General features: G+C 37.9%; 2 protein-coding genes and 3 pseudogenes across 3 annotated transcripts; 2 read left to right on the top strand and 3 right to left on the bottom strand.

Moving 5' to 3' along the window:
* Window positions 1-4,598: 4,598 nt before the first annotated feature.
* Window positions 4,599-10,645, bottom strand: LOC143582171 (protein trichome birefringence-like 34). Its single transcript, XM_077064796.1, has 5 exons — window positions 10,305-10,645; window positions 5,657-5,831; window positions 5,369-5,565; window positions 5,129-5,287; window positions 4,599-5,031 (listed from the first exon to the last, which is right to left on the bottom strand). The coding sequence occupies exons 1-5, from the start codon at window positions 10,643-10,645 to the stop codon at window positions 4,680-4,682; spliced, it is 1,224 nt and encodes a 407-aa protein (XP_076920911.1). The 3' UTR covers window positions 4,599-4,679.
* A 9,633-nt stretch (window positions 10,646-20,278) lies between these two features.
* On the bottom strand, window positions 20,279-22,170 carry LOC143582170 (protein trichome birefringence-like 34; annotated as a pseudogene). The gene is made up of 5 exons (XR_013143939.1): window positions 21,710-22,170; window positions 21,460-21,634; window positions 21,069-21,265; window positions 20,784-20,951; window positions 20,279-20,688 (listed from the first exon to the last, which is right to left on the bottom strand). The product of XR_013143939.1 is annotated as a protein trichome birefringence-like 34 (transcript).
* A 3,939-nt stretch (window positions 22,171-26,109) lies between these two features.
* On the top strand, window positions 26,110-28,195 carry LOC143582163 (protein trichome birefringence-like 34 pseudogene; annotated as a pseudogene).
* A 4,204-nt stretch (window positions 28,196-32,399) lies between these two features.
* LOC143582162 (protein trichome birefringence-like 34) lies at window positions 32,400-35,132 on the top strand. Its single transcript, XM_077064792.1, has 5 exons — window positions 32,400-32,737; window positions 33,194-33,371; window positions 34,217-34,416; window positions 34,508-34,675; window positions 34,757-35,132. The coding sequence occupies exons 1-5, from the start codon at window positions 32,403-32,405 to the stop codon at window positions 35,130-35,132; spliced, it is 1,257 nt and encodes a 418-aa protein (XP_076920907.1). The 5' UTR covers window positions 32,400-32,402.
* A 3,017-nt stretch (window positions 35,133-38,149) lies between these two features.
* On the bottom strand, window positions 38,150-39,265 carry LOC143582169 (abscisic acid receptor PYL4 pseudogene; annotated as a pseudogene).
* Between the last annotated feature and the right edge of the window lie 25,794 nt (window positions 39,266-65,059).

Genomic DNA, 65,059 nt, shown 5'->3' with positions numbered 1-65,059 from the left:
GAGCCGAGCCGAACCGAGCGAAGGCTTGCTCGTTGCTTGGCTCGTTTACAACTGAACCGAACCGAACGGCTAAAATTCGAACCGAGCGAAAAACGAAACGAGCCAAAATCGAACAAAGCATTTTTCGATAAAATATCGAGCGATTTCGGGTATTTTTTATTTCTTTTTCACTTTAAAATTTTCAATAAGAAATAAGTTTGAAGGTTGTAAATAATATATTTTGTAAACAAATTAGTAGTTTTTAGACAAAAGTATAATAGGTTGTAAATTTATAAGAGAAAGAAGTTTGAAATGAGATCTAATGAACATATAAACAAACTTTTAGTATTATGAAAATTGAATCGAACTAATAAAACTATAAAATTGACGAATTAGGAAAAATTTAAAAGGGTTTAAAAATTTATATACTTATATTTTATCTGTGTTGTCTATGTATTTATATATTTGTTCATATATAACTATATATAAAATAAATTAAAAATATTCGAGCCGTATTGAACCAAGCATACCTTTGCTCGTTGCTTGGCTCGTTTACAAATCGAACCAAGCAGAGCGGCTCGTTTACAATCGAGCGAGCATTTTCCGAGCAATTTTCAAGCTAGCGACGAGCGAGTTCGAGCGTCAAGCGGTTTGGACGGCCCTACCTACTAGGTAGGCTGAGGGCTTGAGTTGAGGCTATGAGAACTTGGGCTGGGCCTATTGGGCATGATGCTGCTAATTTGGGAACCAACCATTTGTAGCATGCGGCTGTAGTATTTGAATCATAAAGGGGGCTCATAAGGCCCAGTTATTTAGAACTACCTTTAGAGGTGCACAAAAGTCTAGGAGTGAGCAGGAAACCGAATTAACCGAACCAAAACTGAATTAACCGAATAAATGAACTGAAGCATTAACCGACGGTTAGTTTTTGTTTTTTTTGAAAAACCGAATTTTCGGTTTCAGTTCGGTTTTCATTTTTAAAACACCGAAAAAAACCGAACCGAACCGATATGTGTTTTTATATAAATATTAATACAATTATATGTGTTTTTTTAGATGTTATGACTGGAAAAAAAACACCAAAACGATCTACCGTTGATGTTGATGAAGATTATGAAGATGATGAAGATTGAGAGTAAATTTAGAAGATGAATAAGATGAAGAATGAAGATTGGAACTAAACTATTAGTGTTTTTTGATTAAGAACTTTGTTGTATTTTAAACTATAGTTCTCTTACAAGTTTGTATTCGTTTAGTTCCACGTAATAAATGCCTATTTTCGTGTTTTGAATATAATATGCATTTTCATTTTTTAGAATTTTTTTGCAATGCCTACACACAAAAAAAAATGATTATAACCGAACCGAAAAACCGAAAAACGAAAGACCAAAAACCGAACGATTTGTGTATTTGAAAAACCGACTTTTCGTTTTCGGTTTCGGTTTCACCTAAAAACCGAAACGAACCGTGCTCAGCCCTAGGGATGAGCAAAAATCGGTATGGTACCGACTGGTACCAGTACCAAATCGGTACCAAGGTTTTGAGTTTTCGGGACCGGTGCGGTACAATACGGTATCGGTATTCCTGAATTTTACCTTTAATATCGGTACCGTCCCGGTACCGAACCGGACATTTTGGTACCGGTACCAAAAATTTGCAATTTTTGGGATCGGGATTTTCGGTACCAGGTACCGGTACGGTACCGATCTCATCCCTACTCAGCCCTACACAAACCATTCGAACTCGAAATCAGACCCGAAAAAGAAAAACCGGAACCGGTTTTTTATATATCCGGGGTTTTTACAACCCGAATTCATACCTAACCCTACCCGTAGGGTATGGATAGGGTATGCATTTCAGTGTCAAAACTCGTACCCGAAACCGGACCCGATTTGTACCCAGTAATACCCGAAACTCAGAACATGTTCCACACCCGGAACCGGGCTTTTCCAATACCCAAACCGGGTTTTTCAAATATCCGATCTATAGCTAAAAAATACGCCTAAAAAGTCTAGCCGCCATAAAAATTTCAATTTATACCCGAAAAATACCCTGAAAAAACACTAACTACGGCTTTGGAAAACATGTCAAATCCACTGAGTTGGGTGGGTCAGTCAGACTGGCGACTAGCCTGTTCTTAGCAGTTGGTTGTTTGACGGATTAGTAGTTTGAATCATTTATTTTTTAAATTGGTTTGAGATTGCATTAAAATTTTTTAAAAAGATATAAATATTCGTAAAAGCCTCATTGCCGTAAAATATGCTGATTTCAGATTAGTAGTATTTTACCGTTTTTTTAACTTTTATTTTACAACTTAAAAAAATTCATTTACAATTTATAGTTAACTCAGTAACATAGACTTAGTAACCATAAGCTTTTGGGTTCCAATCTCACAAGAGGGGGTTTTCTCAAATATTGAGTTCTCTTTGAATTGGTGACTTGGTGGACGGTGATGGATATGATCGTGTGGTACCACTGATGGCACGATGATACTCCAGCGGTCCGTGAGTGATCCAAATTAGTCGTTCAAAAAAAAAAGTAACATAGAATGAAACTTGAAACATTAGACAATTCTTTTAGAAGTTGGGTTGAGGATAAAATTAATTTAAACTAGTTTTATAAAATTAAGAAAACAATAACTATCTACATAAAATGTTTTACCTTTCCATCATACTATACCGGTACCTCAATGACTTTTTTTGACAGGAGGTTAGAGGCACGAGTACCGTCCGTGAAAAAAAAAACGTATGTGAGTCGAGGGGTTTTACCAATTATCACAGCGGGACTTTAGGCAGCGGGTGGTTTTCCCTGGAATTGATGACAAGTTGGGTCAAAAACACTGTCTTCTAAGCCTGTAAACGAACCGAACGTTAGGTGAACTGTTCGTGAACCGTTCGGCGGGGAAGTTCGTTTATGTTCGTTTATTTAATAAACGAACGAACATGAACACAAAATTTGTGTTCATTTAATTTAACGAACGAACATGAACACATGTTCAGTCCGTTCATTTATGTTCATGAACGTTCGTTTATTTATGTTCATTTATGTCTGTTTATTTATATTCGTTTGTGTATTAATAGAATATAATTAAATATTATCTGAATAGGTCATCTGCTTAAAGGCTTTATATTTGTTAATTTGTGTTCATTTAAATTTGTTTATGTTTGTTTGTGTTAATTTACATTTGTTCATATATGTTCGTTTATCTTTGTTCAGTTATGTTCGTTTAGATTTAAAAAAACGAACATAAGGAACACAAATGCCCATTTTTAAATAAACGAACACGAAATTAAATTTTGTTCAATTAAGTGTCCGTATTCTTTTAAAGTTAAATAAACGAACAGGAACATGCCCTTAGTCATGTTCATTCGATTCGTTTACAGTCTTTCACTATTCACATTGATGAATATATCGGTTTCAATCTCTAGGCCCAACCGATTTTATTTGTGTTTGTTTGTGTTCGTGAACACATTAATTTTCTTAATGAACGAACACGAACATTAAATCTCGTTCGGTAAGTGTTCGTGAACCATTCGTGAACACATTGTTTTCTTAACGAACGAACATGAACAAGGCCTTGTTCGTGTTCGTTCGGTTCGTTTACAGCCCTACTGTCTGCGATCACGGACGTGGGTGGCGTTTTACAATGGATGTACCCAAATGACCGGGATTTGTTTGGACATTCGGAAAAAGAAAAATGAAAACTTTTCAAATCAAAAAGCTTAAATTACGGGACGTGTTGTTCTTGTCTCGTGTATTTATGTCGGTCCGATTTTTGGTGCTATTAAATCCATAAAACATGGAGACGATATTTGTAGATTGAAAAATAAACAATGCCCAAAAAGAGACAACAAAAGGTGAAAAATAATTAAATTATGATAATAATAAAACACATTTCTTTGAATTTATATGATTTAAAACTTTTTGCATGTTAACATTTTGAAAAAAAAGAAAAGCAGAAACAAAATTAATGAGAAAAGGATTTCTTCAATGGAGCATGTTTGTTGCCTTTAATGATATACAATAATCACAGTATAAACATAATATTTTTAAATAAAATATCTCTACTTAAACGAATATATAGATGATAGTAAGATCGATCCTTAATGTTACCAAACATTTTTTTGGACTTGGTTCGGTTTTGTTTAATGGTTACATTATACTTGTGTCATCAACTTTGTCTTCAGAGAGAGTTGGAGATCGGCCGAAAATAATAAAAAAGCAAATAGTCGATCTTTAACCCACACTAAATAAAAAAATAAATTAATATTCAATAATAATAATAATTTATAAAAAGTATATTTTAAAGGGATGAGAAAAAGTGAGTCTGTTGTATTTGTGTTTGAGATCAACCAATGGAGTATATTACTGTTTTACATGACACAAACTCACTTTAATAATCCATAATCATATATGCATATATATGGTGTACATATGATGCACACAAATAAAATTCAAAGTAGTGAATAAACCTTTTGACTTGATAAAGGTTTACATAACTAAACAACAAAGGTGTTGGTATAGCAAAACCACCAAACAAGACTTTGGTGTAATAGCTTTCAACCTTTAACTAGTTGTTTGAATATTGTGCATGCCATTATCACCAATCACCTATGACCTACCTAAATTTTCTCTTGTCAAAACCTATTGTATGACATGAAATGTTGTAATTTAGATTGCAACTATTCAATGACAAAATTTCATATTTTATAAATAATGTAAGCATATAAGATCTCATTCCAAACGTCCGGGACACCCGGAAGACACCAATGTATACAATCCGCATACCAAACAGGGTTGGCCAATTCTAGCTTTGTTGGAGGAACCCAATGTCTTTTGTAAATAGATGGATGTCCGTCTTTTCTATACTGTGAAAGTTGTATTATATTTAGAAGTTTAATGTTTAAGCCTTTATTTATAAGATCTTGTACCACCGACTGCGCTATTCTCATCAAATCAGTATCTGATCCTTTCGCCCAATACCCGTATTCCATTATCGGTTGAGTTTCATTAAAGCAGTTTTCTCCCATTGTTTTTCCCCAATCTCCACCCCTAAAAAAAGTAACAAAATATTTGAAAGGTGATGAGTGTAAAAATATAAAAGGCCATAAATAGTTTGTGAAAAGATAGCTAGTAATATAATGCTTACTCTTTATGATCTGGCGAGAGACTTATGAAAAACATTCTAGTTTTATTACGATTAAGATGAGTCTCCAACCAATTTGACCATGTTCTTAGAGCCATTTCATAACGTGTGACCCTACTAGATTCGATAGAAGTTCTATTAGGCTTTTCAAACGATCCCCACCTAAAACAGATAAACTTTTAGTGTGACAATATACGTACCTGACTAAACATTCTAAAACCCATAGAATAAATAAATACTCACACGAGTGTCATATTAGGCTCTAGCCACCACGTATATGAGTCAAAAATTAATATGTCAGCATTAATCCATTGCTTCGCATGCCTCTCAATGCTCTCAATTTTCATGATCCGGTCACGAACACGATGGTGTACTGGATCATCACAATTTGATTCTACCAACAATGGTTCCCAATAAAAATCAATGGAAACATTGTATTCCTAGATGTCACATATAACAATAGTTAAGCACATGTCACATTTGTACAATACGAGTATATAATGCGTCTAAGATAATACGAAATAGACTTACGGATGCCTTAAAAGTGATCAACGAGCCATGCCATTCGGCAACCTTATGTGATGGTTCAACAATCCATGAGTCGATGAGACAAAGAAGGGAAACCCAATGGTTCTTACCTAATGAGTCTCCAACAAAAACAACCCTCTTGTTCCTTAGCTTTTCCAATAATGCCGTTCCATTAAACCTACACGAGTCATATAAAAAATTGATTAATTGTAAATACTTAAATTTTAAAAATTGGAATTGATTTTGTCCAATGCATGTCCTATAACAATTTAGGATGTTAAACCCGAAATTTTAAGGATGGGTATGAGATTAGATTAAAATGTTTTCATAAGTATGAAACAAATAATGTATTAGGCTATTAGGTGATATCCGATTGCCTGAAACATATATACACATTTATAGCATAGCCATACACGTAAACATTTTCTATTCAGTTATCTTTGACAATAGTTTAATTCACAAGTTTTAGTTTATATTTCTAATTCTTTTTGTAATAAAGCTATATAAAATTTAAAACAGTTAAAAATGTGTGTGCGAATCCAAACGGGTAATTTCTAACCAACTAATGTGCATACGGGATACTCACTAGCTGTATACGATACATGGTGTATATCTGACCGGGAATGAGACCTCTTTTACAATTAGGTATGAAACTAGAATTATCATACGGCTATTAGTTGTGGAATAACACCTCGGGCGTTTTGCACGCCACATAGGAATGATAACAAGGGCTATACCACACCTGGGCGTTATAACACAATAACGATAGCAGGAGCTTCAAAGTGCTAGATGAGACCATCCATTAACCAATCAAACCTTTTTTTTTGTTTCTTTATTTCATGCAATTCATAACTAACTAGTTAAAGCTAGTTAACCTACAATACTCGAGTTAAATAGTTAATAGGTGTACTAGTTAAAACCACATTGTTTACATAACATTAATTTGACGCTTTAACTAATACATATTAGTTAGCCCACAACATATACGTCCTATACTGGCCCGGCCCAAGGGGAGGGCGAGGAGGGCAACGGACCCAGACTCACTCTTCTGAGAGGCCCATAATTGTTAAAAAATAAAATTTATATTTTATATATAATTTTGTTTTAACACAAAAGTGTACAAACTGGCTTTTTGGTTGAAAGGAAAGTAAACTACACTATAGAAATGAAGGTCATGAGTTCAGTTACCACAATTAGTGATTTCTTTTCTATAGAAGAAAACTTTCATTTGTGTTTTGTATGAATCATTTTAATAACATATTTATCATTGTTTGTTTGTTTTGGGCTTTTAAAATACAACCATATTAGTAAAATTATCAAATTATCTATTACATAATCGATAACGAGATTTTAAGGGCCTATTTGTTTACTCGTCCCAGGCCCCAAAATTTTAAGGGATTATTGGGACTGCCATAGTCCTATATTATCATGTGGGGCAAATGTACAAGTTGAATCCATGTTTGTCTACTTTCTTGAGCTCCCTGAACACTGACACACATATACTGCATGCAAATTCTTTTTCAAATTTCTAGGTAAGCATGGCTTTATGTATGAGTGTGATCAGTCTATTATCATATAACATAATGCATACATGTCAACTTTCTTCAGGTCATGCAAGAGACAATGACACATGGGCTCTTTTTATCATGTTACAGTGTCACACTAAGGTGGGGCTTCAACGGGGGCGCTAGAGCCCCTCCGCTCGTGCCCCCAGGCGCTAACACCACACCACCGGGGCGCTAGCGGGGGCGCTAACGGGGCGCTAGCGTAAAAAACAATGCAGGCGTGAGCCGGTTAGCGGCTGAAGAGAGAGAAAAACTTGCATTGGGTTTAGAAAAAGAGCCGTTAGGCTCTTAAATATTAAAAAAAAATATTTTCTTAAACTATAAATATATACCTTTATAAAATATACTTCATTTCACAATTATACACCTTTCCTCCTAAGATCCTCTCAAAACTAACACAAAAAAATGTCGTGGTACTCGTCTGATTCCAACTCCTCCGAAGAGGATGATTTGCTTCTTCATGTGGGGGAGTTTTGACCGCAACCGTGGTGGATCTCTTGCAAAATCAAGCCCATCAACCTCGAGTCCCGAGAGTTAGAGCATCACCTCGTGATCGTGATCGATCGGGTGCTAACGATACTTTGATTAGGCATTATTTTAGCCCTCAACCGGTATACAAGGAGTCGGATTTTCGAACTCGTTTCCGAATGAGTAGACAATTGTTCATGCGTATAGCAAGTGATTTAGAGGCACGGTATCCCTTTTTTCAACAAAGGGAGGATGCTAGGGGTCTCCCCGGTTTTACCTCTCTTCAAAAATGCACGGCTGCTATCCGTCAATTAGCGTACGGCATCTCGTCGGACGCTTTGGATGAGTATTTACAGATGTCGAAAAGGGTTGCACGTGAATCCCTTCATTTTTTCTGCCAAGGTAAAAAACATTAATTTTAGTTTTTATTAAATATTTATTACATTTTTTAATATATATTATATGTTTATAGATTATTTTATATACGTAGGAGTCATATCGATTTACTCTCGGAGATATCTGCGTAAACCTACAATGTATGACATCCAACGCATATATGAGGTGCACGCAGAAAAACATGGTTTTCCTGGGATGCTAGGTAGCATCGATTGTACGCATGTTGGATGGGCTATGTGTCCAACGGCCTGGCGAGGTCAGTTCCACCGTGGTGATCATGAAGGGCCGACCCTTATACTTGAGGCGGCGGTGTCACAGGATCTTTGGTTTTGGCATGCTTTTTTTGGTGTTGCTGGGTCAAATAACGACCTTAATGTTATCGATCAGTCACATTTGATCAACGACCTTATCGACGAGGTTGAACCACCTCAATCTTTTGTTGCAAATGGAGAACTCTTCAAGTACGGGTACTATCTGGTCGATGGTATTTACAACGAATGGGCTTTGTTAGTTCAAGCTTTTACAGATCCAATCGCCGATAAACGGAAGTATTTTACGAAGAAGCAAGAGTCTGCTAGAAAAGATATTGAAAGAGCTTTTGGAGTTCTGAAAAAACAATATTATGTGCTGGCGAACCCGATACGTTATTGGACTCGGGAGAGGATAATGGACGTCGTCTACACGTGTCTGATCCTACACAACATGACGTTAGAAGACGAGGGCAAAGCTATCTGCCAAAACTACCAAGGTGACATTCGGCCACAACCGTCCACAATCAGTGATCAACAAAGACTTCATAACATAGCAAATATCAAGAGCCGTGAGATACACGGGAATCTTCGACATGAGTTGGTTGAACATTTGTGGGCGAGGCGACCCGATGATCTTGTATTAGATTAATGTTATTATTAAGTATTATTGTTTGTTTAATTTTTAGTATGTTTTTTTTTGTAATTTGAATTTTAGATATTAATGTGTTTTTTTTATTAATGTGTGTTTTTTTAATAATTTATGAGTTTTTTTAATAATACGTTGTTTGAATATATTTATAAAAAAATAAAAAAAAAAATTTTCGCTGGAGCCCCTGCTGAAGCCCCTCCACACCAGGGGCCAGGGCTCCAACGGGGGCTCCAACAACTCCCTTATCCAGTTTCTCTCTCTGCCACACGTCATAATATTATTGGTTGGAGCCCCCACTAAAGCCCCCATTAAAGCCCCCCACACCCCTCAGCCTAATGCATATATGCCAACTTTTTATATTAAACTATCTTTGAACACCTTATACATACATACAAGAAAAGTTAAGAAGGTGATCGATCCAAAGTGACAAAATTACCCAAACTTAAATAAACTATAACAATACGAGTGGAGTTATTATATGAGTCCATAAGCAATAAATAAGCTATGACGAGCTAGATCATATGACAAATCCGTAGATGGTTTGACCCAACTATCAGACCCGAACTTGACTAATTAGATCTATGATTTTATTATCTCAAACTTTCCCTAAACTTTAACAATTTTTTTTCCTTTCATTTAGTCTAAATTTCATAAATCACTTAATGTGTTTTTATACGTCCTTAGGCTCTCTGTTATGAGAAAGGAAAAAGGCGTTAAAGACCTAGTCAGACAACCATGGCATCGAACAACCAAAAAACACTATTAACCATGATGGCGCCCTACACATTTTTGCCCACTTCCAACTCACCAGTCATAATTAATCACAAACACATTTAGTTACCCTTTATTTTTTTCCTTTTATTTTAAATATTAGCTAAACCAACTTAACTCGTAACGCGCTAGTTATTCTACAACACATATTCTAAATATCAATATTTAGTTGTTAGTTTATAATTTTAAATATTTGCAATATCTAGCAAAAAAATTTAGAAATCTCTAAAAATATTAAAAGGCCATACGTAATAGTTAATGTCTTTTAAGGGGTACTTTCCGCTACATCATCATCACCTTTTTTAATAAAAAACTTGTGTAATGAATAATGTCCCTTCAATTTTTATCACCTCAGCACACATATGCCTATACCTTTATAACATCTCATAATGCCCCGAGATAGTACATGGGCTTTATCCGTCGCTATAAATGCCCCATTACACATTACTTAACTTAACACACCAAATATTCAAAATTTAATATAACTTTTTAAAAAAAATATGCTGTACATTTCGCGTTTCTGCTTTATGTAAGCTAGAAAGAGGACGTACCGTGGAAGGTGACAACCATGAGGCTGCCATTTCCAGAACTGATACTCAAAATCTTTCCTTCCATACTTCTCACAAGAATAATCATCTGCCATGAAAGAACATTGTCCCTCTTTATACAAAGGTCTTGACTTATTATCATACACCCAACTTCCATTGAAGAAGTCACAGCCTTCAAAAGAATAATCTTCCATTTCTTTTTCTCCAATAATATCAAAACTTATTATTCCACCATTATCTCCATAAAAGTAAACAACTACCATCATCACCACCATTAGAAGCATGAATGTTCCTAGAGAATGATATCCAGGAACTAGTTTATGTAGTGTTTCAGTTCCCTTCATGTTAATGCTTTCAAGAAAATGGTGTGTTAAGGATGTGGAAAGTGAAGAAAGAAGAAATGAAGAGTGTGACATATTTGTTTATGTTTGGTTATTTATGTTACTTTGGTAGTTGGTTCATCTAAAAGATATTCATATCATTTGACTGTTTAATTGTTTAAATAATTATTTGGTTTGATAAAATATGTATATGATTATTATGACATCTGTCAAAAATCAATTTAATAATAAGCTTTTGTAACGCTTTTCAAGAAAAGTTGTAATTCGAATAATGTAACTCCAATAAGATAACAATCGGGAAGTATTTATTTTTACTGATAAATAACACTAGTACTCCAGATTATTATCTACTCGTGAAATGAAGATGATCGGGTGATACAGTGGCTTGTCAGTGATTTAAATTATCGTTCGAAAGAAAAAACACTACAAACAATGGGTCGTTTTCAGGCATCCGTGGAATAAGGCGAAGGGAACAAGAGCGAGGGATCTGATACAGATAAATTAACATGCTAAATATATAAATAACTAAATAACTAGATTAATTATTATCACTTTATAGTTTTTGAATAATAATAATAATAATAATAATAATTATTATTATTGACTTTTGAAATATATAACCAAGTAAACACGTAGCAGGTTATATTATGGAGCAAGTCAATCTCCCTAACAACTCTCATAACTCATAAGAGCATTCTCATCCAACCCCTCATACTATGTGAGGGGTGTTTTTATAATTTAAAGAGTGATTTACGGTGTTGTGAGTGAAGAGTTTTTATATTTTAGAAAAAGTAGTTATTTTTCTGTATATTTGAAAAGTTACTGTTCATCCCCTATAATTTTTTAATATATTTTGAAAGTGGTTGTGAGTGAAGGAAAGGGAAAAGGTAATGATAAAATGTATAAAAAATATTATTTAATTGAAATGAAGAGAGAAAATAAAGTGAGTTTTAGGGGGTGTTTGGTACAGAGAAAAAGAATGGGAAGAAATGGAAATAGAAATGGGAGAGAAATGGAATTGGAGAGAAATAGAAATGGGTGGAGAATTGACAATCATTTCCTTTGTTTGGTACAATAGAGAAATGGGTGGAGAAACGGGAGCAGAGACGTGATTAGGGTTCCGCCTCGGCATCATCATGGTGGAGAAATGGTGGCTCAGAGACGCATCGCAACACCGCGAATGGAGTAGAGCGTCATCATCATCGCCGCGCAACATCAACACCGCGATTTAGGGTTCCGCCTCGCAACACCGCCTCGCGATTTAGGGTTTCGTTTTGGCTCAGAGACGCGAACGGACGTGGCTGCGGCGTCGGCCGCCGTGCCGGACGTCGGCATCATCATCACCATCGCCGGTCGGAGCATCATCATCATCATACGCGAACGGAGTAGAGCAGAGACGCGATTTAGAAGCAGAGAGAATTCCATTTCTCTTCCAAATGGAGAGAATTGGATTTCTCTACTTTTTGCCTACACCCAATTCTCAGAGAAAACCAATTCTCCGCCCAATTCTCCGCCTAATTCTCCCAAACAAAAGAAACCTAATTCTCCACCCTCAAATCTCTCTACCAAACACCCCCTTAGTGTAATTTTTGGTTTGAAGATAGGGAATGGGATGAGAATGCTCTAAGTTGTTTTCTTTTAATTTCTGTATGGGCGTCCTCTCTATTAATTAAATATAAATAATAAAAAAATGTGAATAATGTAACAGTGAGCAGTTGATTAAATATAAAGTATGGACATTAATTGAGTTGTTTTTCCTCTTTATGAGAGGTTGCTAAGCTAACTAATAAATAAAATAATAAACACACACTTTTGAGTCTTGAGAACTGACAAGTTGCTAAACTAAATACACACGTTGAGTTTACAATTATAATCACTAAATTATGAAAATGATAATCACATAATCATCAGGAGCCACGAGCCAGAGATTTTAATTTTTTTTTATAGCAATGAGTTAACAATCATGGTTTCATAGTCCCATACAGGTATTTCTATGGAAAATTTTCTAGATTGAATTAAACCAAACCAGGTCGGGTGGTTGAGTAACAGGCAAAATGAAATAGATAATTTGGTATGCATGAATAACTGAAGAAATGAAATAGATAATTTTGAGAGAACAAGGATAAAAAAGGTGAAGGAACGGAAAAAAGAAGGGAGTGTTATGAATCCACCGACGAATTGTGCAAGTTGTATGACACCTTTTTCACAATTGTCTAAATTATGGTCACATGAACACTCCAAGTAAAAATATAATAATTTGAGTTTGTCGGCAATTTCACATTTACGTAGTATAAATAATACTACAATGTAAATGAAATATCATCCCCAGTACACATTCTCATCTTTTCCTTTTATCCTCTTGTTTCTTTGTTCAAATATTACTTCAATAATATTGTTGTAATTAAGGCTAATATTATAACACGTTATCAGCACGAGCCGCTTATATCCTAACCAAGAAAGGTAATAGACACAAAGGTATCTACATAAGCATCATAAACACTTCTTTAATTATGTACATTAGATATATATCTATGCATATACATATACTAACTAATATACTGAGTAATAGCAATAATGTGTATAAACATTGTTATTAAAATTTGATAACTATTCTAACTTTTATTTATATATGCACACTAATATCTCATTTAGAAGTTAAATTTATTTACACTAACAATTCTATTCTTATTATTGTGCATACTAATTATATATATTTTATAAAATAAACTGTATTTAATATCTTATTTATTATCTTACTTTAAAATAATTAATATTATATATTATATATATACACACACACAAACGGTAATGTTACCGTTATAAACGGTAATATAACCGTTGTAAAAGGTTATAAATTTTCACTATAAATAACCAATCATTAACCCCATTTCATTTACAACAAACATTCTTCTTATTAAATTTATCCAAGATAAAATTCTCAAAATGATTCACCCGGTTTTGCTGTTGGTCATTGTAATGCTTATACTACTTCTCATTCTAATTTTTAATCTCCCATCTGAAGATTTCGGCATTTTCTTTTTCTTTTATATGTTTATAGCTCTACAATGTATTGTATCTCATTGTTGATTGATATATATGGTTTCTAATATTTATCTTATTATTTGCTCTATTATGTTTAGCAACAAAATGTCAAATATAGCAAAACTCGAATTCCCTGCACTCAACATTTCTGGAGAAAATTATATGTCTTGGACAGCAAATGTCAAAAGACATTTAAAATCTATGGATGTGTTAGACACAATCCGAACACAATGATTGCTCTGACCAGGATAAAGCAAGAGCTGATGTTTTCATCCATAAACATATTGATGAATTACTACAGCATGAGTATTTTAATTATGATAACCCATATATGATATGAGAAGATTTGAAAAGCAGATTCGGTCATCTAAAGGAAGTTTTACTTCCTACTTCTAGAGATGAATGGAACAGTCTTAGGTTCCAAGATTTTAAGAGGGTAAATGATTACACCTCTGCTTTATACCGAATTTGTTCAAAGCTAGAATTTTGTGGGTATCCCGTAACAGAGGAAGAAAAGTTAGAGAAAACTTTCTCCACGTTTCATGCATCAAATATAAATTTGCAAACACATTATCGTTTGCAGAATTTTAGGAGACACTCTGATCTAAATGCATTACTCCTTGTAGCAGAGAAAAATAATGAGTTATTGATGAAAAATCATCAATCTCGTCCCACGGGTTCATTAGCAATACCAGAAGCACATGTTGCTCACAAAAGTTCTCATAAAAATTCTGATCATAAATGGGAACAAAGTCGAGGACGAGGCCGTGGACGTGGACGTGGTCATTTTGACAAAAGGCATTTTAATGATCGTAAGCATCCATTCAAATGGAACAATAACTCTTACGGTCGTGGTCGTAACCAGAGAGCCAATAATTATCATGTCCCACACAATACCAATTCCAACCACCAAAATAAATGGAATGAAGCTGGTAGGTCCGAAAACAATGGCACTTCATGTTTTAGATGTGGAAGTACAAACCACTGGGCAAAGGCTTGTCGCACAGCTCCACATCTGTGTGAACTGTACCAAGCCTCTCTAAAAGGAAAAGAGAAAGAAGTGAACCATGTTGATAACTTTAATAATATCAATGCTGAGCTGAGCGTTGAAGACTTTGGGGTAGAACTTTGAAACAAAGTTGCTTGACTACTATAATTAGATGCAGTTATTAAGTGTGTTCTCATTATCTTTAATTATGTAGTTTCTCTTTCATGTACTACTTGTGTTTCAATTAAATAAAGTTCTTATTAAAATATCATATGTCTTCGTTATACACTTATTTTTTTTCTTAATATTTTTCAAGATTTAAAATGAAAATCACCGGAGCACAAGATCAAACAAATGAAGAAGATATATGTATAGCGGATAGTGGAGCCACGCATACTATACTTAGATCTAAAAAATATTTTTATAAACTGAAACCAACAAAAGGGATCATCAATACAATATCAGGTCCTACAAACTTGATAGAAGGAGTGGGAAAGACTAATTTAGCATTACCAAATGGTACAAAGCTCAAAATAGAAAATGCTTTATTTTCCCCAAAATCAACAAGAAATTTGTTGAGTTTCAGAAACATATATCATAATGGATATGATACTCAGTTAAGGACTGTTAGTAATGAAAAATATTTGCATATCATAAGCAAAGATCAAATATTGGAAAAATTGCCGATGCTCCATTCTGGTTGCATTATACATATATAAATGTGCCTCAAGCACATATGGCAGTCAAAGAAAATTGTTGCGATTCTGGTATCATAAACTTATGGCATGACAGATTAGGCCATCCAGGATCCACAATGATGAAAAGGATCATTGAAAATACACATGGGCATCCACTGAAAGGTCAAAAGATCCACAAAATAGATAAAATGCCTCAATGTACATCTTGTTCTCTTGGAAAATTAATTACAAGGCCTTCGCCATTAAAAGTCGATAAAGAAACACCAATGTTTCTTTAAAGAATTCAAGGTGACATATGTGGACCATTTCATCCACCATGTGGACCATTTAGATACTTCATGGTCTTAATAGACGCATCCAGCAGATGGTCTAATATCTCTTTATTATCGACTCGTAATGTTGCTTTTGCAAAATTTCTTGCTCAAATTATCAAATTACGTGCACATTTTCCGGATTATACCATTAAAAGAATAAGGCTTGATAATGCGGGAGAATTTACATCACATGCTTTTGATGATTATTGCATGTCTGTGGGGATTGTTGTAGAACACCCTGTTGCTCATGTACACACACAAAATGGCTTAGCCGAGTCGTTGATCAAACGCCTACAGCTAATAGCTAGACCATTAATAATGAGGACAAAACTCCCTCTTTCTATTTGGGGTCATGCAATTATGCATGCTGGATCATTAATCCGCGTGAGACCAAGTGCAAATCATAAATACTCTCCCACACAACTTGTTTCTGGAAATGAGCCAAATATCTCTCATCTTAGAATTTTTGGTTGTGCTGTGTATGTTCCTATTGCACCACCACAACGCACAAAAATGGGTCCCCAAAGAAGGTTGGGAATATATGTTGGATATGAAACATCTTCCATCATAAGATACCTTGAACCTTTAACAGGTGATGTATTTACAGCACGTTTTGCTGATTGTCATTTTAACGAGACAATGTTCCCGACATTAGGGGGAGAAATGAAAAAGCAAGAAAGAGATATATCATGGTGTGTGCCATCATTGTTACACCTAGACCCAAGATCAAAACAAAGTGAGACAGAGGTTCAAAAAATAATACATCTACAAGAAATTGCAAATCAGTTACCTGATGCATTTACTGATATAAACAGGGTCACTAAATCTCATATACCAGCTGCTAATGCTCCAGCTCGAGTTGAGATTCCAAGCAAGCAAAACCATAATAATGCACCTATTGAATCTCAAAAACGTTTAAAACGTGGAAGGCCAATCGGTTCAAAGGATAAAAATCCTTGAAAAAGAAAGGGTTCTGAGAAGGATACTGACCCTAATGAATGAATGATTGACAAAACCTTCCCTCAGGAAAGAATAAATGATATAACATTCCCTCAGGAAAGAATAAATGATATAACATTTCCTCAGGAAGAAATAAATGATTCCAATAAAGAATTGTCAATAAACCATGGTAAATCACATATAATGTGGGATCGAGATGAAATGGAAAATATTGATGATATATTTTCTTATTCTGTGGCAAGCGATATCATGGAAGAAAATGATGACCCTGAACCAAAATCTGTAGATGATTGTAAAAATCGACAAGATTGGAACAAATGGAAAGATGCTATGCAAGCTGAATTAAACTCACTAAACAATCGAAAGGTTTTTGGACCTATTGTCATTACACCAAAGTCAATGAAACCTGTAGGATATAAATGGGTTTTTGTGAGAAAACGAAATGAGAAAAATGAAGTTACAAGATATAAAGCAAGACTTGTAGCTCAAGGTTTTTCTCAGAGGCCAGGAATTGACTATGAAGAAACGTATTCTCCTGTCATGGATGCTATTACGTTTAGATATTTAATCAGCTTAGCAGTCTCTAAAAATTTAGAGATGCGCCTTATGGATGTTGTCACAGCTTGCTTGTATGGATCACTAGATAGTAACATCTATATGAAAATTCCCGAAGGATTTAAACTCCCCGATGCAATAAGCTCAAAGCCTAAGGAAATGTATTCCATCAAATTACAAAGATCCTTGTATGGACTGAAACAATCTGGAAGGATGTGGTACAATCGTTTGAGTGATTATTTGATAAGCAAAGGATACACAAATAATCTTATTTGTCCATGTGTCTTCATCAAGAAGACAACATCAGGATATGTGATCATAGCTGTGTATGTTGACGATCTAAATTTAATTGGGACACAAAAAGAAATTAATGAAGCAATTGCTCTTTTAAAGAAAGAATTCGAAATGAAAGATCTTGGAAAAACCAAATATTGTCTTGGTTTACAAATTGAGCATATGCATAATGGGATACTTGTGCATCAGTCAACTTATACTGAGAAACTCTTAAAACGTTTCAATATGGACAAAGCAAATCCTTTAAGCACACCGATGGTTGTTAGATCACTCAATGTTGACAATGATCCATTTCGTCCTTGCGAAGATAATGAAAAGATTCTTGGTCCCGAAGTACCATACCTCAGTGCAATTGGAGCACTTATGTATCTTACTAACTGTACAAGACCTGACATTTCTTTTGCAGTTAATTTATTGGCATGATTCAGTTCATCCCCTACTAAAAGACATTGGAATGGCATTAAACATATTTTTCGGTATTTAAAAGGAACTGTTGATTTAGGTTTATTTTATCCTAACGATTCAAAAGAAGGGTTAGTTGGTTATGCAGATGCAGGTTATTTATCTGATCCCCATAAAGCAAAATCTCAAACTGGATATGTATTTAAGAATGGAGGAACTGCGATTTCATGGCGTTCTCAGAAACAAACACTCATTGCAACATCTTCAACTCATGCTGAAGTCATTGCATTGCATGAAGCTTCAAGAGAATGTGTATGGTTAAGATCTATGTCACGACACATATTGATTTCTTGTGGACTAGAGAAAGATCGAATTCCAACTCCTATCTATGAAGATAATGCAGCTTGTGTTTCGCAAATGAAGGAAGGATATATCAAAAGTGACAGAACAAAGCATATACCACCAAGATACTTTGAGTATACTCGAGACCTTATTAAAGACAATCAGGTTGAAATGAGATATGTCCAGTCCAGCAACAACTCAGCTGATCTTTTCACAAAAGCACTTCCCACAGCAACATTCAGGAAACATGTTCATGATATTGGCATGCGCCATGTACGAACAATGTAACGACCTGCAATTTGAGGGGGAGCTATATACTGCACTCTTTTTCCCTTAGCTAAAGTTTTTTTTTTCCCATTGGGTTTTCTTTTAGTAAGGTTTTTAATGAAGCAGTACTTCAAGACCCCGAAGTTTTGAAAAGGTGTCATCCAAGGGGGAGTGTTATGAATCCACCGACGAATTGTGCAAGTTGTATGACACCCTTTTCACAATTGTCTAAATTATGGTCACATGAACACTCCAAGTAAAAATATAATAATTTGAGTTTGTCGGCAATTTCACATTTACGTAGTATAAATAATACTACAATGTAAATGAAATATCATCCCCAGTACACATTCTCATCTTTTCCTTTTATCCTCTTGTTTCTTTGTTCAAATATTACTTCAATAATATTATTGTAATTAAGGCTAATATTATAACAAGGAGAGACTTGTAGACTTGTAGTTTGTGCATCTAAAATACATTATATTCACTTGGTTGGTTTTGTGTGATCTTGGGCCCACTTGTTGCACTTTGGGCTTAGTTTTTGCCTTCTAAGTGTACTTTAGTTTTGGGCCAAAATGGAGGTTGCATCTACAGTTATACCTCTATTATTATTTAACATCGTTTTGGACCACGACCACCGTTGAGAAGGAGACCCACTAATCCATTACTGTGGTTTGTAGCAGAAGTGCACAAACCAGGTATTTTGTAGGAACAGGTTCCAGACATACTTGACGAAAGGCAAAACCAGGTCGGGTAGGAACCGGTTCGGGGTATAGTCGCGCATTTGACCGGGTATTTTGAGTTTTTTTCGGGTAGGGTCGGGTCGGGTTGGTTCTAGGTACAGGTCTGAGGAGAAACCAAGTCATACCCACAGGTAAGGTATGGACAGGAAACGATTCTGGGTCAGGCCCGGAACAAGGTATTTTGTGCATCTCTAGTTTGTTGGAAACTTCCTTTAGTCAGGTTTTCAAACCTTAGACCTCAAATATCCAAAGTCTTAACCTTCACCATAATGTAATTAGGCGAGAACGTCAATTGCATACTACTATGACATAATTGACTACCACCATTTCTTAATGACCTCCTCAATTCAATTAGTTAGGGATGAGCTTGGTGATGCTCCTGAAAATCTTGATCCCGATTTTTTCAAAAACTTGGTACTGGTATTATACGCAAAAAAAAAAAAAAAGAAAAAAAAACTGATTTTCCAAAAACTTGATGAAATGTTTGTTTCGGTACCGGATACTGGTACCGATTCGATAGCACTACCCGGTATAGTTTGCTCATCCTTAACCTTAGTACTTTTTTTAGTTCTTATAATGTTCTCTTTTGAACGTATTTATAAATTATAATACCTTTTTAAATAATTTCATATACATAAGATAATTTAAAAACTTGTATTTTCCATAGGTATTATTTTTTCATGATTTCCAAGCAAGGGCGAAAGAAGGAGCACGTTTAGGGTGCAATCAAGGCCTTATGCATGGCGTCACTTCTTATCTACGTTTTCCGATAGTCGATGATAAATAAATAAATAACACATGATCGAATCACAAGATATAAGTCATTTAACGTAAGGTTTCATAAATGCATAATATAAATAACAAATCATAAATACTCGTGTGTTCACTTAGAACTTTTCAGCTAATTAAAATTAAAGGCACTAACCTATAATTAATACATAAATATCAACAAAATAAAACATGCTTGAAACGTTCTATAATGGCAATAACCTAAAAGAATCATGAATCACACTAGATCACTTTGCGCCATTTTGTCAAGTCAATGATCGAAAAGACTATTTTGGTAGTTTTCCCTTTTATTGGCTAGCCGTTTATGTTGCTGGAAACATGTAAGCTAAGAGAAGTTCATTCCAAACATCAGGAACCCCGGGAAGACACCAATGTGTACAATCAGAAGCACGTTGTGGGTTCGCTTTTTGTTCATCGGTTAAGGGACGCCATAGTCTCCGATGGACCGTAGGGTGTGCATCTTTTCTATACTGTTAGTTGTGTTATGTTTATCAGTTGCACATTCACCCCCTTGGCATTCAATTTGCTCAATGACGACTCCAATATTCTTAGCATTTTCGGATCTGTTCCACTTTCCCAGAACCCGTCAATCGTCACCGGGTCTTTCTCTTTGTAACAAGTTGTTTGCTTCTTGCCTCCCCAATCTTTAGCACTACAAATTATAAAAAGTTAACAATTGACATATTAAAAGTTAAAACAACCAAAAGTGAATAAAAAAATTAAGGGTTTTTGTTTTTTGTTCGGTACTTTGAATGTGTTGCTGTAAGGCCCATGAAGAACATCTTGGTCTTTGCAGGATCAATATTGTTATGTACCCATTTAGACCATGTTTCCAAAACCATCTTATATGCTCGAACGTTATCAATCTCATCGTACACTTGATTCGGACCGCCCAACAATGATCCCGGACCCTTCCTAATTTGGGAACAAGAAGAGACCTAAACTTGTTACATTGGCAAAACATATAAGGAAACTATTCTCTATAGTCTAAACCACTTACAAGTTGAAAAATAAAATGTTACTTGAACTTACAAGAGCTTAATTATAGGCAATCTCCACCAAAGATAGGTATTAAAGACGAGTATATCCGCATCAACCCAATGCCTAGCATGTTTCTCTATGGATTTGACTCGAATAGTTCGATGATCAAGGCGATGGTTTGATGGATCATCACCGTTAGATTCAACCAGCATCGGAGCCCAATAATAATCAACCGATATATTGTACTCCTGTAATGTTTTATTCAATTGTCACTTTCATCACTCAAGCAACACATACTTGTAAACACAAACACTGTTCTATATATTAATATATAACAATTCAAGAGCAAAATTTATATATTTGATTTATAGAAGTTTACACTTTTACGTCCGCGTGCAAAAATATAAATATTTATGGGAATGCAATGAAATGTAGGACTTACATTGGACCTAAAGGTGTACAAGGTACGATTGAGCTCCTGGCCAAGCTTCTTTTCCCCTGGAATTGATGAATAGAGCATGCACATCATCGAATCCCATTGGTTTCGGTTTACCGAATCACCAATGAACAATAGCCTTTTACCTTTAAGTCTCTCCACAATTGCTTTACCATCAAATCTATTCATTCAAAAGAAATGTAATATTAGACACTACTAAGAGTTTGTTAATTTGTTGGTTCATAATATTAGATACCTTGGGAAGTCACAACCATGAGGTTGCCATCTCCATCTTTGATACTTAGAATCCTTTCTGCCATAAGTTTGGCAAGCTAAATCACCATGTAAAAACGGACACTCGTGTTCTTTGTACAAAGGGTAATGACTCTTGTTATCGTAAACCCATTTTCCGGAGAACAAATCACAAGTTTCCGTTAAGGATGGTGGTGCAATTTTAAGCCTTCTTTGATGTTCAAAAACTTGTTCACCTTTATCAGCATTCGTGTCTGTGTCTGGATTTGATTGATCTGTAGTTATAGTTGTAGTGGTAGTGGTAGTGGTGGTAGTCAGAGTAACCTTAATGTTGTCACTCACTGCTTCAAGATTATAGTTGCTATAAAAGCTTAAAGTTGCTAATCCTCCAAGGAAGAACATGATTATGCTACAATGGAACATGGTCCTCATGTCCCATACCATTGAAGATTGCTTCTTCACCATCTCTCTCTCCCACACACACACACAAAGAGATTAGAGGGAGAGAGACTACAATTTTGAGTGAGAGATACCAATAACTTTAACTCTATTTATGGTTAATTATCCTTGTGCACAAGGAATTAAAAGGCTTAACTATTTTCTACGCATGCTTGGAGTTCACTTAATTAATATCATTTTGATTTCACAATAAACTGTTTTATGATGGATATATAAAGGTGGGAAATGATATACTTTTATCATCAATATACTACTATCGAGCCGGGCACATGCACCAATCAGCCGGTGTCCCTGATGATTGAGTGCTATGTGCTATGTGCTATGTGCTATGTGGTGGCGTTGATAGCCGAAAGACAATGGCACATGCACCAATCAGCCGGTGTCCCTGATGATTGAGTGCTATGTGCCTTATGTCCAAGGCTTGATGCAAAACTACTATCGAGCCGGGGGTCTCACCGGAAGCAGCCTCTCTATCCCTATGGGATAGAGGTAAGACTGTCTACATCTTACCCTCCTCAGACCCTACCATAGCATTGCTATTGGTGGGATATACTGAGTACGATGATGATGATGATTATCATCAATATACTAAAATATATACAGAGGTTTTCTTTTTAAGTTATATTTAAGGGCATAAACTAACTTTGGAGGATTTTTTTTAAACTTTTATTTGAATTGTTGTAGTAGGAAAATATATAGTTACCATGCATGGCTTAATGATAATTCCTTAATTAAAGCCCTTTTTCCTACATGTTAGGTTATGTAACACTTTGTATGGGTCATATATACATTATGTCAGAATTCAATGCTTATTTACAATTGATGAAAAACAATTAATTAATCTTACAATTTGTCAAAAACACGGTACAAAATATTATTTATTTCTTCTTTTATAAAACCCTTGATCTTTAAATATTTCTTAAGCCCCCGATCGATTCTTTGCGGATAATCTTGAAAACCTAACCTAACGTGCAAGAAAACAATAAAACAAAAGCACATCTAAACGAAACAGTCAATGGGGATAACAAAAAGATATTCATCATAAGTTATAAGCTTTTAACATTTAACATATCTTATCAATTCACACTTGTAGCATATCAATTCTATACATATCAATTTGTACTTTGATCACTCGCATAAACTTGTTAATTGAAATAACTCAAAATCGAAGTTATTAACCAATACTTAAAAATATAGAATTAATAAACTATGTCATAAGGTATTTTCTCTTATGGGTATGACACACACGTCTCCAATAATTCGGTAATAAAATAATTTAGTAAGTAGTATGATCAATCCGTATGTCTCAGCTCACTCACGTTTCTCATGAACGAAAATGATAAACGCGTAAATAAGCAAAATAGTCAAACGTGTCAAAGCACATAATTAAATCCAATACCAAAATCGTCCATCGCATTTGGGTCCGAAAACATATTATGTCAATTCAAAAGATTCAAAAACACTCAGAAAGTTTATGGTTCATGCAATCAATTAACAATTCTTCGAAGATCAATGGCTCATATTAATAAATAAATGATTTGAAACCAAAAGTTCTTATCAATCAATAAACGATTCATACTATAAGATTAACACATAAATTGCCAATACGATAATAATAACAATAATAGGCTATCCGTACCTTTCATGTTAGACACAAACTTGATTACGGAATTCCGTGTTTTAAAAAATTGATGTAGCAAAACAGTGGCGACTCTAGGGTGTGTGTTTTGGCCACAAAGTATGGTTTGCGGTGGTCAAAAAAATTCAACAGAATCGTAGAAATCATATTTACTAATTATTTAGTCATTTTTGTTTCTTAAATTAGATATTTCCAAATTCATTATAATATGAATTTAATACATTAACATTTCCCATTCTACGTGTAATTTTTTTTTAAATCCTTAGCTGTTAACATATCTTTACGGTATTTTAAAATTTCACAAATGATGTATAATTATTAATAATAAAAATTTAAAAAATTCGGGGATTACAGGTTAAGCATTGGTAATTAACATATTTATGAAACTTTTGTAGGCCAACCTTCACAAAATGAAATAAAAATATTTTCCACTATAATTCAGATTACAATACAAGAAAATAAACATTAGAAAACTGGAATCTGTGCTATTACGAAACTGAAGATACAGAACAAAACAGACGAAACCAAACAAATTAAGAAAACAGATAAGAAGAAAACGATGGTTGAGAATTTGTGTTTGACAGAGGTCACTTAAAACAGATTTCGGGCTACCCAGGTAAATCCGTTTGTCTCCCAGTATACAACAGCCACAATAGGAAGTACTGTCGGGATTAGCCTAGCACCCGAACTATACCCGCTACAAGAGCGTGTGAAAACGAGAAGCCTGGAAATTCTTCGGGTTGAGAGTTTGTTTGCATGAACGGATTTGTTTAAGTGTATTTTGATTCAGGATCCTATGGAAGTTTATATAGAGGAGCCATGTCTCAACTAAAGGATTTGAGTTAATTCATCATATGACTTAAAAGCTGAACTCAGTGCAATGCTTATGAGACTTGAATGGCTTAATTAATCAATTGCAACTGATGAAACTGAAAGGTCACAGGCACCAACAAAAATGCTTAGGCGGCCCTCATGAGGTGATGCGAGCGTGCGAAATGCAAACGCAAATGCAAAATGCAAAGTGCGCCATCAAAACACCATATTACGCACCTCGCTTCCTTGCCTCTCTTGGTCCCGGGTCCATAGTTAAGTGTTATCTTGTGGAAGTAGTACTAGGATGGGTGATCTCGTGAGAAGTCTTCGTCGGGTCAACAAAAAACAATTCCATGAGTTTCTAGATGGGCCATCTATCGATGACAAAATAGACAATATTGGTGGTGTGAGAGGGGATTAGATCTGACGGTGTGGGGATAGCAACCCCAACTTAGTTATGCCTTTTTAAGAAGTATGGTAAATACACGAACTTAACGTAATATGATCCGATTTATGTTCTAAAACTTAATTGTTCAATATAAAACCTAATGGAGCCATTTTTATTGAATATTTACCGTATTAAATCATTCTTTACAAAAATCAAAGTTTAGATGATCATGTGTAACTCGTTTAAACCTTAGAATCAATCAAGATAGTGTTGTGAATTGTCTATCATCATACTTAATGAATCTCACCAATAGCAAAGCTACGGTAGGGTATGAGAATGATAAGATGTAGACAACCTTATCCCTACCTTCTAAGAATACATAGACTGGTTCCGGTAAGACCCACAACTCGACAATAGTTTTGTATCAAGCCTTGGATATAAGGCACATAACACTCAACCATCGGGATATTGACCGACTGATGAATGCACCCTTTTCTTTCGGCTATCAACGCTACCACATGATACACGATTCACCTTCCGTCACTCTTAACGAGATTCCTTATAAACTAATACTATAATTATGTAAATATGAATTATATTTCTGAGCTGTAAAATAGTTATAATACGTACAGGTTGGATATAAAGATATATTATGGTCATATAAGGTGGCGGACCGAGCACGTACTCTTCTATCTCCAAGTTATCTTTGGATCTCACGTGGCATTTATTTTAGTCGATGAATCGACCGTTAAGCAAAGGAATCGAGTATATACATTGGATCCTGTGTAAAGTCAGAGATCCACTCTACAAAGTTTCATTTTTAGTCTTGCAGTTCAAAATTTAATAAAATTGACACAAAACTTCTTCAAAATGCAAAAAAAAAAAATGCATACTTTTTTCCCCCCTGAATGTGAAATTTGTAAGCACGTTTTTTTATTTAATATTATATTCGTATGCATAATTTGTGTGATTAATAAAATTATATACTTTTATTATTATAAAAAAAATAGTAACATATATGATCAATTTTATCGAGTTATGGACTTATGATACGTTATGATTATTGTTGTTTTTGAGCATATTTAAAAACGTGATAACTGTCAAAATGTCTGTGCTCATTTTAGCGAAATCAACAAAAGCTAATTTATACCGCTATCCTGTACCGGAAGATAGAATCATTATAAAGGATTCACTAAAAAGGTTTGTCAATGCATGTATTCTTGCCTCTTAGTGGAAGATCCCGGTTTCTAACCCAAGCAAAGAGTGTGAATTTATATAGGGGTACTTTTGGGAGTGTGTATCAGGAGTATTGCAACTTTATCGTTATAAAAAGTCGTTTCGAAGCTCTTGTAAGTTTAGGATAAAGGAGGTGTTAATTAGATGTTTGTTTCAATATTTAACAAATCAACAGGTTAATTAGGTCTTTGTTTGTTGATTTACTAGAAAGAGTGGTGGATTGATGGATGATACTAACCAAGAGTATGAAGAAGTTGATAGTCTTCAGGCCTACAAGATGGGTCTCGAAGCATGGTCTAACTGGATACATACCAACATCGATCCTTTGAAAACCAAATTGTTTTTCATGGGTGCTACAGCAACTCATCCTAGGTAAGAAACAACAATTGTCCGCAAACAACAAAGTTAACAATACCAATCTATCAAAAATAATCTTAACATGAGAACGTAGAAAACAATACCAATCTATCAAAAATGAGAACGTAGGAAATAATGTCAACTACAATACCAATTTACATAAGCAATCCTAATAATAACAACAAAAAAAATCAAAATTAGCAATAAAATAATAACAACAAATACTTATAGCAGCATAAGAAAAAACCTAATAATAACAATACATTGGTTCTCACTGTTTTTATGTTAAGAATGCTTTGTATTTGATAGTGAAACTAGAAAAATAACATGTGTTTATTGGATATTTTTGAAAGTTGTTTGGTTTCCATGTTAGTGTAGCGAACCCTTGCCAAATCTGATAATGTAGCGAACACAAGATATGTAAAAATTTATTTATTTTTTCTTTTACAATATAATTTTAGTACATATAATTTAATATTTGAATAATTGAAAGGAAACAAAATAAATATTTACATATCTTGAAGCAAATCATCTTCTAAGCCTTATTAAGTTGGGATAATCTTCAAAATAAGCAAGTGGACCTCAAGAAACTTCAAAATAAGGAAGGAGTCTATTTTCTAGCGTGTAGGCGACCATGGCATTTACTTGGGTTAGCTTCAAAGGAGCCTATAGGCAACAAACAGCCTTACCTTCAAGCATGTAGGCACCGTCTTGACCTTATCGTTTTGTGTAGTCTACTCTATAGCCTATGTGTGACCCATGTTACTTTATGGTGGTGCGCTATTCATGAGATTCTTGTTCCAAACATGTTGTTTCGGATACGCAAGCCGGCCCACGCTAGACCGTCCCAGGCTCATCACGTGAGAGGTAAATCAGCCTCACTCAGCGGAAAGACGATTGGTGCTTAGGATCATTTTCGAATCCACGATCTCTAGGTTATTTTCCAAGTCTTACGCCCCTTAACCAATTGAACTACATGGCGAGGACTATTCATTTAAGTGTTAGGCTTAATGGTGCCTAGTGAAGCATAAAGGGGGATATGTCACTTTCTCATTAGATCATGTGCCTAGTTTTGAAATTTTGAATTCAAATGCCTATGTTAAAGTTATCAATGGTTAACTTGCATATTAGAAGACTTTCCATATTAGCTTCTAAACAATCTTAAAAGAATACTTACTTTTGTGACAATTAGGGTAAGAAGTTGGACAATAAATTATTTAGGATAACAATAGTAATATGCTTTTTGGTTTTGTAGGGCTGAAGAATGGGGAGGCATGAATCGGAACTGCTATGGAGAGACGGAACCTGTGATGGACGACAACTTTTCGGGAAGTGGAACAGACTTGAAAATGTTGAGTATATTGGAGACATCCTTGAGCAAACTGAAAGCCGCAGGGGCGAATGTACAGATCATAAATGTAACCCAACTAACACAACGCCGAAAAGATGCACACACTACAATTTACAGGAAACGTTGGCGTCCCTTAACCGATCAACAAATAAAGAACCCACAACTTGTTTCAGATTGTTCGCACTGGTGTGTTCCTGGGGTTCCTGATATTTGGAATGAACTTCTATTGGCTTATATTTTGCTTTAGCAACCAAGCGACAAGTACATTTTCTGTAGCTAATATTTGTGTAGTATTGTATTCAAGTAATTCACGTTGTCAGTTTCATGAATGCACGCAGTTATTTACTTTGTGTTTAGTTGTTTCTAGTTATGTCAATTAAAGTAACTTATGCTATAGATAATGGTCCTGTAGTTACTAGTAATGGTGTTTGTGTGTATTTATATTTGTTTTTATCATGGGTCATGGATCTTTTATACGTCTTATATAGTCTTTATATAGAGTTTGTTGGTATTGAATTAATGAAAGTTGCTAAGTTCTGCCATTTATGTGTGTACTGTGTTAGAAAATCTTGTGTAAAATATTGTGTGTGAGTATGACACTTTTATTGGTGACTCAATGCTTTTTTGGTTGCCACGTAGATTTAAAAGAAAATATAAAATTGATTTATTTTTGCAATCTCTCACAACCTAAGTTGATGTCAAAACCAAGATTGACATGTAATATATAGTTTGATTTTTGTTTGATAATTTATAACATTTAGCATTTTCAAAAAAATATAAGAACTCAATATCGTTCAGTTCTTCTTTTAGAAAATTCCGATATGCATTTTATTAAAAAAACGGAGCTTAAGAAAACTTTTTTTTTAATATGGTTAACATTATTGGTTCGTAAACTTACTATTTAATATTATACATACATACATACATACATATATATATACATACATATATACATATATATATATGATCCCCTATATAGGATTAGGTTCATTTCAGAAGTAATTCTTATGACGAGAAATGCGAGAAGTGATCTCAACCATTAGATTATTAATCAATGGTTGAAACATTATTGCATTTATTGTAATTAATAAAATTTAAAAGACATTAAAATAAATAAGAAAAGGGTAGTTTAGGTAGAATAAAATAATTCATCATTTAATTTATTTTATCTATCCCTAAGTAAAAGCTAAAAGCATAAATATCACTAATTTATGATTTGTAAGTTACAATTTATTTATTTCATTATATGTTAGTATAAGATTTAATTTTGTTCTTTTTTCATCAATTAAGAGTTTTTAATTTATAAGATTTAAGCAAAATAGTATCTTCATCTTTGATTACTCATTTGTAAAAAAAATAAAAATAGTTTGAAGATGTGTAAGATGGAAAAAAAACTATGTACGAATAAATTGAAAATGTGTAGGAAAAAAATAAGATGTGTATGAGAAAATTAAAGATGTGTAAGGAAAAAAATTAAGACGTGTATGAGAAAATTAAAGATTTGTAGGAAAAATTTTAAGCTGTGTAGGAAGAAATTAAATATGCGTACGAAAAAATTGAAGATGTGTAGAAAGAAAAAAAAAGTGTACGAGGAATGTAGATGTGTAGGAAAAAAAATATGTTGTGCATAAGAAAATTAAAGATGTGTAGGGATAAAAATAAGATGTGTATGAGAAAATTAAATATGTGTAGGAAAAAATTGAAGCTGTGTAGGAAGAAATTAAATATGCGTAGAAAAAAATTGAAGATGTGTAGGAAGAAAAAAATAGTGTACGACAAATGTAGATGTGTAGGAAAAAATATGTTGTGCATGAGAAAATTAAAGATGTGTAGGGAAAAAATTAATATGTGTATGAGAAAATTAAAAATGTGTATGAAGAAATTAAAGATGCGTATGAATAAATTAAATATGCGTAGGAAACATAAGAAGATGTGTAGGACGAAAAACATACGTATGAAGATAATTGAAAATGAGTAGGAAAAAAATTAAGACGTGTATGAAAAATATTAAAGATATTTAGGAAACATTTGAAGGGGTGTAAGAAAAAATTATAGTTGTGTAGGATGAACTCAAGATATAAGCTAAAAAATTATAAAGATAAATTTATTGTTTTATGAATTTATTGATTTTTTAATTATTTTAGTTATTTTGATTATATTAATTAGAAAATGTAACTCATGTGGTTTAATTATATATATTAATTGGAGAGAGAATAAATTAATATTACTTTAATTTCCTTTTTATATAATTTTAATTATGTAAGATTGAAAATTAAATGGGTGGTCCAGATTGACTTCTCGCATTTCTCGTTGTAACTTAACTTCTCGCATGATAGATGGATTATGCGAGAAGTGTTCTTAGAGCGAGAAGTGCGAGAAGTAAATCGTAACCTTTAATTTTGGTGATCTATGGCATATAACTAACGTGACAATCTTGTAATTTGTAGTTTCCCCAATTAAATGTATTTTAATGCCAAAATGACATGTTGGTAAATTTCGTGTAGTATCATTTAATCGAACATATTTGTGTGTAGAAAGTCAACTATTACATTAAATCAATTTCTTTAATTTTCTCCTTAAAAGACCTATGGAGGTTACACTTTTCATATTCTTCCAATATTATACAACAATACGATTCTCTTGATCTCCCTTTCAAACATACATAATTGCGTACATACATACATAAGTATGTACGTACATAAGTACCTACGTTCCAACGAACCTACATACAAGTATACCTACATACATACATATCTACGTACATACATACATGCGTAGATGTGTATGCATCTATGTACATGCGTACCTACGTATACGTACGTACGTATGCACCTGCGTTCATGCGTACCTACGTACGGTACGTATGTACGTACATTCATAATTGTTACGTACGGTAAGTATGTACGTACATTCATAATTGCAACATACATACGAACCATGGTGAGCAGTTTTTTTATTTTATTATAAGCAAATAAAAACAAATTATAAGATTTAAAACCTCCTAGAGTTATTAGTTACCAAAAATAAGATTTGGATAGATTACAATCATGCCCTTATAAATAAATTAAAGATAAAAGAAAAAGAAAAAAATTGATTGGATGTAATGACTTCTCGTTCTATAAACACTTCTGAAAAGATCCAAATCCTATATATATATATATATATTAAGAATCATAAAACATATTTGTTTAAAAAAAATTAGTTTAAGTTGGGTTGTGAATGAAAGTGAAAATTTGGATTGGGTTAGGTTATGTATGTAGAAAAGAGAGAAAATAATTTTTATTTGATAAGTTGAGTTGATTAGGTTAGAATAAAGAGAGTCTAATCCAACATCTTGTATCAAAGCCCAGGTGAAGTGTTGAGTTATTCCAGTGTCAAAAACTCAGCCATGTCGCCTAATCCTATTTCAATCTTTATTGGGAAGAATATGAGTTTTATAACACTCCTCGGGCCGTTTCTGAGAACCTCTTAAAAATTTGAGGTCTGGGACGAGTAAAAAAACAGGCCCCTAAAATCGCGTTCTCAACTATGTAATAGATAATTTAACAATTTTATCAATAAGGTTATCTTTCAAAAGCCAAAACAAACAAATAATAATAAACATGCTACTAAAATGACTTGTACAAAACACAAATAAAAGTTCTTTTCTATAAAAAAAATAATATTAATTGTGGAAATTGAACCCATAACCTTTGTTACAATAGTATATATAGAACACTTTCCATTCAACAAAAGAATCATTTTGTGGACTTTTGTGTTAAAATAAAATTATATATAAAATATAAATTTTATTTTTTAACAATTATGGGCATCTCGGGATAGTGGGCCCGGGTCCGTCGCTTTCCTCGCCCTCCCTTTGGGCCGGGCTGCTCCTCATGTTGCAGAATCCATGGGAGTCGGTTTTTATTAGGTATAGAGATGCTGCTTCCAGTGAGAGCCTCGGCTAGATAGTAGTTTTGCATTAAGTCTTGGGCATAAGCCACATAACACTCAGCTATCAGGACCCCGCCGATTGGTGCACGTACCCTTTTCTTTCGGCTATCAACGCCACCACGTGATGCCAGATTAACCTTCCGCCACTTTTAACGACATTAAGTTAGTAAAATAACGTTAAAATTAGTACAATTTCACTTTTGTCTCCCAAAAACCCACACATATATAGATTATATGCATGCACCGCAAGCAGGAAGCAAATGCGTAATTTTAAAGTAGAGTTAAAAACACGTGAGTTTCGGTTGTTGAAGAAAAAATAATTAAATGGGGATCATTAAACTAAATGTGGTTTGAACTCATGCATCGACTTATTTAGCCTCGTAATTTTACTAATTTAATGTACAACATTATTGAACAATAAATGCAGTTAATGTACTCGCCTTCTTGGCTCTTATAGGTGTACTTCTTTTTTTTCTTTTTTTTTCTTTCTTTGAACTGCGAGTGACATGCAATTGCAAACCATGATCCATTGTAGCTTACTCATCTTCTTCCTTGGAGGCTTAGCAACTATGAGTTTTTATCGAAACGATAATAAACTAGACGTTGCAAGTCACGACATTACACTTACTCTTACAAATGCAACTACAAATACACGAGTTTCTGCGCCACCGCCCTTAACAGGCGCCTGCGATTTGTTCTCCGGCATATGGGTTCATGATAACAAGAGTCATTACCCTTTGTATAAAGAAAACGAGTGCCCTTTTCTCGAAGACACTTTTGCTTGCCAAACTTACGGCAGAAAGGATTCCAAGTATCTTCAATGGAGGTGGCAACCCCACGGCTGCAATTTCCCGAGGTCTCTCTCTCTCTCTCTCTGTGATCTGGTGTAAATTTTGAATGATAATGGTTTAGATGTATAACCAAATAACTAGTTTATGGGTGTTTGTGATTGCGTATCCGGCCTATTTAATTAGTACATTTGTTTAAAAAACTTGTGGCTCGAGTCTTGTTTTAGAAAAGCTTGCCCGAGGTTGTTTGTTTGTAAGCTAGCTAAGCCCGAGCCAAGGTAAGCTTGCTTGTTGGCTCGTTCATTTGGCTAGTTTAAATTAATTAAGAGCCTAAATTTTAATAAATATCTAAAGTAGTCTAACGGCCTATCTTGGCTTGTTTACATCCTAGGTGTTTCATATTTCAAACAACTTGTTATACAAACGATAAACTCTATTTATAGTTTTGCTAAACAATATCCAACAACCACTAAATGTTGTATGTTATTACTATCTTTGATTATCTTATGTTTGTGTTAGTGTAGGTTTAATGGGAAAGCAGTTCTAGAGAGATTAAGGGGTAAAAGACTATTGTTCGTGGGTGATTCGTTAAACAGAAATCAATGGAACTCGATGATTTGCATGCTCCATTCATCTATCCCAGGTGTCAAGAGGGATGATGGAGGTCTCATAAGTGGTCGCTTGCACACTTTCAGGGCCACCGTAAGTTCACACTACTGAATATATACCATTTTCAACTGTTTTGCGACCGGTTTTAGAAGTCACGTACCTTGGTAGCAAATAACTACTACGGTTTTGCGACTGAAATATTGTTGCGAGTGATTTTGCGACAGGGTATTCCGTTGCTAAATTACCCACCAAACTTCTGACTGAAACTTTTGTGACTAAACTCTTAGCAACCGCTGATTTAGTGTCCCATGTTGCGACAGGATAGTTAGCGGCATATTTGTGACCACTCATTTAACGACATATTTTGAAACAACTCGTGTAGCGACTAATTTTCCAAAGCGGTCACGGAGAATCATTAACAATTTTGGGCTGAAGACGAGAAAAAATTTAGGTCTTAAGTAAAAGGGTTTTTATTGTTTTAAATAATTAAATTTTTTAATAGGCTTTACTGGGTTATGGTTTGTGCTGTTAAATTTTTTTAACTGACCTTAAATTAAATGAATTGGATAATTGGATTTAAACATAATGAATACCTATTTTTTTCATATATATATATATGCAAATTAAAAAAATTCGGGGCTCTTGGGTGATCGGGCCAGGGATTGTCGCCTTCTCATTTTTCAAATCCAAAACTCACAAAACTAGCGACCAAATTTTACGGTCATTGTTTTAGCCGAAATTAGCAACAGGATGTCGAGAATGCCTTATTTGCGACTGATTTTTGTTTCGGTCACTAGTTTTGTGAATTTTGGATTTGGTCACTAATCTGGTCACTAATGTTGTGGTCCTTTTTTGCCTGTCACAAATTTAAACGTATTTGCTCATTTTCTTAGAAGTGAAATAATGCAAGTAACTTTGAGTTAAAATTATCAACACAGGACTACAACATCTCAATTGATTTCTGGTGGGCTCCGATGCTGGTCGAATCGAATGGCGATAGTCCAACTAACCATAGCCATGATTATAGAATTGTTGGAATCAAAGCCATTGACAAACATGCCAGACATTGGGTTAATTCAGATGTACTCGTCTTTAATTCCTATCATTGGTGGAGTTCAGTACCAGTAGTGAAGCTCATGTAAGTTCAAAATAAGAAAGTCTTACATTTTTGTTTCAATAGTTTATCAAAGCAACAAGTTAATTAGGCTTTTTATTGGTTAATTTACTAGAAAGAGTGATGAATCTTTGTTGGATGGCCCTAGTCAAGAGTATGAAGAAGTTGATAGTCTTCGCGCCTACAAAATGGGACTCGAAACTTGGTCTGATTGGGTGCGTACCCATATCGATCCTTCCAAAACCAAGTTGTTTTTCATGGGTGCTACAGCAACTCATTCGAGGTAAGAAACAACTACAACTACAACATTCGTCGCTATAGGATCAACGTGTCAGATGAGATTTCATGTAATGTGATTTTATAGGGCTAAAGAATGGGGCGGCATGCGTAAAAGAAACTGTTATGGAGAGACGGAACCAGTCATGGATGCTGAATTTTGGGAAAGGAGAATGGACCCGAAAAGGCTAAGTATATTGGAATCATCATTGAGCAAATTAAAATCCGCGGGGGTGAATGTACAAATTATAAACATAACACAACTAACACAATGTCGAAAAGATGCACACACTACTATTTACAGGAAAATTTGGCGTCCCTTAACTGACCAGCAAAAAAAGAACCCGCAACTTGCTTCAGATTGTTCACATTGGTGTCTTCCTGGCGTTCCTGATATTTGGAATGAACTTCTTTTGGCTCACATTTTTCAAAACGAATTTCAGCCGCTAGTACATTTTTCGTAGCAAAACTTCGTAGTTAATAAATGTTTGCGTAGTATTGGATTGTATGTATTTCTCAGAAAATTATTTTACGTACATTGTAACCCGGTTAATTCATGAATAAGTTGTGGGCTTGTTTATTTTATTTCATTTATTGTTTTCATTAGGTGTGGGTCATATGCCATAAAACTAGTAGTTTGGGTTGTTTGGATGGTTTCGATAACGGTAATCTGTTAACCGCGAAATCTGTTATAACCACTTTTGAATCGATGTGCATCCAAACATCACGTTTGTTCGTTTTGTTTAATTAGGGCCGTTGGAACAGTTTGTAATCGAACAGGTTATGACAACCAAGAAAAACGTGTCATAGGAAATTTTACAAAGTTGAAACTAGACCATCTCTTCCACTCCAAGCTTGGATAATTTACTAGGTTTAAACCATAAGTAAGAATGCATATATGTATGTCTTCCACCAATTATGTTATTGATATCGATTTAATATTGATGTCTATTTATTAATAAACACTATTCCTTAACTTCCACAATGGCCAACATGTAATGGCCATAATTGCTTGTATTACATGGCACTTCTCCTTGGACAGTAGATACTTTTGTCTAGTGGCAGATCTGCACCTTTGTTGTAGGTGTCAGCCAGCTGTGACTCCTATGTATGTTAAAACTGTGACTCCTATAAAATTTTGGTACCGACCTTCTTTCGACAACTGTGAATTTTTTTTCCAGCCATTGCTTTTTGCGGTTTTGCGGCATTTCCATCAACTCTTTGGGCCCAACCAGTGACGTTTTGGTATGAATTCTATCCAATAATGCTCTCCATGTAACACAAAATTAATTTAACCGCTTTTAACCAAAACAAATTGGACTAAACGTGATTATATGCGCCATTACCGAGCTCCCATTTAACCTTTTTTTACTATGTAAAAATCTAGCGTTTAATAGAAAATCATAAATAATCACTATATTCAAGTAAATTAATTGAAGCTGTGAGTCTATTTAAAATTATTAAAAAGGCTTTTAATATGATTTGTTTCAAGTCTAACTCATTTCTTCAATAAGTTCGAGTTACAAAGCATTCGAATCCCGAGGTCTGGATTTAGTTGGCACTACACAAACCCAATCCATAATCCCTTATTGCGGTTTGGAGTCTAGTCCAGGAAGCCACGGTTTGTGGCTGCCGACTAGGATGAGCTCGGTACTGTACCGGTACCGACCGGTCGGTACCGAAAATACCGATCCCGAAAATCGTCAAATCTTGGTACAAGTACCGGTACCGAAATATTCAGTTCGGAACCGGTACGGTACCGGTACAAGTATTTTAGGTAAAATTCGGGAAATACCGGTACCGTATCATACCGGTACCGGTCCCGAAAACTCAAAACCTTGGTACCGATTCGGTACCGACGGTACCAAATTGGTACCGGTACCGGTACCAATCGGCACCGTACCGATTTTTGCTCATCCCTACTGCAGACTACAAGACGGACGGCGTGGATGGATTCCCTCTGTCACTCTCTCACGTCGCATATATGCATACATATTATATATAACACTTTAATAATTTTTTAATGGGTTTGTGGAGGTTTAGTGTTGTGAAAGAAAGTAAGAATTCTTAAAAAAATTTGGAATCTGATGTTGCAGCTTATGAAGATTCAGCGTTGCTTAAAAGTAAACCAAGTTTTGCCTACTTGCTATCATGTAACTTCGCTTTCACTCTAGGAAGTATATATCTAATACAATTTGGTTCAAAATGTTTAATTCCATTGCTCCATATTACATTCATCAGTCAAAGATTCCCAACATTATCTTTCATTGCAAGTTGGGTGCAAGTTGCAAGTTTCTTTTTATTATTCATGTGATGAATACAGAATGAAAGCGAAAGCAAAGGAAAAGAAAATTACAAAGTAGATATTTCATATTTGCAATTGGTATTATAGAAATTGAGTAAGGCAGATTTGGTTGTTAATTGGTATGATCGTAAAACCCAACTTGGAAAATAAAATTAGGGGTTTCCGAATCACGTATTGATTGGTCCAATCGACTTTTGAAGGTCATCAAAAGCCACGCAAGTTATAACTTATGTGTATTTATGTAAAATAAGATGGTTATTTTTAATCAATTTAGTTTTACTATTCAAAAGGGCTATCGACACAACTTTTTGCATGCTTGCCTTATGTATCTATAAAAACACTATCTTTTAATGATGTTACAATTTGCCATTTCTTTGCGACATCTTTGCCTATATTTTGAGCTTAATTAGTAAATTCATATTATTTATTTTTAAATAACTATATGCTAGCTTTCACATAAACAATCCTGCATGGTAACTCATTACATACTTGATTCTACTGGTAAACTGTAAAAATGTGTATGCTTAATTTGTGATATTATCGATCGGTACTTATAAATATATAGAAGAAAATTCATCCAATATAGTAAACCAAATTCTTAAGTTTATGTTAAAATAGGTCGGTTTTTCTTTGAAAAAAACACTTGGTTTAAGTTTTAATCTTGTAATAGATGTATCAATTTAAGAATTTTATACTTAAAGCGGTGAAGTGAAATATGTATGAATCTTAGTTACTGTTTAATTAGTAATTATTTTTGAAAGTTTAAATATATTTTTTTAAAATTTAAATATAGTACTAAAGAAAACTGTCACAGTTAACTTTAAAATGCATAGATCAATATTGAACTCAATGGTGGATTTTGCGAATCACTAATTATCACTATACAAAACTTATAATAATGAATAATCCCATTTTTTTCATTCAAAAACAAAGAAAAAAAAAAGAAAAAGAAAAACTAGGTGCAAATATTGCAATCTACAATTACAAGATCTAGCACATTTTCTCATATTCTGCAATAAAACCTACAAAAAAGTGACATATATCATATAGATGGATTCACAAAACTTTTGATGATGAAATTCACACCAACAAAACAAATATAAGAAGGTTTCCAACTTTTCATTAATCGAAAAACTGCGATATGTACTTGTTTCCAATTAATCATTAGTTCATTGATCATCGTAGTTTATTTTCAGATATCTGAGCCAACGACTGCAAGTTACATTTCACAATCGTGTCGACAAAAACACACGCTTCTTCCTTCGTATTCCCCGGTGGTACATCAACAACATAAGACTCAACAACCACTATCCCATTTCCGGTCGGTGTAGCATGAAGTGTAGTAACCGAACGATAATTAGCAAGCCTATGATCACCATCTACAACACTAAAACTTATAACATGTTGTTCAGCGTCTAATATCTCGAGCCGTTCGGTAGACCTAGCAGCAGGTAGACCGGATATGACATGCACTTCCCTTAGGGTTCCAACTTCTCCATTTCCAAAAATGACTTGGCAGGATTTTACAAAATGTTTGTAGGCTTGTGGGTTGTCGAAGCGGCGAACGATGGACCATACGTCGGATATTAGCGCGTTGGTGTGTTGGATAACCGCGGAGCAGCATTGGTTTGGGTTAACCCGATGGATGTGGTGTCGTGCCACGGTGTCGGGTATCGGTGTAGCAGTTGTTGGTTGTGGAATAACATTATTGTTACATCCGCTAGAGGTTGTGTTGATTTTGTCTAGGAAGAAGGATGGTTGGTTTTGTGGATTGGAAAGCATTGTGACAAAACTTGTGTTTAAGTTGTTTTGTGGAATCTTGGTTCTTGTTTGTTGATGTTAAGGTTTTATATATGGTTATAGGGGTCATGTGTAATTGGTGGCTTTTGAATTTGATTTCGTGTGGAATTACACTTTTGACCTTGTCAAATTGGCCTATTGCTTTCACTATTTAGCAACTTGCATTTAGTTTGTTTGTATATTCTTTAACAAATAGGATGGTTGCATTTGATCCTTGAAGTTTGTACGTATTAGCATAAAGATGGTAACGTGTTTTTAAAGTTATATCCAGAACAGATCAAGAAAGGTCGATGTTGGAAAAAGGGTCTGTGCTAGCTGATATATAGAATAATAAAAACCTTGCAATGGAACAATTAGAAAATGTGTGTAATATTAACTCCTACTATGGTAAAGATGATTATGAGAAATCTTATCTACGTATCAATTAAATACTTCCATTACTAGCTAGATCCGAGTAATTACTTAATGGGAATGGAAGTTTTAGTACCTCTAAGTTTTTTCTGAGCAATGGCTGCAAGTTAGGCCGTCTTAACTTTGCCACAGAGAAGAATACTTGTCTAAGAAAATAATCTAAAGAAAGTACGTACTTGATTATTTTGGGATAGTACATACCATGAATTCTGTGTCACCAGTCACCACTTGTATATAGTAGATAGTATACCTTCATTGTAAAAGGGTAGTGTGCCCCAACATGGGGGTAATGTATACTTCACGTTACTTGTCACATATCTTGTGTAAACCTAGCTAACATAATCATGACATGGTGGGTAAGGATATCGTGGGCTAAATCGACCCAAAGATGTCATGTCGCCGATACTAATATATTGCATCTAACAGTAAAAACTTTTATGAAACCGGCATTGACCTTAAACTCGAATCTTGAGAGGGTAAAGAAATCTTAGAAAATGGTACTTGGAAGTGAATGACAATAAGTGTTAATGCAAGGGGTCGAAGTGAAAGTGTTGCAAACAAGTGGACCATTTAGGTTTTTATAAAAAAGAAAACGTAATCACACATTCACACCAACCTTTGTATAAAAAAAATATATCAAGTTGAGCAAGTTGCATTACATTTTATAATAATATCAATGGGAAAGTGGGGCACAAAACGACCAGTTCCAGACGATTCGTCATGTTCTCGAATCATCCCCTTGCTTGCCTAACTATTTTTCTTGTTATAATAATCGAAATCAAACTCAATAATGTACCGTTACTTACTTTAGGATACCATTTTGATGCGGAAAGTTCAATATGTAGTTTTTCTATAGAATAAGTTGAAAGTAGTTAAGATTATTGAGGTTGTTCATTATGAAGTAGCTTTAAAGCCCCTTCACGTCATTATCACATAAGAAATGGGATTTCGAAGCCCTTCTTTATAACGTCCCGTTATAGTTTAAAGCTTCTTTACCGTCCCAATATATATATATATATATATATACATATATGTATATGAGAGAGAGAGAGAGAGTGAAAAGCATGGGGACCCACCAAACACAAAACCAAGACCGCAGTCTTCATGAGCCCCGCGCCCCTTCTACGCCGCCCCTCTATAGTGTTCACTCCCAAAACCACCCCTTCAACCCCCCACCCTTTAAGCGCCCCATAACGAAGGGTCTGAATATTATTCATATTAAGTTTTAGAATAATAACTTCTAAATTCTATTTTTGATAATGTATAATGATTTTAGGCAAACAGTCATCAAATTAAATGATACGTAACGATTTTCAAATCGGAGTAATATATGATAATTATTAGTTGTATAATAGGGTAAAGTTAAAATACAAGGACAACAAAAATGAGAAGGGTAAAAAGAAATCTAATCCATTGATTTTAGATTTAAATTGTGGAGATTAATTTAAGAAAATAAATTGATGAGAAAGCCATACAGGTAATAACCCGTTTTTGTTGACTTTCTCTTTTTACATGCAAGGCACATGTCAATTCCCCCATCATTTTAAAATCTCAATAACTTTTTCATGCAATATATTTTTTTAAAAACATTTCACCATAATAATAAACGTTTTTTATCTTTAATATGAGTATCATTTTGTTATATAAAAATAAAAATAAAAATTAGTGGGTCTTTGATGTGAGAAAATTCCCAAAATAGTCTTATTTTAAAAATAGATTCCAGTTTTGTCTCCCAAACTTAATAATTCCAAAAATGGTCATCTCTAACTCATCTTTGACCATGTGTTAGGAAATCAAACACGTCTTTAACGACAAGTTAGCATAACACATCGTCAAAGACGCGTTATATCGATTTCTTAACACATGGTCAAAGATAAGTTAGGCCTCCAAACACGTAGTCAAAGATATGTTAGCATCAAACACATAGTCAAAGATATGTTAGCTTTTTGTTTGTTTTTTAATATTATATTTTTATAACTAGTTTTACTTATATTTGTTTTTCTTTTATAACTTTTAATATATAAAATTTTATATTATTTCGAATATACCGACGAGAAATGTTTACTTTTGTCTACGGGCCGACATAAATTTTATTTAAAACCAAGCGGGGTCAAATTTTATTGAACATTTCGATATTGATTTGGCATGGCTCGAGTTTGAGTAAGTTTATGTCGGTCAGTAGGTAAAAGTAAACATGTCTCGGACTCTCGTCGGTATATTCGAAATAATATAAACTTTATATATTAAAAGTTATAAAAGAAAAACAAATATAAGTAAAACTAGTTATAAAAATATAATATTAAAAAAACTAACATATCTTTGACTATGAGTTTTATGCTAACATATCTTTGACTATGTGTTTGGAGGCCTAACTCATCTTTAACATTGTGTTAAAAAATCTAACACGTCTTTGACGACATGTTAGCGTCTTTAACCATGTGTTAGGAAATCTAACACGTCGTTATGCTAACATGTTGTCAAAGACGTGCTAGATTTCCCAACACATGGTCAAAGATGAGTTAGAGAGAGCCATTTTTAGAATTATTAAGTTTGAGGGACAAAACTAGAATCTATTTCCAAAATATGGCTATTTCTGGAATTTTCCATTTTTATGTTGTGTTATTGGTTGTTTATGATGATTTTTAATTGGGTTTTTCTATGCATTGTGTTATCAATTGATACTCATATTAAAAATAACAATTAAAACAAAGATTACGTCATTTTTGTCTTTTTTTATTTGTCATTGTGTCTTTGTGCTCATCATTTGTCTTTCTGCTTATCATTGTGTTTTAGTCATTATGTATTACGTTAATGTCATTGCGTAATATGTAGTTTCCTTTGTGTTTTACGTTTTAGGTCTGATGCGCGATATCTCCTTATTTAAATAGAAGATTTTTAATATCTTTTATAATTTGTTTAAAATTCAAGTTTCATAATATTTATCTTTCTTGTTTAGTAAGATAATCTTTAGTATAAATTAGATGCTAGGGCTTATTGTTTAGTTAGTTTTTGGTTGAATATTAAATTGAAGAACATTGTTCTTGGAACCTTTGGTTCGAAATTATCGTCTTTGTTAATCATGAGTCTCTCGAGCCATTGATCGCTTCCAAAACTGCATCATTTTTTAATATCTTTTATAATTTGTTTAAAATTCAAGTTTCCTAATATTTATCTTTCTTGTTTAGTAAGATAGTCTTTAGTATAAATTAAATGCTAGGGTTTATTGTTTAGTTAGTTTTTGGTTGAATGTTAAATTGAAGAACATTGTTCTTGGAACCTATGGTTCAGTTATCGGTCTTTGATTAACTAAAGTGTAATGAGCCATTTGAATGCTTTCGTTCTGGCATCATTTAGTATCAAAGCTTTTGGTTCTCAAATGGCTCGAGTGAGGGTGAATACTATCTTGCTCGTAGATTCGCCGCTAGAGGCAACGGCAGAAGTATGTTTGATTCCCGTGCCTACGATAGAGATTGGTATTCTACTATCAGAGTCGCCGCGAGAGGCAGCAGTGGAATCCATCCCGACCCGCGGGATCTTAAGATTGAACGACTCCGACAACGAGTCCGCAATCTTGAGGAGATCAAATGACTTCGACAACGAGTCTGTGACCTTGAGGAGATCAAACGGCTCCAAAAATGAGTCTGCGGTCTCAAGTTACAACGGGAGACGCGCAAGGCGGAAACCGAGTCGAGCACCGTCATCTGGGACGAAAGTGGCGATGGAGAGCAGCATCCGTTTGGCGGTCACCAACCTCGGTTCTATGAACCCATCTATCAAGACTGTTTTTCGGAAGATGAACCTAGTTTCGATGGAGACAGGTTTGATTTCGATGAAGGTGAGTATTTATTTGTGCAACAGGCTTTTAGCGGAGTTCTTGGTGGTAATGAAAATGGAAGTGCTGCCGTGGCAACGGTGGGCATGGGTGGTGAAAATGGCAGTGATGGTTGGCTACTGGTGGCATTGAGGCCAACGCTGGTGTGGAAATGTTAGGGAAATATTATGGAAGGAGTGAATGCTGCACAAGATATGGAATGTTTGAATTTTAAAAAATCTATTAGTGCCGATTATGAAGGGGTTGTTGACTCAATCAAGAATATGCAAGGTCAAATTAAGAAAATTACAGCGGTGAGGCCACTTAATATTACACAAAATCAGGAGGAACCAATCACAGTGGGTGATGGCCATTCAAATGAGATGCATGCAAAATCTCACGTGGGTTTAACATATGATGGGCCAATTTCTACATCTAGCAATTCAAAATTAATCAATGGTCCTTTGGTACATAGTCTATCAAAGTTTAACCACGGTTCAATTGGTCAGGATCCAATGATTAGAAAAAACAACGGAAATAGATCGTTTGAAGTATATATAGCGATTGCAAAAGCAAATGGGGAGCCACTTAAATTAAATGTAAACAAATCTACTAACTACCAAATGGGGAGCCACTTAAATTAAATGTAAACAAATCACTAACTACCGTTCCTTTCGATCCAGATGGCTTTGGTCTAGGGCTAAAACTCGAGGACGAGTTTTTTTCGAAGACGGGGAGAATGATGTGGGATATCTCCTTATTTAAATATAAGATTTTTAATATCTTTTATAATTTGTTTAAAATTCAAGTTTCTTAATATTTATCTTTTTTGTTTAGTAAGATAGTCTTTAGTATAAATAAGATGCTAGGGTTTATTGTTTAGTTAGTTTTTGGTTGAATATTAAACTGAAAAACATTGTTCTTGGAACCTATGGCTCAGTTATCGGTCTTTGATTAACTAAAGTGCCATGAGCCATTTGAATGCTTCCGTTCTGTCATCAAGGTCATTGTGTCATATGTATTCACCATTGTGTTTTACGTTTCATGTCATTGTGTTATATGTATTTATCATTGTGTTTTACGTTTCATGTAATTGTGTAATATATATTTATCATTGTGTTTTATGTATTAGATAATTTGTTATTATTTTAATATTATATTTACGCATTATTATTAGATAACCGTATTATTAGCATTTAAAAAAACACAATGATGATTTGAAAGACACAATGACAAACAGAAAGACACAATGACAAAAAAACACAATAACAAACAGAAAGACACAATGACGAAAAGACACAATAACGAAAAGACAAAATGACGAAAAGACACAAAGACACAATGACGTAATTTTTTTAATTTTGATATAACAAAGTCATACTCATATTAAAGATAAAAAAACGTTTGTTATTATGGTGAAATTTTATTAAAAAAAATAATGTTGCATGAAAAAGTTATGTATGTTTTAAAATGATGATGGAATTGACATGTGACTTGCATGTGGAGAGAGAAAATATGTATTATTACTTTTATACCTTTTATCTTTGTTCCCTACTTGACACATGTCAATCAACTATGATTTCTCACACTTCTCATTTTTGTTGGTGTTTGTAAAATAACTTAACCCTAGGTTGATATCACATTACATATTTCAATATTTTATTTACATAAATGAAATAAAAACAATACTTTAATGTGCTTAAATTTTTAAACAATACGATATGGGATTTTTTTTCCATCCATTTATTTTTTGTATTATAGAAATTGAGTAACAGAGACTTGTGTAACGGGTATATATATGATCACAAAACCCAACATGGAAGGCCAAAATTAAATAATTTAGAGGTTTTCGAATCACGACGTACTTTTGAATGCTATCAAAAGCCACGATTTATAATTAATTTGTACGTATTTACTTAAAATTAGAGGGTTATAATTTTGTTATAATTTGCCATTTGTGTGCAACATCTTAATTTGCCTAGAATTAGTGTAGTCATATTTCCCCCATTTAATAACTTATATTTGATTTTGTTATATCAAATCCAGAAATAATCTATTTACTCTAATAAAAGGATAACACTTTTGCCACTTGTCAATCTTATAGCTCTCATCACATTTTTTTAACAAATTTTAATATATGATCCTTATCTTTTAAGTCATTTTAATACATAAATTCAATATTTTTATTAAATATAGATCATAACCGTTTCATTTACTACCATTGAAGAGGTATGTACCCGCCTTAACACCGAGCAAGGCGGGTCAACCCACAAGATATAGACAAGAGGCTTGAAATCAAGACATTATGAAGGCACAAAGCCAAAACCTATGCGCATGGCGCATATCACATATGCTCATGCATCACATGCTCAGGCATCATATGCCCAGGCACCACACATGCTCAGGCATCATATGCCCAGGCACCACACATGCTCAGGCATCATATGCCCAGGCATCACATATGCTCACGCATCACATATGCTCACGCATATCACATATGCGCGTGGCGCATCAGCGCGCGACGCATATCACATGCTCGTGCATATCACATCTGCGCATGAAACATCTGCGCGTGAGAATAAAGAGAAGACCTCGCGCATCCTCAGGATTGGCGCATATCACACATGCACATAATCAACCTCGTCCTTATCCAAATCAGGATTAGGGCAACCTTGATTGTGCACGTCAGACAACCTTCCAGAAGGTATCTTTTTAAGGAATAAGAATATGCTGATGTCGACAGCTGCCAATGAAAGGTGGACAACTCAGCATAACCCATGTGCTACCACGTGATTATAACCAATGAGAAAGCACCAGGTGTCCCAGAGGACACGTGGCGCAGAGCAATTGGAGGAGGCCAACAAGGCTGAGCCCAATCAGTGGAAACCCTAGCACTATAAATACAGCATCAAACTCCACAAGGAGAGACATTCAATCATATTCAATTACATTCAATCACAGACAGTTACAGTCAGTAACACACACAGTCACATCCAATTACAGAGTATTCAGCTATTAAGCAATACTCTCCAGATTTCCTTACTCGAATATTATTATCTTCTCTCACAAATACTTATTCTCACACCGTAGGGTTACCCCAAAGAGGACCCCTCTGTCCCTTTCTGAGGGGTAAGTTGACGGTGCTGTTCATTTTGTAGGTGGAAGAGCCCAGATCCAAGAAAACCATCGGTGAAGAAGTATAATCACACCCGAGGAAAGTAGATCGTCTACCAGTGAGTCGATCCACGCTTCTTCATTGGCGCCATCCACTGTTACAACGGCAATCAGATCTCATCAGATCTATATATAAAAACAAATTTTCACCATGGTTTCTGGTGCTCGTAACGTCGATCAAGTTCTGGAGGATATTGAACGTGAGGATGTTAATGAGGGACAGCAGTTTCTGAGGGGGCCGCGTGATTCTACGCGCACCACCAGTAACCGTCCCTTCATCACAACTCCTCACGGCCAGACTGAAACTCCTCCAGACGATCTCACGTTACAAAATCTTGCCGGCGCGAAAAAAAAAGGACCAATGGGTCCAGAAGATGAAACAAATGATCCTAAAGAATGGCTCATAAACGAGCAGCGGCGTCTAATGGACAAGTACAATGAGATGGTCAAACAGAAAAACTTAGCCGACTTAACACAAAGGCAAGCGTTTGATAAGCAAACTGTTCATGGAACAAAAAGGGCGCGCGCGCCGGAAGAAGGACATTCTGTTCACACTGCACACACTGAGTTCAGTGATGAAGAAGTGCACAGCATGAGGAAGACGCGAGATACTCATGCAGGAGGCTCACAGCTCCGCGCGCACGTGAACATGGCGCCTGGAGCCAGAGCCGATCTGGATCTGCAAATACCGTACAACCCACCAGTTAGAGGGCAAGTGGACGTAACCACACCGTACAGACCAGCCATCTTGGTGAAACATTCAAAGTTCACTGAGCGCATCGCGAAGGCTCCCATCCAGCACAAAACCAAGATGCCAAGTGGTTTGGGCAAATATGACGGCACAACAGATCCAGACGATTTCTTGCAAGGTTTTTACAACACGGGAAACCTAGAGAGCTGGACGATGCCAACATGGTGTCACATGTTTGCTCGCTGCCTCACGGGCGCGGCGCGTGTCTGGTTCGAGAGCTTGCCGACTGGGCAAATTGATGGGTTCGAGGAACTATTGGAAAAGTTCCAAGCCCACTTCGTACAGCAGCGCAGACACACGCGCGACCCTGATGACATCATGCACTGCGTGCGCAGGAATGATGAAACGATTGAAGACTACATCACTCGTTTCAATCAGGAGTCTCTGGCAATCGGAGGTATCACTGAGCAACTATTGCGCGTGGCCTTTATACAAGGCGCGCGCAGTGATCAACTCCGCCGAGCTCTCGTAAGCAGAGATGGCATGCCCACCACGTGGGCCAAGTTAATGGAAGCATCGCGAGTTTTCGCGAGAAATGAAAAACAAATTGCCCAAGATAGGGCAAGAGAAAGAGCGCATCAAGCTGAGTCACCGCGCAGCAAAGAAAAAAGGGGCAAACAGAACTCTGTATGGTCCAGGTTGCAACCAACCAGTTTTTCTTCCGCAGAAAAGCAGGCGCAACCAAGCTCACCCCAGCCCCAAAAAGATGTTCGTAATCGCGGGGAGGGTGACAAGAGGGAAGGCGGCAGAGATCCTAACAGACCTCTGCCAAGAATATGGACTCCCCTCACTAAAACGCCTTCACAGTTGTTAAGCACTGAGAATGTCCAATTCAAAAGCCCCAAGCCACTACACTACAAGGGACCATCAGACAGTGGCAAGTACTGTGAATTTCACAAGTCCACAGGGCACAACACTGATGCATGCCACCACTTGAAGGATGCAATTGAAAAAGATGTGAAATCAGGCAAGCTGGCTCACCTGGTAAAAAACTCAAGACCAGAAAATGAACAACCAGAAGGAGCCTCTGCCAGCAAAAAGTACAAAAGAATCTGTGTAGCCGAGGGAGGAAGGCAAGGGCAAACATCAAGAAAAAGAAGCGCGCAAATCCAAGGAGATTGGCGCGAGCAACAAGTAATCTTCCCAAGAATCAGGGGAGGCCCTTCAATTAGCAGTCCTCTGGTCATCACTACACACATTGCTCATTACGAAGTGTCAAAAGTCCTGGTGGACACTGGCAGCGAGTCAGACATCATGTATGAGCAATGTTTCAGGAAACTGGATCCGGCAGACCAAGCAAGGCTTGAAATTGTGAATGCACCAATCTCTGGTGTTTCAAATGAAATCATTCATCCCCTAGGTCAAATACAATTTGAGCTAACTATGGGGGATGAGAAACACAAGCGAGCCGAAGTTGTTAACTTCTTGGTCTTGCCCACCACTTCTTGCCACAATATGATCTTGGGTAGGGAAACGATTGCCCAATTCAACGCCATACCGTCGCCAGCGCACGGCGCATTGGGGTTCCCAACACCAACAGGTGTAACTTTTGTATACAGAGATCATTTGTGTGCAGTGACAAGTACTCCGCGGGAAGGGAGAATGAAACTTCCAATGGCAGACAACGCGCCAGAGGAATGGATTCTCAACCCGAAATTCCCGGAGCAAAAAATCACAATTGGCGCTACGATATCAGACGACACGAGGTTGAGAATGAAAAGGTTGCTCACAGCATATATGTCGGTCTTCGCGTGGCAACACTCTGATATGACTGGGGTTCCGCGAGACCTGGCGCAACATTCTCTCAACACGTTCAAGTCTGTAGAGCCAATTGCTCAAAAGAAGAGAGTCATGGGGGATGAGAAGGCGAGGGCCATGAATGAGCAAGTTGAGGATCTATTGCGCGCAAACATCATCCGCCCGATACGATACCAGACATGGGTAGCCAATCCTGTGATGGTAAAGAAAAGTAACGGGTCGTGGAGGATGTGCATTGACTTCAAAGACCTCAACAAAGCATGCCCAAAAGATTGTTACCCCCTTCCAAACATCGACGCAAAGGTGGACTCCGTGGCGCCATTCAAACTCAAATGTTTCCTGGATGCCTACAAGGGCTATCACCAGATTCAAATGGCACCACAAGACGAGGACAAGACCGCATTTAGAACCGACAAGGGTGTTTTTTGCTACACAAAAATGCCCTTTGGCTTGAAGAATGCGGGCGCCACCTACCAAAGACTTATGGATGTTGTTTTCAGCGAGCAAATTGGAAGAAACCTAGAAGTCTATGTGGATGATTTGGTGATCAAAAGTAGGGAGGAAAAGCAAATGCTCAAAGACATCGAAGAAACCCTTGGCCGCCTAAAGGAAGTTAACATGAAGCTCAATCCGAGCAAATGCACTTTCGGCGTACTAGAGGGAAAATTTCTAGGTGTAATGGTCACCAAGGATGGTTTCAAGGTGAACCCTGAGAAGGTGGAGACCATCCTTGACATGCCCTCGCCATCCACCATGAAAGAGGTCCAGAGGCTGAATGGTAGATTGGTTTCAATCAACAGGTTCCTAGCGAACCATGCAAGCAAATCTACCCCATTTGTCAACACATTGAGGAATTGCTTAAAGAAAAGCCAATTCAAATGGACTCCTGAGGCCGAGCAAGCTTTCAGGGAGATAAAAGAATGTTTGATAAATCTGCCCGCGTTCACAGCTCCACTTCCTGGTGAAACTTTGACATTATACCTATCAGCAGGAGAGCGAGCCATCGGCGCAGTATTATTGGTGGATCGCAAGGGAATCCAAACACCAATATACTATGTGAGTCGGGTGCTGACAGATCCTGAGACGCGCTACTCCATCATGGAAAAGTTAGTTTTATCACTAACACACGCGTCGCGCAAGCTTCATAGATATTTCAATGGTCATCCCATTGAAGTTCTGACTGGTTACAACATCCAGCAAGTTTTGCGGCGTCCCGCGCTCTCGGGAAGGCTGACAAAGTGGGCGCTGGAATTAGGCGAGCACACGATCGCCTATAAGCCCCGTCCAGCAATAAAGGGATAAGTCTTGGCTGATTTCATTGCCGAGGTCCCCGAAGGAAAAATTGAAGAGGCTCAGCGTGAGGTAGACCCTCCGCGAGCCAGTGATGAAGAAAATGTGTGGAGATTGTTCACTGACGGAGCTTCAAACAACGAAGGGTCCGGCGCAGGCCTAAAACTGGTGGACCCAGAGAATCATGAATATACTTACGCCATCAGGTTGGACTTCAAGAGCACCAACAATGAGGCTGAGTATAAAGCCCTGCTGGCTGGCCTGCGCATCGCGCACAAATTCGGAGTTAAAAAGCTAGAGGCCCATGTTGATTCATACTTGGTAGCAGCACAGGTCAATGGCCTTTATGATGCCAAGGAGAACACCATGCCTCTGTATCTAGACCAGGCGAAAAAGCTCATTGAGCAATTTGACTGCTTCAGAATCATTCATATTCCGCGCAGTGAAAACAAATCTGCTGACGCGCTGAGCAAGATGGCATCAACCAGCTTCGATCACTTTGGCAAAGATGTCAGAGTAGAAGTAATGAGCAACCCGTCGGTGGGAGCGAAGTCTGTCCTTGTAACTCATACAACCCCTTCATCATGGATAACTCCAATAATGGAATTCTTGAAGGAGGGAAGAGTACCAGACGATCGCGCACAGGCGAGGAAGATAAGACACAAGTCGCAGAATTATGAACTGCTTGATGGTACACTATATCGACGCTCTTATCTTGGACCTCTCATGAAATGCCTTGATGCTGAGGAAGCAAGTTATGTGATCAGAGAGATACACGAAGGAATCTGTGGAATACATGCTGGCCCGCGCATGGTGGTTGCCAAGGCAATGAGCGCAGGTTACTATTGGCCTGGCATGTACTTGGACGCTCTAAAAGAGATCCAAAAATGCAAAGCATGTCAGAGCTATGCGCCAAACACCATGCGGCCAAAGAACAACTTGATTCCGGTGACCTCCGCATGGCCTTTCCACAAATGGGCAATCGACATTGTGGGTCCCCTACCGCAAGCGCAAGAGCGAGTAAAATTTTTGGTAGTGCCAGTAGACTATTTCACAAAATGGGTTGAAGCCAAGCCACTAGCAAAAATCACAGCCGAAGCGATGAAGCAGTTTATATGGAGCCACATCATATGCCGTTTTGGCTTGCCCATGGAAATTGTGAGCGATAATGGCAAACAATTCACTGACAAGAAGATATCCAGCTGGCTCAAGGAATTGCGCATCAACCAAATTTTCACTTCAGTTTATCACCCTCAGGGGAATGGCCAAGTGGAACGCGCTAACCAAAGCTTGCTGAATGGGCTGAAGAAAAGGTTAGAGGGAGAATCCCATTCTTGGGTCGAAGAGCTACCTAATGTCCTGTGGGCACACAGGACATTAAGCAAAACCAGCAATGGCGAATCCCCGTTCAGCCTAACCTATGGAACAGAGGCAATGATTCCAGCAGAAATTGGATGCCCATCCCATAGAGTGCTCATGATGAGCAAGATTGATAATGAGCGCGAAAGAAGGTTGGATCTCAACTTACTTGAAGGGCGCAGAGAGGCGGCTATCATCAGTGAAGCCAAATACAAGAAAAAACTGGAAAAATATTACAACCAGCGTGTGAAAGAATGCCACTTCAAGAAAAATGATTTCGTCCTTCGAAATAATGAAGCTAGCCGGGTGATACCCCCAGGAAAAATGTCCCCCAATTGGGAGGGACCGTATCAAATCTCAGAAGAATTAGGGGAAGGCGCATATGCTTTAAAAGATTTGAATGGAAAGAAGATCCCGCGCGCATGGAACGCGGCACAGCTTAGAAAATGTTTCATGTAAAAAATGTCAAGTTTGTAATTAAGGCTTTTTAAGCCATTATGAATAATGATACGCGCTATCTTCTCTTAATGTGGATTCTATTACCTTTTGCATACATGTTTCACACTTCCCTTTATTAATTTTGAGCAATATGACAACATTGTATTGACATCAAAACGAAATAAAACGAAGTAAAACATACATGCGCGAGCTTCAAGCTCAAACGCGTTAACGAGTCTTAACTCTAAAACGTCAGGGCCTTAGCCCAATAATGTGAGCCTTAGCTCAAATCACTCACAACATCCATCCTACATACTGCGCAGACTGACCATAAAAATACCTAAGCACAACTAAGGCAAAGCGAATGCCAAAACATAGTTGTTAAGGTCTCAGGTCGAGGTCGCGCATGAAATTGTAATGGATATCTGAGTAACACATATTGACACGTAAAGGCTAAAAAACTCATAATTCCATGCGCGATAACGTCGCGCAAAAGATGAATAATGAAAACGCCAAGACACGTGTCAACAATATCAAGATATGGCAAAATCACTTACAATATGACAAGGGTTAAGTATAATAAATTCCTTACAACCTTGTTCTTATTCCAACGTGCAAGCATATCTTATATTCAACAAGCAAAAATTCAATATAAAGAGATGAATGGGGAATGCGCAAGATGCGAAGAAGGGAAAAACAGAATTTCATTCAAAAGAATTGAAATTTACAAGTTTACAAGATGATGAGATACAAATTACAAATAAAAATAAAAAAACATGAAGGGCTTCTCAAGTCTCCACGTCGACGTCAGCCTCTTCATAATCCTCATCATCGCCCTCAGCATCTGGCGCAGCCTGCTCCTCGTCATCTCCAAACTGACCATAGTCAAGTTGTTCATCTTGAATGGAGCCTTCTAGCACAACAGTGTCAGGAGCGGATCCTTTGGCCACGCCAGAGCCGCTAGCAACGCCAGCATTCCCCGCGCCATCATCGCCGCCACCAGCCCCTTCGCACTCGTCAAGTAATTTCTTTAGCGCGGCGAGATCGGGCTGGTCAGCAAGCGCGGATATCTGCAAATCATATGGAAAAATATGAGTACAAAAGACTTGGAAAATAAGTCAAGATAATCTCATTAAGGATAAAATACCTGCGCAAGGATGGGAATGGGAGTATTCATATACTTCTCCCCCATCGCGGCCATGTCCGCGCAGGCAACGTCGCTCTGATAAGGGTACTCGGATGGGTTCTTCTTCAATATGCCATATTCATAACCATCCGTGAACCCTTCAGCTCGGCCCACCAAGCGCGCGGCAGCGTTGCAATCCATCACCAGGGCCTGAAACTCGTCTGAGTATTTCATCGCGTAAGCGCAACGAGTCATGCCCTGTGAGATCAGCCATTGGCGATCCTGCGCGAGGCCAGCAACAGACGTCTCGAGGGCAGGAACCTGAGAGTTTAATAACTCAACAGTTTCCTTAGTCTTTTTTAGCTCCTCTTTGTCGGACGCTGCTGCCGCCAAGGCTTCTTCCTTTTCCACCCGCGCAGAATCAAGTGCTTCCTGGCTAGACGCTGCCATCGCCAAGGCTTCATCCTTCTCGGCCTGCGCGGACGCCAGTTCCTTCTTCAGGCGCGCAACCTCACTCTCCAGTGATGATTTTTCAGTGATAGACTGGACAAGAGCTTGGTCACGCGCCTCCACCTCCAGCTCCAAGTCGCGCGCTCTGCGCGCGTACTTGGCAGTGTCCGCCTCCGCCGCCTGCAGCTTCTCCCGCGCAGCCTGAAGCTCATGACCGCGCTTCACGAAGGCGCTGTTGGCACTTGCTCTGTTCTCACTGAGCTCTGCTTGGAGCTTCTCAGCTCTCTCGCGAGCATCAGAAAGATGCCAAGCAGACACCTTAGCCTCTTGCTTGGCTTCCGCAAGAGCATCACGTACTTTTATGTAATCATTGCGAAGCTCTTGGGAGGCAGCAAAGAAAGCCGACCCAGCAAACATATGATCGTTGAGCAAGTCGTCGCGAGCGCGGTCCTCCTGGAACCTCCTTTCAGATGGAGACACAGCATGAGCCCAGAATTCAGCACACACACCCATGGACTGAAATGTGCTGTCTTCAGTTATATTCCATCTCGGGCGGTAAATGTGATCGGCTTCCTGCAAAAGCAAAGTAATTATCTAAGTTATCAAAACACTAAGATGGAAGTCCGCGCAGCGGAACAAAAAATAACCTATACCTGCGGGGATGAAGCAGAAAAGTCATCGCCAGCCCCACGAGAAGGCTCCGCCGCGAAACCTCGTGGCGCTGCAGGGCTGGCGCGGGCGCCAGCGGGGTCTTCAACTTCAAACTCCTCATCCTCCTCGGAAACAGGCCTTTTCTCCTGCGACCTACAGCCAAAATCGGTCTCGCGAGGAGGGCTGTGCGCAGGAGGAGGTGAGGGAGGTCTCGACGCCGCCAGGTCGGCGCGCAAAACGGCCTCCTGCTCCTTAGTAATCCCGATGAGGGGAGATTCATCGCTTGCAGGAGCAGGAGCAGAGCCAACGGCGCTGGCACCGGCACCAGGAGTGCCGCCAGAAGCTTGTACGCCAGCTACGGCTTCTATGAAAAAATCAACAAAAAGAAATGGTTCATGACTTGATCTAAAAGAAAGTCAGAAAATAAGAGCGCAATACGTACCTTGGCGCAACTCCGTTCGCGAAGCAAACATCGCCATGAAGTCCATTCTACCCTTCTTTGAGGGTAAAACGGGGGACTTCGAAGCGACCTCCGGCGCAGCCTCGGCATCTTGTTGCGCTGTCGCCGGCTCTACAATCATTTGAGTGAGCAAAGATTCATTAGTAATTCAATCAGAATCGCGCTCATAGAACCATAAAAGATAAGCAAAGGATAAGCAAAGTATACCTGTCGAAGGCGCAACACCGCTTCCCTTTTCCGCCGCGCGAAGGGAGGAAGTAGTGGCACCATACCTCAGGTGGACAGGAGGTCTGCCCACTTTTTGAGGCTGGGAAGACAAGGAAACCTTGGTGGTAAACTCCTGGGTTTTCCCAAATCCCCCCGCCTGAGTAGGAGGATCCTGAACAACAGGGGCAACATCTTTCTTCTGTTTCTTACTGGCCCCCGCGCCAGTTTTCCCCGTAGCTTTACGCTTTAGTTGGGGCGCCTCCTCCTCCTCCTCCTCTTCCGCGAGCTCCAGCTCGTAGTTTTCGAGCGCATCTACAATACACGCAACAGAAGTGTTAGCAAAATTTGGTATTATAAAGGAAAATGCATAAGTACAAAGGCTTACCAGGCGCATCGCTGTCGAAGACAAATCCCAGATCAACAGGGATGAACATGTCATCGAAGCGATCGGGGAAACCAACCTCCCCAGCGCCGACCGCGACGGAGCCACCCTCCATATGCTCATCATATGCGGCGTGGATATACTCCTTGGTGACTGCGCAAAACAAGTCGAATGATATCAGCAAAAGGAATTATATTCGCGCAGAAGTAAAGCAATGAGATAAACTTACACAAGCCGTCGACTTGGATAACGGGCTCAAGCGCGCTGTCCGCCCACCTCCTGCTCATACCAACCCCCACCAGCGCCTCCTCACAAATGTTCTTGGAGGGGGATGGTTCAGCGGTCAACTTATTAACCCAGGCGCCAGTTGGGTTCTTGAGGACACCCACATCCGTAGGCGCAGAAGAGATCGCGCGCATGGTCATGCGGATGGGGATCACACCAGCCCTGATGTAAAAAACCTCTCAGACCAGTCATGAAGGCTCTTGAATGAAACAGTGGAGCATTTGACCTTCTGACTGCGAGGAATAAAGGAGAACCAAGAATCTTGGATCTTGGGCTTATAAAAAAACTGAAAGCGCCGAGGGGTGGGCTCCTCGCGCTGGGATTTGCACATGAACTCAAAGTGAGTCATGCGCACAAGTCCAAACGGATGGACTTGGGATATATGAATCCCATAAAACTTAAGCAGTGCACCCACAAACCTTGTCATCGGGAGACGAAGGTTGCAGTGGGTGAAAAAATGGCTATAAAGGGATATATAGCCGGTGGGCGGGTCCGCCGCCGTTTGCCCGGCCCCAGGCAACATGCAGCCAAACACAGGGAGAAAACCCTGAGAGGCGATAAGGCTGTCAAGATCAGCCTGCCTCAGTTTGCAGGGGATTTCATTCCACCTCTTCACGGCCTTGGTCCTCCCTACCTCCTCCGATGAGACCTCAGCAGCCTTCTTCCCCTTGCCGGTCTTCTTCAATGTAGACATTACTAACGATTTTCTACGGCAATGGATGGGGGAGATTGTGTTGTCTGAGCTATCAGACATACAACTGTGACAACGAACAAAGGATGATCTGAAGAACAGAGACCTGGAAGCAGAACAAAGGTAATCGGAAGACAAGGAAAGAAAGAAAACAGCTCTGAATAATAAACAACAAGATGAAGGATAAAAAACTCTAAGGGCTGGCTTTTATAGGCCCAGGAGAGAGAAATATTGGTGCCGATCGAACTTCACGCGCCCCCACTCGCAGGTGTAAGCCAACGCGAGCGCGACACGTGTCCCTGACACTGTGTGAGGGGACACGAAAAGAAACTCTACAGCTGTTGCCAGAATTCACGCGCCACCACTCGCAGGAACGGACCAACGCGAGCGCGACACGTGTCCCTGACAGCATGTGAGGGGAAACGAAAGGCAACTGTAGCACCTCGAGCACACGAAAGGTCTGACACGTCTCCATCACTGGCCCACGTCAGCAACAACCAACCACGTACAGGGACGATTCGTTTGCAACCAAAAGGATAGAATTTCGCGCAACGATGAATAATAAGAAGAAAAAGACAAACCCCTACAAAAAGAACAAACTAAAGTCTAATATCTATCTTGCCTCGCTCGCGCGAGACAAGACACACATTAGACTGGGGGGGGGGGCTTGAAGAGGTATGTACCCGCCTCAACACCGAGCAAGGCGGGTCAACCCACAAGATATAGACAAGAGGCTTGAAATCAAGACACTATGAAGGCACAAAGCCAAAACCTATGCGCATGGCGCATATCACATATGCTCATGCATCACATGCTCAGGCATCATATGCCCAGGCACCACACATGCTCAGGCATCATATGCCCAGGCACCACACATGCTCAGGCATCATACGCCCAGGCATCACATATGCTCACGCATATCACATATGCGCGTAGCGCATCAGCGCGCGGCGCATATCACATGCCCGTGCATATCACATGTAACATCCTAAAATTTTTATAATGATAAATAAAAGAAAGTTATGTTTAGTGATTTCACGTTTTAGTTATTTAATGTCGAGTAAGGAACGGGTCATGGGCTTAGATTACGTAAGATGGGTTAAATGAGAATGGGCCTTGGGCCCGTGGGCTCGAGAGTTACTACCACAAGACCCTACCTCCCATTTTTCACTAACTTCCTTCCACTCCCACACCCAAACACTCTCAATTCTAGAGAGAGAAACTAGAGAGAGAAAGTTCTCAAATCACAAATCCGAGTCCACAATCTTGTTCCTAATCGTTTTTGGTAAGTCCCTCTCGAAAATCATCCGTTTTCATAACCATTTTCGGCCTCAAATCGAGCAAAAACTCCCATTTTCGTAACTTGAGTTTTCGGGTCAAAAACCGTCTTGTTTTGGTGTCAAAATGCAACTTTTGACGTTTAAAATCACTGGGAATCGATAGCCCTTTCAATCCCGAACATTTCCATGTCAAAAACTTCGATTTTGGGTCAAAAATCTGGAAAATCCGGAAAACCCGTAGGTTTCTCCGTCGCCCAGCTTGAAGGCGTCGAATCAGTCCATTCGATCGAATGAGTCAATCGAATCAGTCCATTCGATCGAATGAGTCAATCGAATCAGTCCATTCGATTGAATGAGTCAATCGAATCAGTCCATTCGATCGAATAGGGAAGCAACCGAATGGTCTCCATCTTATTCGACCGAATAAGCTGCATATTCGACCGAACGAGTTCCTATTCGATCGAACAAGTGCCATGTCCGACCGAACGAGTTTTCCCAACTGGTTCGATCGAGTGTGTGTCTAGTTCGATCGAGTGTGCCTCAGATTCGATCGAATATGTCCCTATTCGATCGAATCAAGCCAGAACCAAGTTGTTTCCAAGATTCGCCTGAAGTGAAGTTCGTTTATGAAATAAATTAAAAACCTAATGGAAAATGTGTTAAGGCGGTTATCGAAAATGAGTAGTAGTAATAGTAGTAGTAGTAATTGATATGTGTAAATATTATACAGTTAGCCGAGCCCAGTTAAAGAAAGGAATTACAATCAACGGCGAGCGTAACAGGATCCAGGTGAGTTTCTAGCCCCATTCCTTGTTATGTTTTCGGGGCTGTGTGCATACTTGATGTGTTGTTAATACATTTATCCTAAGTGATAAGTGTATGCCATATGTGATATATGTGATATGTATGAATGATTGCTTGATGGTACGTGAACGATCTTCGGATATTGCACGTACTGTCAGGTTGTAACGTTATAAATATGGTAAGTATGATATGTATGAATGATTGCTTGATGGTACGTGAACGATCTTCGGATATTGCACGTACTGTCAGGTTGTAACGTTATAAATATGGTAAGTATGATATGTATGAATGATTGCTTGATGGTACGTGAACGATCTTCGGATATTGCACGTACTGTCAGGTTGTAACGTTATAAATATGGCAAGTATGATATGTATGTTTATGTGTATGAACGTAATAAAGTTAATAAAAAAAGGAAATAACGGTTGTATGGTTGTATGGTTACGAAAAGGGTACCGAGCCCTAATAATACTCGAGGTATGATGTATGGTTGTATGGTAACGAAGAGGGAATCGAACCCTACTAATATTCGAAAACAAGGGACCAGACCCTAATAATATCTGTGATGTTAGGGACCAGACCCTAATAATATCTGTGATGTTAGGGACCAGACCCTCATAATATCTGTGATGTTAGGGACCAGACCCTTATAATATCTGTGATGTTAGGGACCAGACCCTTATAATATCTGTGATGTTAGGGACCAGACCCTTATAATATCTGTGATGTTAGGGACCAGACCCTTATAATATCTGTGAGGTTATAGGGCGAAAGGCTCTTTAAAACGTATGATTATGAATGTAAAGAAAGTATGTAAGTAAGAATGAAGGTATGAGTACTTATGTGTGTATGAAAGAAAGTTATGAGGTTAAGTACGTATGTATGTAACAAGGTATTGTATGGTAGTGTATGATTAACTAGAACTCACTCAGCGTAGCTGACTTTTAGTATGCACGCAGGTGAGTAGGATGAGACAGCTGGCTTGAGTGGAGGACACATGGCAGAAGACTAAAGCCTGGCATCTGAAGATCTGATATGTTTATTAAGTTATGTTTTGATTTTGAAAGACAAGAGGAATGTTTTAAGACATGATTATGAATTGATATGTAATGTTTTATGAAAGTTTTATATTCCGCGTAAAGTTTTTAATTAACTCTGATATTTAGAACTGTGTTTATGAGTAAATCCAACACGAAAGTAGGGTTACCGGTAACGGGGCCTTACAAGTTGGTATCAGAGCAAAGTTCAAGAGATTTAAGCATCCTACATGCTTAGACTTGAACAGAGAATGGGATTTAAGTAAGAAAAGAAAGAAGATGCCAGTTCAAGAATGCCATGTGTCGCTCAAGCAAGATCAGTAAAGGTGAAAGGTATGATTAAATGATATATGTTAATGAGAAAGAAAAGATATGAGAATGGTACGGATAGGAATAATTGATTGTTTGAATTGACTAACTACTTAAGTAGAACCAGCACAAATAGACTCATAAAAGGAAGTGTATAGGACACGGAAAGTAACGTGATCAGCTAATCACAACTGGCCACTGTTATTACCTGTTAGCCTTACTATCCTTGTACTAGATAGTTCCTTGAGTGATGATGTTTGTGTTTTCCCCTTTAGAATACTAATGGCTGGAGCTGGAGAATTTGTTGAAACTGGGGGTCGCGCTGGGCGTCGTGGCAGGCCTCGTCTTGTCCGGCAACCCTCGGTGGAAGAAGCTTCCCACACCGAAGATGAAGGAAGCGCAGCTGGAGGAGACCAGAACAACAACGAGGAAGTTCAACTTAGCCCTGCAGTTCAAGCAGCCATCGTTCAGGCTGTAGTTGCTGCTGTGAAGAACCTGAATCCCGAAGGATCTGCTGGAAGCCGTGAGCGAACTGCTGAAGGGGCGGGTGGTGATGGTAGAAAGGATGGGGAAGGTGAAAGAGGGGCCTCGAGTGGGGATAAGTCTGTTAAAGTCGATGATAGGAGAGGAGGACAAGGTGGGTGCAGCTATAAGTCCTTTAAAGGTTGTGACCCGCCAAAGCTGACTGGTTTAGGAGACGCAATCGCTACTCTCCAGTGGATAACCGCTATGGACAAGGTTATCCGCATTAGCGAATGCCGTCCCGACCAAGCTGTGGGTTATGCTACTCAGTCATTCGTAGATGAGGCTATGTATTGGTGGGAAAGTGTGGAGCAGAGAAAGACTAAGGATGAGATTGGAGCAATGAAGTGGGAAGATTTGAAAGAGTTGGTAATGAAGAAGTTCTGTGCAGATGCCGAGGTTGAAAGAACGGAGATGAAGTTCCAGAATTTAAAAGCCGGTATGATGACGCATCGTGAGTACACCACCGAGTTCAATCGAATGTCTAGGTTGGTGCCTGATATGGTCAACACCGAGGCTAAAAGGATCAAGTGTTACGTGAGGGGATTACCACAGAGAGTCCGCATGCTAGTCAGGACAAGTAAACCTGCTACTTTCGATTCTGCTGTCGAACTCGCAGAAATGGTCTATGCAGACTTAACTGCGGATGATGTGGTGGTGGGAGATGAGAAGAAAGAAAAGAAATGGGTCGCTCCTGCTAAACGACCCGGTACCCAGATGTGGAACCCTAAGAACAAGCAGCCGAGAGTTTGGGAGAACAGGTCGTGCAAGACCTGTGGCAAGGCACACAATGGTGAGTGTAGATGGGGAAAGGGTTCGGATACATGTCATAAGTGTGGAAAGATGCATGCTGGAGAGTGTAGAGTTGGGTCGAATGTTTGCTATAAGTGTGGGAAGGTAGGACATTATGCCAATGAGTGCAGTGCAAAACCAGCATGTTACAAATGTGGCAAGACAGGCCACATGGCGAGGGAATGCACCGATGGTGAGGCTGGAGGTAGCGGGAAGAAGGATGCTGGTCAAGCTAGGCAAAGAACCAGAGCCTACATGCTGACTCAAGAACAAGCCAAGCAGATTCCGGATGTTGTCACAGGTACGTTTCTAGTGAACGGTGTTTCCGCTACTGTATTATTTGATTCGGGCGCAAACAAAAGTTTCGTAGCCACACCATTTAGTAAACTAGCTAAAATGATATGTTGCCGAGTGTCTGAGACCCTGATAGTAGAAACCGCTAGTGACACTTCGGTTAAAATAACGAATATGGTTAAGAACTGTAAAATAGAATTGGAAGGGCATGAGTTCCCGGTTACCTTGTACGTTATGACCTTGGGAGGGTTCGACGTAGTTTTGGGTATGGATTGGTTGTCTGAGTTTGAGGCTCAGATAGTATGTAAAAGTAAGATGATAAGGTTAAAGTCATTGGATGGTAGTGCGGTGACGGTTTATGGTGATAAGGAGAGTTGTGGGCTTAATGTCATTTCGATGATAAAAGCCGAGGGTTTGTTAAGGCGGGGGTGCGGAGCCTACCTGGCGTATGTTGTCAACGCTACGGCCGAGACGAAAGAAATGAAGAATGTTCCTATTGTGCGCGACTACCCAGAAGTATTCCCTGAGGATCTTCCGGGGTTGCCACCTGAGCGAGAGATAGAATTTCAGATAGATCTAGTACCAGGAGCCCAGCCCGTCGCAAAAGCGCCTTACCGTCTAGCACCGTCCGAGATGAAGGAATTGATGTCACAACTGCAAGAACTCCTCGACAAAGGTTTCATAAGACCGAGTGTTTCTCCGTGGGGCGCACCGGTTTTGTTTGTGAAAAAGAAGGATGGAAGTATGAGAATGTGCATAGACTATCGTGAGTTGAATAAGCTTACGGTAAAGAATAGATATCCTTTGCCAAGGATCGATGATCTGTTTGACCAACTGCAAGGTTCAAGTTGGTTCTCACGAATAGATCTCAGATCAGGCTACCATCAGCTGAAGGTGAAGGAGGCAGACATCCCTAAGACAGCGTTCCGAACGCGGTATGGACACTACGAGTTCCTCGTAATGTCATTCGGTCTAACAAATGCTCCTGCAGCATTTATGGACATGATGAATAGGGTGTGTCGGCCGATGTTGGATAAGTCGGTTATCGTCTTCATTGACGATATATTGATTTATTCAAAGAACGAGTCTGACCATGCTGAGCATCTGAGAGAGGTATTGGAGACACTGAAGAAAGAGAAGTTGTACGCCAAGTTTTCGAAGTGCGCGTTCTGGCTAAGAGAAGTGCAATTTTTAGGTCACGTGATTAATCCTGAAGGGATTACCGTGGACCCAGCTAAGATTGAAGCGATAACGAATTGGAAGACTCCGCAAAATCCGACTGATATACGAAGTTTCCTAGGGTTAGCCGGCTACTACAGGAGATTCATCGAAGGTTTCTCCAAGATAGCCGCACCGCTGACCGGTATGACCCGAAGGTCGATAGTATTCAGCTGGGGAAAATTTCAAGAAGAAGCCTTTGAAGAATTGAAGAAGAGACTCACGCAAGCTCCAATCCTTACTCTACCCGATGGTGACGAGGATTTCGTTGTTTGTGCTGATGCTTCGCATCAAGGATTAGGTTGCGTGTTGATGCAACGAGGGAAGGTGATAGCTTACGCGTCCAGACAGTTGAAGGTCCATGAAAGTACTTATCCGACGCATGATTTGGAGTTAGCAGCTGTAGTGCATGCTCTTAAGATATGGAGGCACTATCTGTACGGCACTAAGTGTACTATCTATACCGATCATAAGAGTTTAAAGTACTTCTTCGAGCAGAAAGAATTGAACATGAGGCAGAGAAGATGGTTAGAATTGATAAAGGATTACGACTGTGAGATTAAGTATTACCCCGGTAAAGCTAACGTGGTTGCTGATGCGCTAAGTCGTAAGAATGAGGAAGTCCTTGCAACAGTGAAGTCATACAAGCTGATTGTGAACTCAAGTCTTTTTGAAGAAATCATCAAAGTGCAGTCGGAGGTGTTAGTAGATGAAGGGTTAGTAAAGAAAGAAAGGATTTATGGCCAGCAAGATGAGTTGGTGGAAAACACTCATGGAGTTAAAACTAGGTTCGACCGTATGTGGATCCCACGCCATGGTGATCTTAGAAGTCGAATCTTAGATGAAGCTCATAAGTCAAGGTACTCAATCCATCCTGGAGCTACAAAGATGTACCAAGACCTGAAGAGAGATTACTGGTGGCCAGGAATGAAGAATGATGTAGTGGATTATGTTAGTAAGTGCTTAACTTGCTTACAAGTCAAAGCCGAGCATCAGAAGCCTTATGGGAAGATGCAACCGCTAGAGATACCTGAGTGGAAATGGGAACACATCACCATGGATTTCATAACTAAGCTACCTCGTACGGCTAAGCAACATGATACCATCTGGGTGATTGTGGACCGTTTGACCAAGAGTGCTCACTTTCTGCCCATACGAGAGGCCATCTCGTCAGAAACGTTAGCAAGCTTGTTCATCAAGGAAGTGGTAACCAAGCATGGAGTACCGTTATCGATCGTGTCTGATAGGGATACACGGTTTACTTCGAGGTTCTGGAAGAAATTTCATGAAGCTTTGGGGACGAGGTTGAACATCGGTACGGCGTATCATCCTCAAACTGATGGACAGTCCGAACGGACGATCCAAACCCTTGAGGATATGCTACGTGCTTGTGTTTTAGATTTTGGTGGAAGTTGGGATGATCATCTGCATCTGGCAGAGTTCTCCTATAACAACAGTTACCATTCAAGTATCGGTATGCCACCGTTTGAGATGTTGTACGGTAGACGATGTAGAACCCCGGTGTGTTGGGGTGAGATTGGTCAGAAAGAAATGGGAAGCCTAGAAGTGGTTCAAGAAACGTCTTCAAAGTTCGATCAGATCAAAGCAAGAATGAAAGCCGCTCAAGACAGACAAAAGTCTTATGCAGATAAGCGGCGACGACCAATTGAGTTTGACGTTGGTGACAATGTGATGCTTAAGGTCTCGCCTTGGAAGGGGATTATCCGTTTTAGGAAAAGAGGAAAGTTGAGTCCGAGGTACATTGGACCGTTCAAGATTGTAAAACGTGTGGGTGAAGTAGCTTACAAACTGGACTTACCCGATGAGTTAGAAGGAATTCATTCAACCTTCCATGTCTCTCATCTGAGGAAGTGTCTAGCTGATGACAAGTCTCACGTGCCATTAATGGACATCGAGGTTGATGAACAATTGAACTACATCGAGCAACCGATAAAGATCGTTGATCGCAAGGAGAAGCAGCTTCGTCATAAGGTTATACCCTTGGTCAAAGTGATATGGAAACACCGCAAGGGATCAGATGCTACTTGGGAAGTTGAGGATGAGATGCGCAAGTTTTACCCTAGTTTGTTTATGTAATAGTTAGGTTTCGGGGACGAAACCTCTTTAAGGGAGGAAGACTTGTAACATCCTAAAATTTTTATAATGATAAATAAAAGAAAGTTATGTTTAGTGATTTCACGTTTTAGTTATTTAATGTCGAGTAAGGAACGGGTCATGGGCTTAGATTACGTAAGATGGGTTAAATGAGAATGGGCCTTGGGCCCGTGGGCTCGAGAGTTACTACCACAAGACCCTACCTCCCATTTTTCACTAACTTCCTTCCACTCCCACACCCAAACACTCTCAATTCTAGAGAGAGAAACTAGAGAGAGAAAGTTCTCAAATCACAAATCCGAGTCCACAATCTTGTTCCTAATCGTTTTTGGTAAGTCCCTCTCGAAAATCATCCGTTTTCATAACCATTTTCGGCCTCAAATCGAGCAAAAACTCCCATTTTCGTAACTTGAGTTTTCGGGTCAAAAACCGTCTTGTTTTGGTGTCAAAATGCAACTTTTGACGTTTAAAATCACTGGGAATCGATAGCCCTTTCAATCCCGAACATTTCCATGTCAAAAACTTCGATTTTGGGTCAAAAATCTGGAAAATCCGGAAAACCCGTAGGTTTCTCCGTCGCCCAGCTTGAAGGCGTCGAATCAGTCCATTCGATCGAATGAGTCAATCGAATCAGTCCATTCGATCGAATGAGTCAATCGAATCAGTCCATT

The sequence above is a fragment of the Bidens hawaiensis genome, unplaced genomic scaffold (assembly GCF_021521415.1).
Source record: "Bidens hawaiensis isolate Kalapana, Puna unplaced genomic scaffold, B.hawaiensis_p1.1 tig00031475_1, whole genome shotgun sequence".
In the NCBI taxonomy this organism is placed as follows: Eukaryota; Viridiplantae; Streptophyta; class Magnoliopsida; order Asterales; family Asteraceae; genus Bidens; species Bidens hawaiensis.
This window is presented reverse-complemented; position numbering and strand designations above follow the sequence as displayed.

Excerpts from the sequence above, each read along its gene's own strand:
- LOC143582162 (XM_077064792.1), top strand. The coding sequence starts at position 32,403 with ATGATCCATTGTAGCTTACTCATCTTCTTCCTTGGAGGCTTAGCAACT. Across the intron at positions 34,417-34,507 it reads GTACCAGTAGTGAAGCTCAT|AAAGAGTGATGAATCTTTGT; the intron begins GTAAGTTCAAAA and ends TTAATTTACTAG. Across the intron at positions 34,676-34,756 it reads GCTACAGCAACTCATTCGAG|GGCTAAAGAATGGGGCGGCA; the intron begins GTAAGAAACAAC and ends GTGATTTTATAG.
- LOC143582171 (XM_077064796.1), bottom strand. The coding sequence starts at position 10,645 with ATGAAGGGAACTGAAACACTACATAAACTAGTTCCTGGATATCATTCT. Across the intron at positions 5,832-10,304 it reads CATGGTTGTCACCTTCCACG|GTTTAATGGAACGGCATTAT; the intron begins GTACGTCCTCTT and ends TGACTCGTGTAG. Across the intron at positions 5,566-5,656 it reads TGATCACTTTTAAGGCATCC|GAATACAATGTTTCCATTGA; the intron begins GTAAGTCTATTT and ends TGTGACATCTAG.